Here is a 72,089-nt window from a genome sequence, read left to right on the forward strand (position 1 = left end):
TGGTGGAAATTTCCAGGGGCAGGTATAAATATGCAGGCAAGAATCAGTCTAGAGATAATGAGGTCAGTACAATTAGGGAGGATGAGGCCCTCTTCTAGCAGTTGAGGTATGAACACCAATGGAGGAGAAACTGCTTTTGTAGTTGGCTAGCCGTTCACAGTCTTTGTTTAATCCTGAGCTGATGATGTCAAATTTGCAAATAAACTCAAGTTCAGCAGTTTCTCTTTGGAGTCTGGTCCTGAAGTTTTTTTGCTGCAGGATGGCTACCTTTAAATCTGCTATTGTGTATCTAATGAGGTTGAAGTGTTCTCCTACAGGTTTTTGTATATTGCCATTCCTAATATCCAATTTGTGTCCATTTATCCTTTTACGTAGGGATTGTCCAGTTTGGCTGATGTACAAAGCAAAGGGGCATTGCTGGCACATGATGGCGTATATTACATTGGTGGATGTGCAGGTGAATGAACCGGTGATGTTGTGGCTGATCTGGTTAGGTCCTGTGATGGTGTCACTAGTGTAAATATGTAGGCAGAGTTGGCATCGAGGTTTGTTGCATGGATTGGTTCCTGAGTTAGAGTTACTATTGTGCAGTGTGCAGTTGCTGGTGAGAATATGCTTAAGGTTGGCGGGTTGTCTGTGGGCGAGGACTGGCCTGCCTCCCAAGGCCTGTGAAAGTGAGGGATCATTGTCCAGGATGGGTTGTAGATCACTGATGATGCGTTGGAGGGGTTTTAGCTGAGGACTGTAGGTGATGGCCAGTGGAGTTCTGTTGGTTTCTTTCTTGGGTTTGTCTTGCAGCAGGAGGCTTCTGTGTACACGTCTGACTCTGTTGATTTGTTTCCTTATTTCCTCATGCGGGTATCATAATTTTGAGAATGCTTGGTGAAGATCTTGTAGGTGTTGGTCTCTGTCTGAGGGGTTGGAGCAAATGTGGTTATTCCTCAGTGCTTGGCTGTAGATGATGGATTGTGTGGTGTGTCCGGGATGGAAGCTGGAGGCATGGAGGTAGGCATAGCGGTCGGTGGATTTTCGGTATAGGGTGGTGTTAACGTGACCGTCACTTATTTGTACCGTGGTGTCTAGGAAGTGGACCTCCTATGTAGATTGGTCCAGGCTGAGGTTGATAGTGAAGTGGAAGCTGTTGAAATTGTGGTGGAATTCTTCCAGAGTCTCCTTCCCATGGGTCTGGATGATGTCATCAATGTAGCACAGGACTCTTTGTTGCTTTTTACAGATCCAGGCTAACACGGCTACCCCTCTGATATATGTATCTATAGTATTATAAAACCATTACTATTCTGAATTTATTCTACATTTTATCTGAGGATTTGAAAGCACTCAAAAAGTTTAAGAATTATCCCCATTTTACAGATGGCGATACAGCCTGGGGAGATCTTAGGTGATATCAGACTTGGTGTGTCCACAGCAAAACTGAGATGTGGTATTTAATCCCATCTCTTGATTCTCAGTCTTGTGCTTGACCCATCAGAGCAATCTGGTTGCCTGTATTATAAGTAGGAGTTAGTAATGCCATCTATAGTTGGCCTAATACCTCCCACTTTAAGATCCTGGTTTCAATTGCTTGCAATTTTGCCAAAATTTCCATGTCAGGTGTCTGCCAAAGGCTGAATTTTTTGGAATCTTTCAGAAAACAAAAAAATCCACATCCCTGAGTGGCATAGTTAAGGTAACCTAAATCTCCATCTAGACAGTGTATAATCAAGGGAAGAATTCTTTCATTGATCTGGCAGATTACCTACACTGCTGGGAGACTCCCTTCTGTCAGCATAGGTAGTGCTTTAGCGGTGCAGCTGAATCACTGTAGCATTTTGGGTGTAGAGAAGTTAGTCCCCAATCTGGAAAAATGGGAAAACACCGCATTTCATGGAGGCATTATGAAAATAATTCAGGTTCGTGAAGCACTCAGATGCTAGAAGAATGAGAACCATAGGAGAGTCCAAGTCCTGGTTTACACTGGGGAAGGGGGCGGACATCGACCTAAGATATGCAACTTCAGCTACGAGAATAGCGTAGCTGAAGTAGACGTATCTTAGATCGACTTGATTGACTTACTTCGCGTCCTCAGGGCACGGGTTCGATGGCTGCCGCTCCCCTGTTGACTCCGCCTCCGCCTCTCGCCCTGGTGGAGTTCTGGAGTCAATGGGGAGTGCATTCGGGGATCAATGGATCACATCTAAACAAGATGCGATACATCGATCCGATAGATTGATCACTACCGGCCAATCCAGCAGGTAGTGTAGACATACCCTAAGGAAGAGTTTAATTCTGTATTTAGTGCAGGATTTGGATGGATGATGTGCAATAAATAAGGTGTGGGATCACAATTTGAAGGATAAGGATTAATTGAGTGCTGTCTATCTTATTCACAGATGAGGTCATGAGGCCTGTGGAAAAAGTAATGTGTGTTCATATAACCGAAGGCTGTATCGATATGCAAGAGGCTGAGTGAAGATTGTACAGCAGTGATGAGCAAACTTTTTGGCCTGAGGGCCATATCTGGATGGGAAAATTGCATGCAGGACCATGAATGTAGGGCAGGAGTGGGGGGTTGGGGTGTGGGAGGGAGTGCAGGATGTGGCTCAGGAGGGGTGCATGGTGTGGCAGGGGGCTCAGGGCAGGGGGCTGGGGTGCAGGAGGGGTGCAGCAGGGGGTTGAGGTGTGGGGTGCAGAAGAGGTTTGAGGTGTAGGCTCTGGCCTGGTGCCGCTTACCTTGAGCGGCTCTGGGGTGGCAGTGACACAGCGAGGCTAAGGCAGTCTCCCTGCTTGCCTTGGCCCCGTGCCACTCCCAGAAGCAGCTGGCACCACATCCCTGCGGCCCCTGGGGAGGGGCCAGAGGGCTCTGTGCACTGCCCTCACCTGCGGGTACCTCCCCCGAAGCTCCCATTGGCCTGGAACAGTGAGCTGCAGCCAATGGGCGCTGTGGGGGGCAGTGTTTGCAGGCAAGGGCAGCACAGAGCCCTCTGCCCTCCCCTCCCCCAGAGGCCACAGGGACATGATGCCTGTCAGCCACTTCCGGGAGCAGTGCAGGGCCTGTAGCACCCTGGGAATGGCAATCCCACAGGCTGGATCCAAAGCCTCGATGGGCTGTATCTGGCCTGAAGGCCTTAGTTTGCCCACACCTGTTGTACAGCCTACCCTAATTGGTGGTATTTCTTAATGTGTGCTTGACTTTGCAACTTCAGTATACTTTGAACAAATGTTATATATACACACACACACTGTTCAGTTAAAACTTAATATATCATGCAATTTTTATTAAAATACATAACATAATCTGGTTGTCTAATAGCACACACAGTTCAAATTTTCCTGGCTGTCCATGGAGCATTCTAAGCAGAAATATATACATGAGAATTAGTCTAAAGATGAGATAATTGATGTAGCTGTACCTCTATGCATTAAGATTCTGGGGATAAGGAAAGGCCACAAAATACTTTTCCTTAAGCATCAGTGGGTTGTGCTACAGATTTATTAAGCAGCAAAAAAAGCGTTCAAAACAAAGGATTCATTACAATGCAATTAAAATTGGCATTATACCAATTTAAGTTTTGAAAAGCAATCCCACATACAAATGAATCTTCAGCCCTCAAAGCTATGATGCATGAATAGTGTGTGTATGCTTACAGAAAAGAATGTATTTTACTGCAGTTTCTAATAGAATGTACAGGATACAAACAGTAGTAAATAGGCAACAACTTCTCTGTTGAATGTGGTTAAATTGCATAGACCCCAATGGTACTCTCTCAGTAATGTCAAAAGTGTGCAGACAATCAAATCCACATTTAGCTAATTTTTAGTTTAAAATTGCATGTGAATCAGATTTGTGAACTGGATTAACATGTCCTCACATAGCCATGAACAAAAATTATACCATTAGAGAAAAAAACCCAACAGCTTGGTCTATATAGATGAAATCCAGTGGGGAAATTTAGAGTACTGCTATTTAACAACAAACTGGAAATGTTTTCTTTCTGGATTGGATTTTCAGAAAACACTCAGCATTGGAGTACCTCTTCTCCCATTGAAATTAACGGTTGACTTCAGTGGGACCATGTGATGTTATTGATCTAAACTGGGACCATATAGAACATGGTTTGCAACCAAGGTCCTGTAGTGGCACCAAATCTTACATAAAGGGGGTCATATAAGGTGTCTAAAACCAGATTATGGGTTGCTGGTTATGATTATGCTCTCTGTATGTCTATCATTTTGTAGTTGAAGTTATGAGTATTGGATCTATACTGTCTGTATTTCAAGTTTGTGTTGTGTTTCCCAGAAACACCCCAGACAAGTTGGTGTTAGCTCTGCCTAGCCTGCTTTATGGCCCATTAAGGACCATCAGCTACACAATTGACCCATTGAGAGGAGGCAGATATGCCTTGTAACTCAGCAGGGTGTGCAGGAACTTGCCCATGTGACTGCAAACTCCATTTTGCTGTAGTTTTCCACAGTAGGAACAAAGAGGTTCTTATACCTGGAAAAGCCTATATAAGGCTAATGCCTCATCTCCATCTTATCTTCAATCCTGCTTCTTACCTCTGGAGGGACTTGGCTACAAACTGAAGCTCTACACAAAGGACTGATGACCCATCCCAGCGGGGGATGTTCTCTAGAGACTTGATTTAAACCTGCAGTTTACTCCATCACTGCTACAAGCCTGAACTAAGAACTTTGCCATTACTGTATGTAATTGATTCCATTTAACCAATTCTAGCTTTCATCTCTACCTTTTTCCCTTTATGAATAAACCTTTATATTTTAGATTCTAAAGGATTAGCAACAGCGTGATTTGTGGGTAAGATCTGATGTGTATATTGACCTAGGTCTGGGGCTTGATTCTTTGGGATTGAGAGAACCGTTTTCTTTTATTGGGGTGTTGGTTTTCATAACCATTCATCCCCAGGATGAGTGGCACTGGTGGTGATACTGGGAGACTGGAGTGTCTAAGGAAATTGCTTGTGTGACTTGTGGTTAGCCAGTGGGGTAAAACCGAAGTCCTTTTTGTCTGGCTGGTTTGGTTTGCCTTAGAGGTGGAAAAACCCCAGCCTAGGGCTGTAACTGCCCTGTTTAAGCAATTGGTCCTGAATTGGCACTCTCAGTTGGGTCCCGCCAGAACTGCATCGTCACAGACCAGAGTTAAGCCAACACTCCACTTTTTGTTTTGTTAGAGATAGGCACAAAACCCAGGATCCAAATACCCCTGAATTTCAGATCCAAACCTGGCAGGTAGATATCATCATTAATAGGCATCCTTTAGACTGAACTTCGTGTGACAAAAGACTTCAAGCCACAATGTTATTGGCATCAAAAACTGTGTCAACACAAACTCCTTTGTTTAGGACTAGATTGTGTCACACTCACAGTCCATCAGAATGGGTTGGAGCAGAGCTGTAATGCTCAAGAGGGAGCAGGGCCGGCTCTAGACCCCAGCGCGCCAAGCGCGCGCGTGGGGCAGCATTTTCCTGGCAGGGCGGCAGGCGGGTCCGGCGGACCTTCCGCAGTCATGCCTGCGGGAGGTCCACCGGAGCCGCCGGACCAGCGGACCTCCCGCAGGCATGACTGCGGAGGGTGCGCTGGTCCCGCGGCTCGGGTGGACCTCCTGCAGGCATGACTGCGCAAGCTCCACCGGAGCCATGGGACCAGTGGACCCTCCGCAGGCATGTCCCCTGGAGCCGCGGGACCGGCACCCGGCAGCGCGCCCCCTGTGGCATGCCGCCCTGCTTGGGGCAGCCGGATTACTAGAGCTGCCTCTGAGAGGGAGCACCAGGAACCATTTCTTTCCCCCGGGTTTTGGCTGCTTTCAGAGCACTCAAGGAATGTTCAGTATGTTCTCCATTATGCATCTAGCTCATTTGGTAATTTAGCAGTGTCTGTGCTTAGGAGATCAGGTTCTGCAATTGTGGCTGCCTTTGTCTGAAGGATGGGAAATGGAATGCACAAGTCTTGGTGAACCATCTTCTCTATTACATGTTTGGCCAATGCTTGGGTACAATCTGAGCCATTTGGTCTTTACATATAGTGACCATGCTGAGCCAGAACCTTGGCTGATGTTAATAATCAATATAGCTCCACTGAAATGAGTGGGAGCTAGGAAAGCTTTCACCAGCAAAAGACCTGGCTCTTTGGCTTTAGATTCATTTTACATTTAGTAGTTTGCAGTGTAGTGCCTGGATTAGAATATAAATGTTTCTGGAATAAAGAAATTTTAAGAGCGAAACAAACCCAACCATAAGCATGTAGGATTGTTACTAAAATGAATGGGAATCATGCATGTGAAGGGCTTGCAGAATCGGGCCCATTGCCTATTATATATGTACACAAGGAAAAACAGCAAGTCAAGTGGTTTTTCGATAGAACATTTGAAAACAATTACAGGGCAGCATGAATGGCACTAGAAGATAGATCTTTGAAGGGCTAGAAGGGGAAATGCCCAGTAGAAGAGGAAGTAGAAGATAGGGTTGAGGTTGACCATTTTATCTGGCTAGTGGTAATGAAGTTGCTTATCTGACTATGGTAACAGAATAAATCAATAGTGGAGTAAAGACATGCTACAGTGTAGGAATGGGGAGGTCAGGTAACAGAAGTTCATTACTTAGTTGTACTGCCTCATACTGTTGGCAGATGGATTGCGTGCCATTCCTCAGCAGAGAGTTCCTTTTCTGATGTCTCAGTGACAAAGGTCAGCAGTAGTGCCATTGGTGCTATGAATCCATCATTAACTGATTGATGTACATCTGATGAAGCACAGTGGAATCACTCTCTGCAAAATATAGACAATGTCAATGACAGGCCACTCAAAGGTCTTCTGTTAACTATTCCTTTTTGAAGATGGCAAAGTTCATGGAGGATAGGTCCATCAGGATGGTCAGGGATGCAATACCAAGCTCTGAGGGTTCCTAGCCTCTGTTTGACAGAAGCTGGGAGTGGACAACAGAGGATAGACTTAGACAGCAGGATCAACTGTCCTCAAATACTCCTTGTTTTAGGAACATATCTTGTAATAAGGCTTGTCACAGCCTTTGATCCAAACAGCTCCACAGAGCAAAGCTTTTGTTCTTCCTGTGTTCCATTTATCCCCTCTTATTGTCCTCATTTGTAATCAGGCAGGCTGAACACAGGGTGCATCACTCTGTTGCTCATCCCCACCTTATCTTCATTTTTCTCTTTCCTTTCTTGTTCCCTTTCTTTTGATTCAAAGAGAACTGCTTCTGGCTTACATTAACCCAGGAACTCTTTGCTATGAGGATAAACTTCCACATGGCAGACAGGCTATTTGCACAACAAGCTCCACCCACAAGATGATTTATGCCAAGTAGGGGGTAGAGGTGGAGGCGTGTGTGTGTGTGTGTGGAGAATGCTAGCCCTGACGGAAGTCAGTCTGAGGGTTTGTGGAAGAGAGGAGCAAGAGCTATGAATCCATCTTCATTAGGCTGCTCAAAGCCTTTTGGGGACAGTGGAATTTTACATATCTAGGTCTAATATACTGACATTTTGTCTTGTTTATTATACTGTATTTATTCACTCACTTGCATTCTACAACTATAGTAAAACTCACATGTAGTAAGAACTATATGTTGTAATCATAATCTAGATACCAGCCTATTATTTACTATCCCTCCACTCATCACATATGACATTGGGGCAGACATGAACTCCGTGAGTAACTGGATTAGTATTGCTTGTTTGATTATTCACTACTGTTTTAACACAAAAATTACTGTGGCTGCTAAACATGTTTTGCTTCAAGGACTAGGCCTGTATCTTGGGTACTATAAGCCTGTACAAAGTGAGTGGGTACAATGCTGTCATTCAGAGTTGGTGTTTTGCACTCACTTTCCACACAGGTAAATGACCACATTAACTGCAGGGGGAGTGGAGAATTAGAATGAATGATGTCCTAAGCAGCTACATTATCAGTCACCCATCAACTGTAAAATGTGAAATTTCACAAGAAAGAATGGAATAATGTGAGTGTCATTTAAAAAGTCAGCATTTAACAACCATTAGCACACTGGTAAGTGAAAGCACACATTTTCTTTTCAAAGCACAAAGGGAAACAATTTGGACATCTGTTACCATTGTTTAATAACCCTGGGGAAATCTTGATTCTTAAAAAAAGTGTACTTTGCAGTTCTCAATACCCAAATCCTTTAGACTCTCCTCACTTTAGCACGAGGAAACAAGATGACATGACTTGACCTAAATATGGCCAGCCCTTTCCCCAAAGGTGGCCAGCTCATTAGAGCTGCAATCATATGTCACAGAGGCAGTCAATCAGAGAAGCTATTCTTCTGAACTTGGGAACTGAGTGCCCTTGGGGTAAGTCAGGCCAGCTGATTAGCCAAACCTCCAATATATAAAACCAAGGGAATGGGATGACTCTTTTGCATAACTGATATTTGCATGTGATATACTTTAGACTTATACTGTATAAATATTTTAAGCAGAGAATGGTCTGAGCTGCAACATTTAGACAAGGATCCATGTTAAAATGCCTTAACCCATTGCAAAGTGTGAAGGCATTCAGACCTGATTTCTTTGATCAGCTTCATCTTTATTTCTTAATAGTCTAAAGGCTGACCTATAAACAGTTCCTGACACATATTTAGGACAGCAGTATACTATTTCTAAGACTTTCTTTTAGCTGTAGATTTACAATTGCAACGTGGCCTCATGTCTGACTAAGGGCAGTCCTTGTCGTGTTTGCACATAATACTGTAGAGCCTTAGGCTGAGCGGGATGGGAAAAGGAATTATTGTGAATGCAAAGAGCCATATTACTCCTCCTTCATATAACCTTAAGTTCTTATGACAATGCCCAAAAGTTTGAGATTACAATATATGTTGGAAAAGTTAAACATGGTAATTATAAATGTGCCAGGATCTGGACATGTGCCCAGTAAAAATAGCACACAAATATCTTGAGTCTATATGGTGCTAAAAATGCAGAGTGTGTGAAAATAATGTCCATCATCTGGAAGTGCTGGTGGGGAAGAATGCCTCTGCCATAAGCATGGTAAGGAGACAACATGAAGTCAAGTCTGAACTAATTAGAATGTCTTCTTCCCTCAGGACACAGAGAAGACTCTTGAGATCCTAATGAAAATTTAAAAAAGGCCAAATGCTTCAGCAATAAGAAAAAAACACTAACAAATTGGTTTGAACTCACGTCACATCAATGTAGGGAATTGCATCCATTCTGTTGAAGGAAATGAGGTCATGCTTTCCAGTTAAAATTCATGTATAATATGGGTAAAAGACCTTCAGCTCTAAAAACATGGATCCCTGCCACTTGAGCAAAAGGACAGTCACGATCAGCTGCCAGGATTAAGGTTATAGGCTCTTTCTGGGGCATCCACTAGCAGCTGAGATGATCACACACACTTGAGCAGGTCCGAGATTCTATCTGGCAGAAGCAATGGATGCATACAAACTACCCCGTAAGTTACTATGGTCAGAAGACTGCACAGTTTGAAAAAGGGAGGCATGGCTAAAGGTCAACATTTTACATATGCTATTTTCTAACCAGATAATGATAGTGTTCTTTATCTACTATAAATGGCAGCTCCCAGGACCCCCTCCCCTGCATCAGGAAAGGGTCCCTATTGTGCTACCACACACTTATACAAGTGACCAACATCTGAGTACTTTTGTGCACAGCTGAAGTAGATGCACTCCGTTTTGGAGAACTTACAGTTTAAATACCTGTCTGCATGGTATTAAATTCCATTATTCTGCCTCCTACTTAATCATTTTAGTTAAGTCTTTTAGTTTATCATCAGTAAAATGGGTAAACTGAGACCCTGCATTCATCTGTATAAATAACTGCAGTTTTAATACTTTTTTCCCCCCAAATCTCAGGACATTTTTTAACCTTAATTTAGGCTTTGGGCACCATGTGAGGTGGAAACAATGAACACTAGGAATTTTAAAACTAATACTAGATATGATATACAGTAGTTTTCATGTGCCTTAATATCCTCATTCACGTGTACAATGACAATTGGAAAACCCTATAGATAATCAAGATCCATTTCCTTCTACAGTGTAGAAAGAAAATAAAATAGAAACTATTAATTACTTTTAAGATACTTTGGAGCTGTTGAGACACACCAATTGATTTGAGGGAAGGGGGGAGAAGGAGGGAAGTATATAGAGTTGAGAAGGTTTTTTTTTTAAATGGATCAGAACCTCAGAGTAGAAATTTAAATATATTTTATATTTATAGCAGAATGTCATGTGTACATTCACAACCAGAAAAAAAGCTTGAATTCCAATTTGTTTGGTTAATTTTTATCTTGACATGAACAAACACTCAACTGCCTCTGAATAAGTATTTCTAGTTATGGCAATTTTGTTTTTAGAAGCAAAAATTGCAGCATAATCTGTATTTAGATAGATAAGGGAAACAAATATTATTGAACCATCAGAAGTGTATTCTTAAAAGCGTGCTTTTAATTGGTTTTAGTATTCAACTTTTTGGGGGCATTTTGAATATTACTGAAGGAAAATAATTGAAATTTCCATAAGATGTGTTTGATTTGCATGTTTTTATTCTCCCCTCCCCCTCCCCCCAAAAAGTAATTTTTAAGGCAAGTGTTCGTTGGCACCCGATAATGAATTTTCTTTATTCCTCATATCTTTCAATTTATTTTAATATATGGATGGCTCATCAGGTGGCAGAAAGATAAGGTTGATGTCAGTGATTATTCTCCTACATATTCAAAAAACTATAGAAGAGTTAACACATTTGAGATTGAAAATAAGAAAGCTGCTGGGTTTTCAATTACTAGAGTTTTTATTGAAAGATTTTCATCTATTGTATTTACTGCAAGAGCTTTCTTTCCACTTATTCTTATACCCCCAAATTGTTAATTTAGTAGGAGCTAGAGACCTCAGCTGAGACTGGCATCCTATTGCTTTATGTGCATACATTTAGTAAGAAAACAGTCTGTGCTCCAAAAAACTCAGTGTAAATAGAGGAGAATATCAAACCATTTGAGTCAAGTATTCCATATCCAGACAAAATGCACAAAAAAGAGAAGGATCTAATTCCATTATTACACTGCATTGCCTGTGACATTAAATCATGTCTAGTAACGGGGACTTCCTGTTATGCTCTCTCATAGATCATTGTTTAAACATTGACAACTAAAAATACTAATAAGTAGTACCTAAATATCTGCTGTATGGGTGAAATTTTCAACCTGCTTAATGGCCAAACTCTTTTGGGGCCAGAATTTCACCCTATATATAAGAGTATGTGATGATCTGGTAAATGTCCATATTTGCCCACACCTCACCACATTTTCTTTTAAATTAATATGGTGCATGTCCTTGCATGCATGATTGATGATTTACCTGTTACAGAGTTACCACAAAATCAAGAGAAACAAAGTAAAACAATGTCATGTAAGAAGCCTCCAAGAAACAATGAGGAAGCTGGATATTGGTGAATATCCTTAACATGGCTCCTGTCAGCTAAGCATGGCTTATTCTTCCAAAGGCTAAGCCAGGATTCAGAGAAGGATATGAAGTGGACTGTAGCCCACGAAAGCTTATGTGCTAATAAATTTGTTAGTCTCTAAGGTGCCACAAGTACTCCTGTTCTTTTTGTGAAAAAAAAAGATGAGTGACTTCAGGCCTAGAAAAGGGGAAGAGTTGAACGAATGAGCACAGGCTATCAGCAAGAGCTGACAGGATGGCAGGGAGAGGCGCAAAAACTGCACCAGTGCCAGCCTGCTTCTCCCAGCAGAGATGGGGATTAGCTGGGCTGAGGGGAATTTACACATGCTTGCAAGGAAAGCTTGAAGTATTAGGTAAAGGGAAATATGCATTTAGACCTTTATTCTTTTATCCTTTGCTCTTTGTAGTATGTACTTTTGAGTGAAGAATAAATAATGCTATGTTTTGAAGCTGTTTTTAGTTACTTTACTTTCTCATTTTCCACAGGCCCCCAGAGTGAAACTACCAAACCAATCTGAACCGGTCATTTAACTCAGTTGATGGAGAAGGGAGGGTGCGCAGGTGCCCCAGAGTTCAAGCATGTTTCCAGCCAGAGTAAACTGGAGGAAGCCACAGCTGTCTAAGGAGTGTGGCTTGAGAAGGATTGAAGAGGTCCAAAGTGCAGTTACTGTGCAAACTATTACAGCCACATTAAAATAGATGGACAGATAGTTTGTTTTATTTTACAAGCACATTTTCAATAACAGTTCAAAACATTTATATTATGGGTAGTGAACAAGTTAATAATTGTTTCTACTTTGGGTCTTCCATAATCCTTTCATCTGGACTCCTTCCAACTGCAAATTCTAACAGACCTTAAGAATGGCCATTCTGGGTCAGATCAATGGTCCACCTAGCCCAGTTCCTTGACTTCCAACAGAGGCCATTGCCAGATGCTTCAAAGAGAATAAACAGAACAAGGAAATTTATCAAGTGATCCACTCCCTGTCATCCAGTTTCAGCTTCTAGTCAGGGGTTTAAGGACATGCAGAGCATGGGGTAGTGTCCATGACCATCTTGACCAATAGCCATTGATGAACCTATCCTCCAGGAACTTTTTTAAACCCATTTATACTTTTGGCCTTCACACCATCCCTGGCAATGGGTTCCACAGGTTGAATGCATTGTGTCAAGAAGTATTTCCTTATGTTTGTTTTAAACCTGCTGCCTATTGATTTCATTAGGTGATCCCTGGTTGTGTTATGTGAAGGGTAACTAACACTTATTCATTTTCTCCACACCATTCATGATCTTAGACTTTATCATATTTCCCCTTAGCCATCTCTTGTCCAAACTGATCAGACCCTGTCTTTTTAATCTCTAGTCACATGGAAGCTCAAAGTACACTAAGGTACAATTGTGATTGACACTCCAGTCAGGAAGCTCATATGCTTCATGCAGTAGCATTAACTTGACCATGTTGTGTCATTATATTATGTAATATTAAGTTACACATGTTAATAGCAAAATAGGAACACAATACTATGCATGTGCTAGGTGGGTCAGTTAGCATTAACAGGATACAGTTCTTTTCTGTTCTGGTTATTTAGGATGTTTCACAAGCAAAGAGTGAAGGAAAAAGCATTGATAGCATATTTTGGAATTTGCTTAACAGATACCTGTCATACATAATAAATTAACTCCTCCTTAGTTATCTTCCCTCAAAGTTTAAATTTTCCTGACTCAAGCCTCACAGTCTACATGTGAATGGAACTTGCTCTTAAAGCTATGTTCAGATGCATCCCTGAGTCCACCATCTTCCACTCCCGATTCATTTGTCTCACATTCCTTTGGCCAACTGACCTAAATGCTATCTATAACTCATCCTCCCCCATATCCAGAATAGAAGAGAATTACTTTGAACTTATTTGGGGGAAATAGCCTGCAGGTTAACCTGATATCATAAAATTACTCCATTTTCACCCAACTTATGTCTAGCTCAGAACAGAATATCTAATAGGTTTTACTGCAAAACTACTAAGAGGTTAGAGGGCAAGAACATCACAGAATCTTCAATCTACTGTAGATACATGCACTCATGCCTCACTACTGCACATCTTTTGGTCCTAGTACATTTGCCCCAATGCAGACATCTACTTGCACCTGCAATGCTTTACTTCTTGATTTAAGCTCTATATCATCAGCCTGGATGAAGATCACAAGAGAGGATGGTAAGACATGGATAAAAAAAAAAGTCATGTGGGCTCATTAAGACAGATGATGTCCTTGCTCCATACTATCAAAGCTAAGGAGGTGAAGATTAATATCCATCCTGTGTATGCAGGAAAAACCCCTCCCATCAGCTTCAGTAAGTTTTAGATTAGACCATAGGAAATGCAACCTGGACTGTTTCTCTCATTCTTGAGAAGTGCTACAAGATACCATAAAACTTCAGAATGATCATGGTTTATTTTAGGCCCTAATTTGGAACCCATCCCCATATTGGTCTACATTTTTTCCTCCATTTCCTTCAATTTTTTGTTTTAGACTTCAAAAGGTTTCAGATGAGTACAATAACCTGTACTCTGACAATGTTCTCATTTTATTTATTTTTATGCTAAATGACGACAAATATTTTAGGCCAACTTGAAATTTCAACTGTTTCCCTTTGTCTTTTTCCACTCCAAAGTTGCTTGTTCGTGTTGAGTGATGTTTTGTCTATTTTGTCCAATGAGGTCTTTCTATACTTTTATAGTGACTTCTGTATTAAAAGACAAAGCCTTGTCTATCAAAAAAAACCTGCCATAGTAGCTGGATGCTGCTTTCTTGAGTAGATTAATTTTAAATTTTTCCTCCCTGAATGGAAAAATGTCTCTGCCACAGGCTGCAGAGCTGTGGAACTCCCTAACAACTGGGTTCAGGCAAATCTAAGGTTTTGCTGCACTGGAAGGCCCATCTTGTTGTGCAAGCTTCCTCCAGTAATATGAGCTAAGAATGACAGAGTGAATTCCTTCCCACGATTTAATCTGACCAGTGCCCAGCCCTAAGTCTCAGTCTGCACACTGTTGGGAGGATTTGGGCCTTATGGCCTGAACTTAAGGCCTCTGAAGTCAAGTGGAATATTTCTATTGATTTCTATGTGCTGTGGAGCAGGCCCTTGGCCTGTACTGTAACCTGATTTTTATGCCTAAGAGGTAAATTTACACTATTGGCAAAGGACACTAATCTTAAAAAAAATGCAATCCAGTTGCAAATTTGATTTTATTGGTACCTGGTAACTTTGTGGCTGTACATGAAGAATCTCTTATCTTATTTGCAGATTTTTAAAAGCAGCACAATGTTATAAATCTGACAATTTGCAAAGCTAAATAGATATGAAGCGGACCTTCTAAACCAAAGATGTGCACAACATTTTAAAACAAAAATATTGCTTTGTAAGTGTTTATGATCCTAAAGATTTCTAACGCTTTATCTTTTCCAAAATGATGGCCTGGTATAAAGTGGCATAATTCCACTGGCGTAAATGGCACTATGCCAGTTTGCATGAGCAGAGGATCCAGCCTGGTGTTACAGGTCTACTGTTAATACATATTTTTAGAGAAACTCAACTCACTTTGGCTTTTGATGCTTTATTTAAAAGCTGTAAGGTTGGAGTACCAGCCCGCAAATGTTAATATAGGTCATCTAGTTCAATTATAGCAATTTGCTTGTACATTGGGCAGCTTTTGTTTCATAAAAAGAGGAAATCAGGAATTTTATTCCTATTCCAGTGGAAGGACCTGTTGCTGGCACAGAATGCTCGAGGCAGCAAACAGTGGTTCGTTGCCCGGTGTGCTTCGCTCCAATAAAAACACCAAGGTGGAGAAGCAGACAAAGTTTATTTGAGCCCAAATAAGGTGCAAGGGAGACGTAGCAATCTCAAATCCTGCACACAGATCCAAGCCGTTTTTCCCTTCTTATATATGATTTTAGCTAAGCATTCCCATTACCCCCACACTACTCATCCTCCTTTACCCCCCCCCCATTTCCCATGTAGCAAATACATTGTAAAGTAGCAATTACACTAAACAGGTTAAATCATTTTTGGCAGCAAACAATTTCTCGTTAGTGACTTTTTCTTCAACTGTTATCTTGTTTTACTTTCTTGGATCCGTTATTCTGCTCCCCTTAGCCAGGTGCAAGCAGGCCTCATCATCATCTCCTGGCAGTACCAGGGTTGAGCTAGCTGTTGCACATTCCATTCTCGGTTACTGGCCTGCTAGGTCTATTAGAGTTTAACATGAGGGGCCCTCTAGGCAAGCATAGAATAACTTTGGTTCATTCAGGCCTAATACAGATGCCTGATGACACCAACAGACCTTTCATTTTATGATGTGGAAGATTGACCTATATGCCCTAAGCAGTTGTCAGTTCAAGATCCCAGAGATAGTATCTATTCAACTTGAGCTGTCAGCTAGAAAGGGCAAATGCACCAGCAGGTAAGTGAATTAACACTGATCCAGCAGTTAGTAATCTAATTATTTATGACATGTAGTCTATGCTAGAAGACCATTAAAACATTAAATTCAAGACATCAGAAGGAACCAGTCAAAAATAAAGTTGGGGGGGAAAAATGTTGAGTGAGTGAATTCCTTCCCATCCTTTTCAGCTAGTGATTATTATAAATTTGATTTTTCTCCTAAAATAAAAATATGAAATTGTATTTATCTCCTACTGGAATACAGCTTCCTTCTTTAAAATCTAACAGCGAAGCCCTATGCTTTATGGAAAAGCAAAATAATCCATATATTGATATATCCAGGGTTGCTTCAAGGACAGTTGTAATAGCAGCCATTACAGTACAAAGTTATTTATAATCCATGCAGCATTTTTTATCATTGCCTTATATCCTTCAGTACAACACAGAAGATACTGAAATACAGTACAGGCATTTTCATTTGTATTATCATTGTCAGCATTTTCTTCTGGCTGGGGCCTTTTAGTACTTTTTATAGCAGCAACAACTGGATCTGACCTTCCATATTTAAGATGAACATTTGATTGTGTGCTAATGCACTGGTGAAGGGGAAAAAAAAAAAAAGAGAGAAGATGGGAATCACGAAGCCCAACTCTGAAATACTCTGTTTCTCTCAAGTGTAAATTCAAAGGATTTAGAAGAGTTGGAAAGAGAATCTACAGACTGATGATTCAAAATTGGTAGTCTTAAATAGCTTGTGTGGCATCCTAAACTTCAATATGAAAAACTGGATTGAATGGAAAGATGTAAATAATTCTACCAAGGCTGACTCTGACCTGCACAGTAAAGGGAAAAAACCTCTTGATGGTGGCTGCCAGTCTCAGAATGGCTAATGCAGTGCAAAGTGACAGATGTTGCTTGGAGTCAATGCTTTTAAGTTAAAGGCAACCTTTTTAATGGCTGTCTCTTGCATTATTTTGAATACATTTCTAAATTTCTTCTTCACAAGGGAAATTTAGGTATTTCAGAACTGACATTTTCTTGTCAGGTACAATACATCCTATTGGTCTTTACCAGAGACAAAATAAATCAGGCATTTTATTCCTGGTAGCATGAGAATAGGCAGTGGGTGGACCCCCCCGATCCTTTGAGGAAGCTAGCCCTGCAGCCCCACCCATTCTGCATGAGGTCCTGAGGAAGTCCCAGGCCAGCTGCAGGGGAGGCAGGTGAACCCCCCACTTCTTTCACATGATACTCTGGCTGTGGGAGAGGCTCAGGGTTCCAGCTGTGGGGGGCAGAGAAGCCCTGGGCTGGCTGGAACCCTGAACCATCCCCCTGCTGGCCAAAGGAGGCTGGGGCCGGTCCCAGCTGCGCCAGCAGAAGCCACTGGCCTATTATTCCTGACATGCATGAGCATCATAGCCAGATCGATTCAGGCTTTAAAGTTAACTGAATCAGATGCAGCTGCTGTTGATTCAGAAGTCTGAGCTAATGGGACAGATCCTCAATTGGTATAAGTGGGTGCCAGCTCCTTTGGCTTCCATGGAGCCGCACTCATGAACACCCACTGAGGAACCACCCCAAGTTCCACACTGCTCAGATAGCTCCTCACAGGTTCTGAAGGCTGAATACTATCAACTGTCACTGAGTTGAGTGAGAGTATTATTCAGCAACTCACAGGAAGGATCTGGCTGGCATCTTGCAGGATTGAAGCCCAGAGGTGTAATTAATTTGGGGGCCTACATGCCATGTGGGATATAGCCCATGGGTTTTTTTCAGGTTAATGCTTCACCAGAATAAAATCACAACATGCAAATACTAACTCTGCTGCACATTCAAATTACACACATTTGTAGTTATTTTTTGTACTGTCCTGCACAGTAATGGAATGAGAAATTGAACTGTGTGTTAAAAACTGTACCCAAGTTTGTTGAATGTGTAATTTAAAGGTAACCCCCTCCCCACACTCCACTTTCCCAGAGAAAGAAATGGGTGCTGGATTGGGGTGAGGTCAGGCTGAAGAAATTGCAGGGAAAAATACAAGGAATATGGGAAATTGGGAATGGAATGTAGGAGTAGACCTCAAAGTTAAATTTATAAGCTCCTGTCTTTGGGAGTCTTAAATCAGAATTGCTCGTGAGCTTCACAAGTGAAGTAGTACATCAGTAGGTAGGTATGCTTTACAGTTTGTACAGCTAGAATTGGTCAGAACACTTAACTAAACTAACTTCAGTCAAAATACACTGTTATATTGGCAAACATTTTCTGGATGTATATGCACACACGGCCATATTGGGTCAGACCAAAGGTCCATCTAGCTTAGTATCCTGTCTTCTGACACTGGCCAATGCCAGGTGCCACAAAGGGAATGAAATGGTACTCAACAAGTGATCAATTCCCTGTCACTCATTCCCAGCTTCTGGCAAAGAGGCTAGGGGCACCATCCTTGCCAGTAGCCATTGATGGCCCTACCCTCAATGAATTTACCTAGCTCTTTTTTGAACCCTGTTATAGTCTTGGCCTTCACAACATCCTCTGGCAAAGAGTTCCACATTGTGTGAAGAAACACTTTTTGTTTTAAACCTGCCTATTAATTTCATTTGGTGACCCCTAGTTCTTGTGTTATGAGAAAGAGTAAATAACGCTTCCTTATTCACTTTTTCCACCCCAGTCATGATTTTATAGACCTCAATCATATGTCCCCTTAGTCACCTCTTTTCCAAGCTAAATAGTCCCAGTCTTATTAATATCTCCTCATACAGAAACCATTCCAGACCCCTAATCATTTTTTTCCTTTTCTGAACCTTTTCCAGTGTCTCTTTTTTGAGCTGGGGCAACCACATCTGCACACAGTATTCAAGATGTAGGCATTCCATGGATTTATAGAGGCAATATGATCTTTTCTGCTTTATCTATCCCTTTAATGATTCCCAACATTGTTAGCTTTTTTGTATCTTTTATATTTGTTTCACTGTAGGTTTCATGAGGGAGGATTTTTGATCCAGGGCTCTCTGGTCACAGGGAGACCCAAAAAGAAAACCTGCACTTTACCAGTGGGGAAAGAGGGGGAGAAAAAAAAAGCATATTCCACAAGTCATTGGTATTTAATACTAAACAACGCTTGCTTTCACTTTTCCCTAGTAATGCAGAAAAATACAGGGACCAACTGATCCCTCATAGCATAAGACTTTTAGTTTTAAAGCTGTCCAGTATTTCACAGGGACATCTATATCATAAAGATGACCATCACCTATTTACTTATTGTAACTTTTCTGAATGGTATAATGTAACCAAACCTGCTTTTATTTGCTAGACAATCTGTGTCCAGGTATAAGTGGTTCTAGTTATTAATCCTTTGTAGAGAGAAAAATTACTTTTCAGTAGGATAAGCAAACATTTAGATATACAGTATAGTCATACTTTAATCTCACCCACCCTAATAGGTATCAATAGGAATTACATGTGCAGATTGAGGAGGATATTATGCTTCAGTCTCAGCATTCCATTATTCTACAGCTCTGTTATTCACAAATAAGGATGTGTACAGTACAAGTTAAGGATGTGGTTTAAGTATGCAGAGACAGACTGGTGCCAGCTGAGTTAGCACACTAAGAGTAGCAGCATAGCAGTAGCAACACAGGCTAGCTACCCTACATATGAACCAGCCTGAAGCCCACGGCTATATACTTGAGGCAGCTAGACTATGCTACCACAGCTACATTACTATTTTTAGTGTGCTAGCTAATACATGACAGCATTATTTAAAGCAGCATTCATTTGGAATAAAATGAGCATTATTTGGCTAATTCTTGTAGGCTCCTTTGGAAAATTTCACCCTAAGTATGAGAAGCCTGAACCTGAGGCTATACTAGTAGTGCTAACTAGATAATAATTACAAACCTTAGTTCAGTATGGGGAAGGGAGTGTGCTCTAGAGTAGAGAATCAGTACTCCTGGGTTCTAGTCCCAACTGTTAGATTTTCTTATTCATTTTATTCAGTGATTTATCCTGATGTCAAAATTTTCTAAAAAGATAGTTGTATGTATTAGATAAGGTGAAATAGAGAGTGGGTGTTATTAATTTTCTCCTTCCACCCATCCTTCCTTGTCAGAAGGATCCAACCTTTTCACATAGCCTTGAATAATTACCCCCAAATTTTTTTGTTAAGCTTCTTTGTTACAATAGGAGGGGGGTGGGGGGAAAGAGAGATAGCTCAGTGGTTTGCACATTGGCCTGCTAAACCCAGGGTTGTGAGTTCAATTCTTAAGGGGCCCATTTAGGGATCTAGGGCAAAAATCAGTCTGGGTGTTAGTCCTGCTTTGAGCAGGAGGTTGGAATAGATGACCTTCTGAGGTCCCTTTCAACCTTGATATTCTATGATTAGCTTTTAAATGACCAAGGACCCAAAAGTCTAGGACCTTTTCCATTACTCATGAAGTTTACCCTAAACATTCAAAAAACATCCCTTACTCCTGTTTGTGGGATTAACAGAAAATTCATTCCAACTGCTGGTCTCAGTATAGGGGTCCAAAAGCTTCAGTCATCCTATAGAGATCTGTCACATTAGGACAGATACCAATGTCTCAGAAAGACTGGTTGTATGAATTCAAGAACTGGAGGAGAGGGGAAAAAAAAAAAGACACTGCATTCAGAGGATAGAAGAGCCAGTTGGAACAGCATTCAGGATTGGCCAGATCCCAATAGAGGAAATGCTTAAGAAAAAGCCAAGATTTACACTGCAGGTGAGTTTCTAACTTTTAGTGGACAGGCTCATTATACATTAATTAGCACAGTTCAGAGAAGAAAGATGGAGAAGGGGGAAAATACAGAAGTACCACCACCTGATAATTGCTAGATTTACAGCTATGGACTGTTGGAGTGTGACTAGTTGGGCTGTGCATGGGGGTGTTCCAAGAGGAACGGAATCCTGCCCAAGGCTGCTCTCTGGCCCTGCTTCAATCTGAGCAATGCACTAGCCCCTGTACAGTTGTTCCCCACCCTATTTCCATTGAGATGTTTTCCCAGAAGATCTATGTAGCTGTAGATACACAGTCCCACATCCAACCCCAATCCTGCCCTCTTTTGTGCTACAGCCAGAATCCCATGGTGCACAGCTCCCTGGTATGAGAGAAGTGTAGCCTCCTTATGCAGTCTCCCTGCATCCTTGCCTCTCCCAAACAATAATTATGCAGACTTTTGAATTTTAATCTGATCATCAGATGTCTTGAAGCTTAAAATACAGAACCATAACCCAATAGCTTCTTGATAGTTTGGTTCTGTATCAAGTAGACAGCATATAAATTATGAATTATAATCCACTATACACAAGTGAAACGAGTTAAGCAAATCATGTGTACAGTTATAACTTCAACATGGGAAAGAATCTTGGGATGCATTGTCTTTTTGTATTGTTTCTTTAATCCTTTTGTAACAGCTTCTGAGGCACTTGCCCACCTTCTGTTTATAAACTACTAATTAATTCTTTATCAAGTTTGAAACCAACTTAAACACTACCCCATCCTCAACCACAATATCTGGAAATAAGGTCCCAAATATGGGATTATTTCCCCTCTACTCCAGTTAGATGCTCTCCTTCCCTGGGACTTTCATCCATCCTCAACATGGATGAAAAGTTTCCTTGCTTTAGCTCTTAGCAGGATCAGTGTAGGCACTTGATCTCTGCATGTACAGCAGTATTTGCTTTTGCTCTGCTTAACAATTCAATAGTTCTATGAATATAGAGTAGGTCTTTAACACACACACTTACCAGGTTGCAAGTGTATAAACATTGTTTGCTTTTCAAATTTCACTCACAAGAGCATCTCTGCCAATGCTGTAATGAAAATGCCTTTATCTAGCGTTATAATATATTTCTGTTCCATAATAGTATAATTCAGTTTGGTTGTACATGATTCAGTGAAATCCTGACTTGAAAAAGTTGCTAATGTGCCTCAAACTCCTTCTTGGAGATTCTATACAAGATTTGCCGGCTGATTATTATGGTCAACATGTTAGATAATGCAGTCCCACTCAAAGAACAGTCTTGCCATCCTGCTGTGGGAAGCTGGAGCTCACCATTTACATTAATAGGAAATCCATGGGACAGCTGCAGGACTATTCCATGAATAGTGCTGTTGATGGCAGAACAAGAGCTTGATGTTATGTTTTAAATGACGTAACATTTAAGAACATTGAAAGTTTGCTGTAAATCTGCTGGCAGGCCAGCATCTTGAAGTCAATGCATTTGCACTACTATGTGAGTTTGTGAATTATTGTTTATAACTTATGAAAAGCCTCCGAAGAAGTGGGTATACACCCACGAAAGCTCATGCTGCAAAACATCTGTTAGTCTATAAGGTGCCACAGGATTCTTTGCTGCTTCCATTTGTGCAGAACCTTGTACTAAGGCTCTTCGAGTACCTTACAAAGATTTAATTAACACTCCTATGAGATAGGTGAAGGCTATCATTTCACCAGTCACTGAAACAAAATGCCTCTAAGGCAGAGTACAGCAGGTTAACTGTTTAGGACAGGAAGTAAACAATGCCATATAATAGAAACTATTCTGCTGCAACTCATTGTCTGGCAGACTTTCTACTATTGGGCTCCAGCACAGACCTGGGGCCTTGACTACACTTACAAATTTGCAGTGCTGCAGCAGGGTGTGAAAACACACCCTCTGCAGCGCTGCAAATTGCGGCGCTACAAAGCGCCAGTGTAGTCAAAGCCCCAGCGCTGGGAGCCGCGCTCCCAGCGCTGTCCGTTATTCCCCACAGGGAGGTGGAGTACGGACAGCGCTGGGAGAGCTTTCTCCCAGCGCTGGCGCTTTGACTACACTTAGCGCTTCAAAGCTCTGCCGCGGCAGCGCTACCGCGGCAGCGCTTTGAAGTGTAAGTGTAGCCAAGCCCTGGGTCAAATTCTTTCCCTCATGTAGTTTTTTGTATCATGGCATTAGAGAAGAATTCAATTTTTCCCAGGCAACCTCAGTTTTCCTATTATTTCCATACTGAACAGCTCATTTTACCAGTCAGAGAAAGTGGAGCTTCTTACAGATGATCTATTTGCCACTAGTATATCTGCCAGAACTATTTTATCTCATTATTCATTCAACTGGCCACTACACAGACAGGAAAGGTTCTATATTGGCTTCAAAGAAGTGGAGACTTGTATCTATTATTCACTGCAGGGATATTTAGCTTAGGTAAAAGTAGTGTTGCTGCAGAATAAATGGGAAGCTAAAAAACACAAAGGAGTAAACTTCAGAGCAAGAGCAAGAGAAGCTACCAGCTTAACCATAAAAGTTATGTATTGAATAATAGTGATAACTACACAAGGAGAGCCTAAGCCAGCATAAGAGTTACATTGGGACCAGAAAAGCAGGGAAGCACTGCATCATGAGGGATCACTGCTCAGAGTTCAGTGTGGTTCTTTCCTTGGAATCTCTGTTCTCCATTCTGTATGCTAATGGAGATGCCTCCCTGTCCCATCTCTGATGCAGATGAGGCTAGGGGAGTTGTCTTAATCTTGTCACCCTTGTCAGGAGGAATCTAGGTGTGTCTCCCCCTGCTCTTCACTGCTCTCTGCAAGTCTTTTCTCTGATCAGTTTGGTTCAAACAGAGGCTGGAGGAGGGGTGTCTTTCATGAGTCAGACAGGCTGGATTCTGCCCCCTGGTTCCCCAAGAACACACAGCTGACAGGTATCAATGTGGATGTACCATGGATTTATAGAGGCAACATGAAATTCTGTCCTATTATTTATCCCTTAATTATTCCTAGCATTCTGTTTGCGTTTTTGACCACTGCACATTGAGCGGATGTTTTCAGAGAGCTATCTACAATGACTCCAAGATCTCTTTCTTGAATGGTAACAGCTAATTTAGACCCCATCATTTTATATGTATAGACTGGATTAGGCTTTCCAACGTGCATTACTTTGCATTTATCAACATGACATTTCATCTGACATTTTGTTGCCCAGTCACCCAGTTTGAGATCCTTTTGTAATTCTTTGCAGTCTGCCTGGCTATTAACTATCTTCAGTAAATTTGTACCTGCAAACTTTGCCACATCACTGTTTACCCCCTTTTCCAGATCATTTATGAATATGTTGAATAGGACTGGTCTGAGAACAGACCCCTGGGGGACACCACTATTTACTTCTCTCCATTCTGAGAATGGGCCATTTATACCTACCCTATGTTTCCTATCTTTTAACCAGTTACCTAATCCATGGGAACACCTTCCCTCTTATCCTGCGGCAACTTATTGTGCTAAAGGGCTTGGCTACACTTACAAGTTGCAGCGCTGGGAGTTACAGCGCTGGTCATGCAGCTGTGTAGGGCCAGCGCTGGAGTGTGGCCACACTTGCAGCACTTTTCAGCGCTGTATTGAGAGGTGCATTGTGGACAGCTATCCCACAGAGCACCTCGTCCTGTTTTGGCGCCGTTTTGGCGCTAAGTATTGTGGGAAGGGGAAGGAAGTGTGTGGGTCATTCCGCTTCCTGTTCCAACGCCCCGTGGTGCATCGCTTCACATCCCAGCATTCTGTCTTTCTGGCAACGTTTGGCGCCATTGTGAGTCTCTTTCTGCTCTGTGTGTGAATCGCGATTTCTGTGGGAAATGGAGCCCGAGCTGCTGAGGACTGTGCTGATGAGTGTTGCCAGTACAACACGTTTGGCAGTCGAGCTATTCCTTCAGCTCCAAAGTGACAGTGAGGAGTCTGACGATGATATCGATATGGATTTGCCTGCCGCGTGTGACACTACAGTGCTTGTGGCATTCACGGAAATGCTCAGCACCATTGAACGCCGCTTTTGGGCTCGGGAAACAAGCACTGACTGGTGGGATCACATCGTCATGGAAGTCTGGGATGATGAGCAGTGGCTGCAGAACTTTCGTATGAGAAAAGCCACTTTCATGGGACTGTGTGCTGAGCTCGCCCCCACCCTGCGGTGCAAGGACACAAGATTGAGAGCTGCCCTGACAGTGGAAAAGCGGGTGGCTATTGCAATCTGGAAGCTGGCAACTCCAGACAGCTACCGGTCGGTCGGGAACCAGTTTGGAGTGGGAAAGTCGACCGTTGGAATCGTTTTGATGCAAGTTTGCAAGGCAATTAATCGCATCCTGCTAAGAAAGACCGTGACTCTGAGGAGCGTGCAGGACATTGTGGATGGCTTTGCACAAATGGGTTTCCCTAACTGTGGAGGGGCGATAGATGGGACGCATATTCCTATTCTGCCCCCCCCCCACCTGGCATCAGAGTACGTTAATCGTAAGGGGTATTTCTCTATGGTTCTCCAGGCGCTTGTGGATCACCGTGGGCGTTTCATTGACATTTACACAGGCTGGCCTGGAAAGGTGCATGATGCACGCATCTTTCGGAACAGTGGCCTGTTCAGGAAGATGCAGGCAGGGACTTTTTTCCCCAGACAGGAAGATCACAGTAGGGGATGTCGAAATGCCCATTGTGATACTTGGAGACCCTGCTTACCCGTTACTGCCTTGGCTCATGAAACCCTATACAGGGAAGCTTGACAGGAGCAAGGACCGGTTCAACTACAGGCTGAGCCGGTGCCGAATGACTGTGGAATGTGCTTTTGGGTGTTTAAAAGCCTGCTGGCGTTCCTTGTATGGGAAGCTAGACTTGGGGGAAAGCAGCATCCCCGCGGTTATATCCGCTTGCTGTACCCTCCATAATATTTGTGAAGGGAAGGGTGAAACATTCAGTCAGGCATGGACCACTGAGGTTCAAGTCCTGGAGGCTGAATATGCACAGCTAGAGAGCAGGGCTAATAGAGAGGCCCAGCACAGGGCTACAAGGATTAGGGATGCCTTGAGGGAAGAATTTGAGGCTGAAAGCCAACAGTAATGTTTGCTGCCTTGCATGGGAGTGAATTGCACTGTTTACACTTGTCATGAATAGTTAGTAAAGGGTTAAAGCATAGTACTGGTGGGCACCTGACCGGAGGACCAATCAGGGAAGAGATTTTGAAACTCCTAGGAGGGAACTTTTTCTCTCTGTTTGGGGGGGTCTTTGTCTTTGGCCGTTTGGAGTTCAAGAGACCAGACGAGTTAATCAAGTCCCTACAAGTTCCACCTTTCTGAACTAATTTCTTCTAGTCAAGATAGTGAGTATTAGAAAGATACTTTGTGTCCTTATCTAATAATCCTATGTTTGCAATTCTGTGTGTTTGTTATTGATTATTCTTAATTCTGCTTGTACTGGTTGTACTGAGAAAGAGAGAGGATTCTCTCCAGAACTTAGCAAGGGTATACCCTATGAGTGCCCAGCTTGGATTCATAGAGATTCTGTATTTTCTTTTGTTCTCTTAATAAATTCTTTTCTTTTCTTTGGACTTGGTTAATTCCTTCCCTTGGGGAAATTCAGGGGAAGGGGAGGGGGAAGTGGGCTGCTTCCCTGTGTGTAGAGATTCAAGGCGTTTGAATCCAGGCATCTCTGTCTCCGGAGCAGGCTGGAGAGAGGGAAGAGGGGGGAGGTTCCTCCTCTGTGAATTGATCTGTGTTCCCAAGGGGGGAAACAGGGGTGTCCCGGCCCACGGAATTGACCGGGTGGTGGCAGCCGAAGGGGAGACCTACCCTAGGATTTTGGGGTGGGGGGAAGACATGCGGGTCCTCACTTTGAAACCGCCCAGTTTCAAGTGAGGGTAGACTCTGACATGGTGGCAGTGGTGTTTCGGACCCAGAGAGAGAGGCAAGGCTTTTCTACCAGAGGCACTCTGAGGCAGTTTCAGGGTTAGAAGTATTTTCAGTTTTTTGCAGGGCTTTCTGTTACAAAGCCCTCCTGTGGAGCGGTACTTGCGTCCATTGTGATACGAGGTACCACTCAGGATTCCTGAGGTGGGGGGAAGGGCTCGCCAAAGTTCATTCCCATCCAACAGGAAAAACAGGTTTGGGGGGGGGAGAGAGAAACCCTCCAGCCAGGTTTTTTTTTCTCCCTGTGTCTTTTGAAAGGATCAGGAGACAGGAGAACACAGATCCCTGAGGAAATAGATCAGATTTTTCTCAGGGGTATTGTTAGCAGCAGCCTTTCAGCTGGGCTGCTGAGTACAGCAACTCAGAGCAGAGGGAGACAGGAATTTTTTTTTACTCTTTCCCTCTTTCTCAGTACAAAGCAGTAACATTACACAAACCACAGTTTGCTATACAGAGGATTGCTTTATCTTTCTGTACTCAAGTTATCATAGCCAGGGTTAGGGACTGTCAAACACCACAAACAGTTCACGGACTGCAGAGGGGTGTGGCCAGCGCCAGGACACAGACACAATGAGTGCCAAGGCCGCATCTAAACTGGAAACAAGACACAAAGAACTGCAATTACAAGACATGGAATTACAATTAAAACTCAAGGAGATTGAAATGAAAGAAAAAGCCAAAGAGGCTGATCACAAGAGAGAAATGGAGATAATACAAGCCAAAGAGGCTGAGCACAAAAGACAACTGGAGTTGAAAGACAAAGAACTGGAATTAGAAAGGCTTAAGCAGAATCACCCAACCAATCCACTCCCTCTTCAACCTACTGATCAACCTTCTCGGAGAAAATTTCCCGCCTACAGGGCAGGTGAAGATGTTGAGGCCTTCTTAGAAAACTTTGAAAGGGTCTGCCTTGGGTACAAGATCCCTGAAGACCAATACATGGTAGAGCTGAGGTCACAGCTCTGCGGAGACTTGTTACAGGTGGCAACTGAAATGCCTAGGGACAACATGAACGACTATAAACTGTTTTTAACCAAAGCCAAATACAGGATGGGCATAACCCCTGATCACGCCCGTCAGCGTTTCAGAGACCAGAAATGGACACCAGAGGAGTCATTTCCAAAACACGCCTCCTACATTGACAAGCATTATTCTTCCTGGTTATCAGGAGCCAATGTTACAACCATGGACGAGCTAAGCCTCCTGATAATGATGGAGCAGTTCTTGGATGGTGTTCCTGAGGACATTACACGCTACATACGAGATGGAAAACCAAAAAATATCACTGAGGCAGGGGAGATTGGAGCCCAATGGATGGCAGTTACACTGAACAAGAAAACTGCTGCCAAGGGGAGCGAATCCCACAAGGTACACACCGACACTAAACCTTACCGTTGAGGACCAATCAAACCCACACCTACAACCCAAGGACAGTCACACTCTACCTCACCAGTCTCCAGTAGACCAACACAAACCGGTGACCCATCAAGTGGGCGATGTTTTCAATGCAATGAATTGGGGCATATCAGAGCCAAATGCCCAAAGAACCTGAACCGGGTCCAACTCCTTGCACCTGCACACCAAGGAAACCCGGAAGTAGATATCTCTCAAATACCTGTATGCTTTAGGGAAACTTTGAGAGTGGACGGAAAGGAAGTTATCGCATGGAGAGACACTGCAGCACATGTGTCAGCTATCCACCGAACCTTTGTGGACCCCAAATTCATCAACCCGAAAACCAAAGTGACAGTTCGCCCCTTCATGTCAAAACCTGTAACATTACCTACAGTGCGTTTACCTGTCCAGTACAAGGGCTGGTCAGGGACGTGGACTTTTGCTGTCTATGACAATTATTCTGTCCCCATGATTCTGGGCAACCACTTGGCCCATCACGTTGAGCCGCCAGAAACAGAGGGAGTGGTTACACGAAGCCAAGCCAGACGAGCTGCTGCACCCATCCCTGTTCCTGAGCCATCCACCAAGACCCCGTCTGTGTTACCAGAGACCCAGACAGAGGTGGTGGAACCGGATCCCAGGCCAACACCGACAGCAGCCATAGTTCATCCAGTCCCAGAACCGGAACTGGAAGGGCACCCAGCGCCAGCACCGGCGCCAGCTATTACAACTCCACCGCCAGAGGGCGACAACGGGCCTGAACTGGAAAAACCAGCAGACAACCCTACCCAAGAGGCTCAGCCGGAGCCTGAAATGACGCCTTGTGTACCAGCGGAGAGCGGTTCACAGTCAACGGAAACAACCACATCGCTCCCAGAGGAACTGGTGTCTCCCGCCTCAAGGGAACAGTTCCAAGCAGAGCAGGAAGCCGATGACAGCCTCAAGAAAGCATGGGCGGCGGCACGCAGCAACCCACCGCCTCTCAGCTCTACTACCCGATCCCGGTTCGTTGTGGAGAAAGGACTTTTATACAAGGAATGTCTTTCTGGTGGACACCAGGAGGGCTGGCATCCTCAAAAACGGTTGCTAGTTCCGACGAAGTACCGGGAAAAGCTCTTAAGCTTAGCCCATGATCATCCCAGTGGCCATGCTGGGGTGAACCGAAGCAAAGACAGGTTGGGAAGGTCCTTCGAGTGGGAGGGGATGGGCAAGGACGTTGCCAAGTATGTGCGGTCTTGTGAGGTATGCCAAAAGGTAGGAAAACCTCAAGACCAGGTCAAGGCCCCTCTCCAGCCACTTCCCATAATTGAGGTCCCATTTCAGCGAGTAGCTGTGGATATTATGGGTCCTTTCCCAAAAAAGACCCCCAGAGGAAAACAGTACATACTGACTTTTGTGGACTTTGCTACCAGATGGCCGGAAGCAGTAGCTCTAGGCAACACCAGGGCTAACACTGTGTGCCAGGCCTTAACTGACATTTTTACCAGGGTGGGTTGGCCCTCTGAAATTCTTACAGATTCGGGAACAAATTTCCTATCAGGGACCATGAAAGACCTGTGGGAAACTCATGGGGTGCATCACTTGGTTGCCACCCCATACCATCACCAAACTAATGGCCTAGTGGAAAGGTTCAATGGAACTTTGGGGGCCATGATCCGCAAATTCGTCAATGAACACTCCAATAATTGGGATCTAGTGTTACAGCAGTTGCTGTTTGCCTACAGGGCTGTTCCACATCCCAGTTTAGGATTCTCACCATTCGAGCTGGTGTATGGCCATGAGGTTAAGGGGCCATTACAGCTGGTAAAGCAGCAATGGGAGGGGTTTACACCTCCTCCAGGGACTAACATTCTGGACTTTGTAAGCAACCTTCAAAACACCCTCCGAGACTCTTGGGCCCTTGCTCGAGAGAACTTAAGAGATGCTCAAGCGGAGCAAAAGGTCTGGTATGATTGACATGCCAAGGAGCGGTCCTTCAAGGTAGGAGACCAGGTCATGGTCTTGAAGGCGCAACAGGCCCATAAGATGGAAGCGTCCTGGGAAGGACCATACATGGTCCAGGAGCGCCTGGGAGCTGTTAACTACCTCATAACATTCCCTGATTCCTCTTTAAAGCCTAAAGTGTTTCATGTTAACTCTCTAAAGCCCTTTTATCCCAGAGAATTACAGGTCTGTCACTTTACAGTTCAGGAAGGAGATGACACCGAGTGGCCTGAAGGTGTCTACTACGAAGGTAAAAGAAATGGTGGTGTGGAAGAGGTGACCCTCTCCACAACCCTGCAACGTCTGCAGCGGCAACAGCTCAAGGAGCTGTGCACTCACTTCACGCCCTTGTTCTCAGCCATCCCAGGACGGACTGAGCAAACCTACCACTCCATTGACACAGGTAATGCTCACCCGATTAGAACACCACCCTACCGGGTGTCACCTCATGCCAAAGTTGCTATTAAACAGGAGATTGACAACATGTTGGAGATGGGTATCATCCGCCCTTCTACCAGTGCATGGGCATCTCCAGTGGTTCTGGTTCCCAAACCAGATGGGAAAATACGATTTTGTGTGGACTACCGTAAGCTAAATGCTGTAACTCGTCCAGACAACTATCCAATGCCACGCACTGATGAGCTATTGGAAAAGTTGGGACGTGCCCAGTTCATCTCTACCATTGATTTAACCAAGGGATACTGGCAGGTACCACTAGATGAACCCACCAGGGAAAAATCTGCCTTCATCACCCATGCAGGGGTGTATGAGTTTACTGTGCTTCCGTTCGGACTGCGGAATGCACCTGCCACCTTCCAAAGGCTGGTGGATGGTCTACTAGCAGGATTGGAAGACTGTGCAGTTGCATACCTCGATGATGTGGCCATTTTTTCTGATTCATGGCCCGAACACCTAGAACATTTGAAAATGGTTTTGGAGCGCATCAGGCAGGCAGGACTAACTGTTAAGGCCAAAAAGTGTCAAATAGGCCAAAACAGAGTGACTTACCTAGGACACCAGGTGGGTCAAGGAACCATCAACCCCCTACAGGCCAAGGTGGAGGCTATCCAACAGTGGCCTGTCCCAAGGTCAAAGAAACAGGTCCAATCCTTCTTAGGTTTGGCCGGATATTACAGGCGATTTGTACCACACTACAGCCAAATCGCTGCCCCACTAACTGATCTGACCAGGAAAACCCAGCCAAATGCAGTTAAGTGGACTGATGAGTGTCAGAAAGCCTTTACCCAGCTTAAGGCGATGCTCATGTCGGACCCTGTATTAAGGGCCCCAGACTTTGACAAACCCTTCCTAGTTACCACCGAGGCATCTGAACGTGGGGTAGGAGCGGTACTAATGCAGGAAGGACCGGATCACAACTTCCATCCTGTCGTGTTTCTCAGCAAGAAACTGTCTGAGAGGGAAAGCCACTGGTCCATCAGTGAAAAAGAATGTTACGCCATTGTGTATGCCTTGGAAAAGCTACGCCCATACGTTTGGGGCCGGCAGTTCCAGCTACAAACTGACCATGCTGCGCTAAAGTGGCTTCACACCAACAAGGGAAACAACAAGAAACTTCTCCGCTGGAGCTTAGCTCTCCAAGACTTTGACTTTGACATTCAACACATTTCAGGAGCTTCCAACAAAGTTGCTGATGCACTCTCTCGTGAAAGTTTCCCAGAATCAAGTGGCTAAAAACTGTTCTTAATATGTTTTCATGCTTAGTAGTCGATGTAATAGTGCATGTGTTTTATTACTCTGGTTGTTTTACAGTTCTAGGAGGAAATCGCCGCCAGTGGATCCCACTGTGATGATTTGGGGGGCGTGTCATGAATAGTTAGTAAAGGGTTAAAGCATAGTACTGGTGGGCACCTGACCGGAGGACCAATCAGGGAAGAGATTTTGAAACTCCTAGGAGGGAACTTTTTCTCTCTGTTTGGGGGGGTCTTTGTCTTTGGCCGTTTGGAGTTCAAGAGACCAGACGAGTTAATCAAGTCCCTACAAGTTCCACCTTTCTGAACTAATTTCTTCTAGTCAAGATAGTATTAGAAAGATACTTTGTGTCCTTATCTAATAATCCTATGTTTGCAATTCTGTGTGTTTGTTATTGATTATTCTTAATTCTGCTTGTACTGGTTGTACTGAGAAAGAGGATTCTCTCCAGAACTTAGCAAGGGTATACCCTATGAGTGCCCAGCTTGGATTCATAGAGATTCTGTATTTTCTTTTGTTCTCTTAATAAATTCTTTTCTTTTCTTTGGACTTGGTTAATTCCTTCCCTTGGGGAAATTCAGGGGAAGGGGAGGGGGAAGTGGGCTGCTTCCCTGTGTGTAGAGATTCAAGGCGTTTGAATCCAGGCATCTCTGTCTCCGGAGCAGGCTGGAGAGAGGGAAGAGGGGGGAGGTTCCTCCTCTGTGAATTGATCTGTGTTCCCAAGGGGGGAAACAGGGGTGTCCCGGCCCACGGAATTGACCGGGTGGTGGCAGCCGAAGGGGAGACCTACCCTAGGATTTTGGGGTGGGGGGAAGACATGCGGGTCCTCACTTTGAAACCGCCCAGTTTCAAGTGAGGATAGACTCTGACAACACTGTTATTCTATTATCCCTAAAATGATTTGCAGTGCCTCTTTCTTTACTGGGCTAAGGTATCTTTCACTATCTGCTATAATAAAGACTGTTTTCAAAGCCAAGAATTGTTTTATTGAAAAGAAAAAATCTTCCTTGACAGACAGAAACACAACATTTCATGAACACAAGAGGGCAGGGGTGTGGGTTGGTGAACTGCACAGTCACAAGTTTGCATACGTCCTGTCTGGAGTGCTGTGCAATGAATCCTGCACTTCAGGGTGCATAAACTGCATGGTGATGGGGGTTGAAACTTTTGCTGAGATAACTACAGACGATTACCGCGACGTGATAGACCACATCAATGGGCTATTCCACATCTAGGCTGGCATGCATACAGCCCGAACCCCCCTTCCTCTCCAGAAACATTTCCACCCAGAAAATAAAAGCCGCTTACCGGTAACCCGCTGCTCTGCTTGTCCTTCTGCAACTGCTGGCTGCTGCGATTGGGTACTTTCCTCCTGGCTTGAGAAGAGCTCCTGGCTGCATGCCTCAAGGGACTCTGGGGTGTCACTCGCGTATTCCTCCCCCCCCCGCCTCCTGTCCCCCACCCAGCTCAGAAGTGTCCATCGTGGTCCTGGGATTGGCAGTGGGGTCACCCCCAAGTATCGCGTCCATCTCCCTGTAAAAACGGCAGGTCGTGGGGGCAGCTCCGGATCGGCGATTACCCTCACGGGCTTTGTAATAGGCACTCCGCAGCTCTTTAACTTTCACCCTGCATTGTAGTGCATCCCGATCATGGCCCCTATCCAGCATGGACCTTGATACCTGCTCAAAGATATCGTAATTCCTACAGCTGGAGCGCAGCTGGGACTGCACAGCTTCCTCCCCCCAAACACTAATGAGGTCCTGCAATTCGCCAGTGCTCCATGCTGGGGCTCGTTTGCCGTGTGGAGGCATGGTCACCTGTAAAGATTAACTGATTGCACTCCACACACACCTGGCTGCAGCAAACAGGAAGGAGATTTTTAAAATTTCTGGGGCATTTAAAGGGTGGGTCACCTGAGGCAAGAGCAGTAGAGTGCAAACTGATGAGCAGAGTGGCTGAACAGGAATTCTGGGATAACTCCTTATTCCCTGGAGGACAATTAAAGCGCTGGTGAGTGTCCACACCTGCTGAGCAGCGCTGGATCACCAGCGCTGCACTCCTTATACCCCAACCCTGACGGGTTTTCAGCCAGCGCTGCAACCAGGGAGTTGCAGCGCTGGTTGTGCCCTGCAAGTGTGGACGGGGTGTAATTGCAGCGCTGGAAAGCCTCCACCAGCGCTGCAACTTGTAAGTGTAGCCAAGCCCTAAGAGCCTTTGGTGAGGGACCTCGTCAAAGGCTTTCTGAAAATCTAAATACACTATATCCACTGGATCCCCTTGGTCCACATGCTTGTTGACCCCCTTAAAGAATTCTAGTAGGTTGGTGAGAATGATTTCCCTTTACCAAAACCCTGTTGACTCTTCCTCAACAAATTATTTTCATCTGTGTCTAATATTGTTCATTGTTATAGTTTCAACCAGTTTTCCAGGTACTGAAGTCAGGCTTACAGGCCTGTAATTGTTGGGATCACCTCTGGAGCCCTTTTTAAAAATTGGAGTCACCTTAGCTATCCTCCATGCACCTGTGCCTCCATCTGGTACAGAAGCTGATTTAAATGATAGGTTACAGACTACAGTTAGTAGTCCTGCAATTTCACATTTGAGTTCCTTCAGGACTCTTGGGTGAATCACCAGGAACAGATGGTACTTATTGCTGTTTAATTTATCAGTTTGTTTCTAATGACACCTCAATCTGGGACAGTTCCTCAGATCCGTCACCTAAAAAGAATGGCCCAGGTTTGGGAATCTCCCTCACTCACATCCTCAGCTGTGAAGACCAATGCAAATAATTCATTTAGTTTCTCCTCAATGGCCTTATCTTCCTTGAGTGCTCCTTTAGCACCTCATGGTCCAGTGGCCCCACTGGTTGTTTAGCAGACTTCCTGCTTCTGATGTAGTTAAAAAAGTTATTACTTTGAGTGTTTGGCTAACTGTTCTTCAGATTCTTTTTTGGCCTTCCTAATTGTATTTTTTACACTTCATTTGCCAGTGTTTATGCACCTTTCTATTTTCCTCACTAGGATTTAACTTCCATTTTTTAAAGGATGCCTTTTTGCCTCTCACTGCTTTTTACTTTGTTGTTTAGCCATTATGTTTTTTAATTTGGGGTATACATTTAAGTTGAGCTTCTATTATGGGGTCTTTAAAAAGTTTCCATGCAGCTTGTAGAGATTTCACATTTGGCACTGTACTCTTTAATTTGTTTAAACTAACTTCATGTTTGTGAAGTTCCCCTTTCTGAAATTAAATGCTATAGTGTTGGGCCCCTGTGGTGTTTTTCCCTGCTACAGGGTTATTAAATTTAATTATATTATTGTCACTATTACCAAGCAGTCCAGCTATATTCACCTCTTGGACTAGATCTTGTGCTCCATTTAGGACTAAATCAAGAATTACCTCTCCTCTGGTGGGTTCCAGGACCAGCTGCTCCAAGCAGCAGTCATTTAAGGTGCCAAGAAACTTTCTTTGCATCCCATCCTGAGGTGACGTACCCAGTCAATGCGGATAATTGAAATCCCCTATTATTGAATTTATTTGAATAGCCTCTAATCTCCCTGAGCATTTCACATTCTGATAAGGTGGTTAGTAATATATCCCTACTGCTACATTAGAGCATAGAATTTCTATCCATAGAGATTCTATGGTACAGTTTGATTCATTTATGATTTTTACTTCATTTGATTCTATGCTTTTCACATGCCACTCCCCTACCAGCATGACCTGTTCTGTACCCATCGATTAGCCTCATTCCACCAAATTTCTGTTATCAATATCCTCATTTAATACAAGGCACTGTAGTTCATCCATTTTATTATTTAGACTTCTAGGATTGGTATTTAAGCACTTTAAAAACTTGTCTCCTTTTAGCTGTCTGCCATTACATGATGTAATTGAATGGAACTCTTATTTGACTGTTTCCGATCAGGTCCTGCCAGTATTATCATTTTCCATCCTCACTAGGACAGAGATGCTCTATTCATAGATCCTCCCCAAGGGATGTCTGAACCATGTGCTCCTCCACACCTGTCGGCTTCCCTGCAGCCTTTAGTTTAAAGCTGTTCTACAACCTTTTTAATGTTAAGTGGCAATCTGGTTCCATTTTGGTTTAGGTGGAGCCCATCCTTCCTGTATAGGTTCCCCCTTTCCCAAAAAAGTGTCCCCAGTTCCTAATAAATCTAAACGCCTCCTCCCTACACCATTGTCTCATCCATTAATTGAGACTCTACAGTTCTGCTCATCTAACTGGCCCTGCGCATGGAACTGGGAGCATCTCAGAGAATGCTACCATGGAGGTCCTGGACTTCCATCTCTTACCTAGCAGCCTGGATTTGGCCTCCAGGACCTCTCTCCTATCTTTCCCTATATCATTGGTACCTACATGTACCATAACCACCAGCTACTCCCCAGCACTACACAAATCTAGATGTCTCAAGAGACCTGTAACCTTTACACCAGGCAGGCAAGTCACCCCCCGGTTCTCCCGGTCATCGCAAACCCAGTTATGTTTCATAATGATTGAATCTCCCATTATTAATACCTGTCTAATAGCTAGAGTTCCCTCCCCTGGAGAAGTATCCTTAGGGGGAGAGGGTACCACAATATCTGGAAATAAGGTCCCAAATATGGGATTGTTTCCCCTCTACTCCAGTTACATGCTCTCCTTCCCTGGGACTTTCATCCTCCTCAACAGCACAGAGGCTATCAGACCAGAGGCAGGACTGTTCTACTGTGTCCCAGAAAGTCTCATCTACGTACCCCTGTCTCCCTCAACTCCCAGTTCAGCCACTATGGTCTTCAAAGCCCACACATGGTCCGAGGGCCGGAAGCTCCTTGCATCAAATGCACACATACACCACCTGCCTGTAGGGCAAGTAATCATACATGTTGCCTTGGGTGCAATAAACTGGGTAGTCCCCACTTTGTTGCTGGAGTTCTGCCTGCATTCTCTTTTTACTCCTGCAACTGGTTCCTTTGTTTATATTAAGGGGGTGTTTTGGGTTTAAGTTTAAAGAATGTTGAGTTCTAGCCCCTGCTCACCCCCCCCACCCCATAAACTCCCTCTCAAAACTCCCCTGTTTGCTAGCTTCTCTGGTTGCTTAGGAGTGGGCTTTTTAAAGCCATCTCTCTGAGAAGCCCCACCCCCTAGTTAAGGGTTGATGGGTGCTAAAAGACTTAGGGATCACAGCCTCATTAAGAAGCTGTCGTGCTTAGGAGGCTGCTAGGCTCAGCACACACAGGGTCCCCCAAACAGATTGAAAGATAGTGTGCTGTCAAGCAGCAAGTATACCACAAACAGATATACACTTAACCACTCCTGTTTGCTAGACCCACGTCAGTGGCCTCAGTTTTCAGGTACCCAAGTTTGGAGGCTTATTTTCAGAGGTAGCTTTGATGACCAGGTCACTTATTGATGTGCCTGACTGCAGGAAACCACATTTGCAGATTTTAGCATAAGTAAATGCTGTGTTTAGATACTCAAGTCTTTTTGAAAGCACAGACCTGAAGATGGGAGCTCAACATTACTGGGCAGATTCTGCCATCTTTAACTCACTTTAAGTGGCATAAATGGTCTGTATGAAGTCCCATTGATTTCAAGTGATATATTTGTATAGTAATATGCTATTAAGATGACTGAATGTAGAAGATTGAGTTCTATAGTCTAGTAAGATAAATACCAGACAGAAAAAAGTTTACAATAAGTTTGTTCTATTATAAAACCTCATCTGTATAATATTGTACTACAGTAACATTAAGTTAATTTGTCAGGCAACTGTTACTCCTACAAAGCAGTTAAATATTTTCAACAAAAATTCACATTTAATTCCTTCAACTTGTGGTGCTTAGAAAGATGATTCATGTCAAAAGGGCACCCACTGCAACATCTGAAGTTAAAAAACAGAAGTCAGATGCAAAGGCAGATGTGACCTTAAGAACCATAAATGTGTCTGCTTTCTTTGATCTTCTGGTGAAGCTATAAGCCAAATCTCAGTAAAAGAAAATTTTCATTTGGTCCTTCCCTTCTAGCTGGTGACAGTTTTAATCCTGTCTAATTATGGGATACTTCCTTAACTTCAATGAATGGTATTAAATTGAATTAAAATAGAATCATAAGTATGCCAGGGGAATAGAAGTCTTCCCTACCAATATATACCCATTTAAATTAAAAGATTGTATAAATGAAATTAGGATGCAAAATGTATTTTACTTGTAATCAAAATATGCTTTTCCCCTACACCAGGGAAATAATTAAAGTCCAACAATACTAAAATGGCAAAGAGTGCCTTTATATAAAGCCCAGTTAAGCCCAGCATGGGAGATCTTTTGTGATGCTTGGGCTCAATGATACAACATTATTGCAAGGTATCATTTTACGATCCATCAGATTTTAGAACTACAGTGGGATTAATGCTACTAAAAGACAAGAGTAGCAGCATAGGAAGCCAAATGTTAGCATGGCAGCTCTGCCACAGACTCATGGTGACATGTTTTGTCCAGAAGTTACTGAACCTTCAGTGTTTTATTTTGTCCACACAGAGCATTTCACAAAGATCATTTTAGGAGAACCCCAGATGAAAGGTGTTCTACAGATGTCAGATATTTTTCTAAGGCCAAGTTAACATAAGAGCATCCATATTGGGCCAGACCAAAGGTCCATCCAGCCAAGTGTCCCAGAGGGAATAACTAAAATAGGCAATCAAGTGATCCATTCCATCACCCATTTCCATCTTCTGGCAAACAGAGGCTAAGGACACCATCTCTGCTCCTCCTGGCTAATCATTGAGGGACCTATCCTCCATGAATTTATCTAGTTCTTTTTTGAACGCTGTTATAGTCTTGGCCTTCACAACATCCTTTGGCAAAGAGTTCCACAGTTTGGCTGTGTGGAGAAATACTTGTTTACACTTGACTTCATGTGGATGGGCAAAAAAATTAAACATCTCCTCTCCCCACTTCCTTCCCCAGACCTGTTGGTAGCATAGGAGGGGCAGAGTTTGCCTCCTCATGAATAAGTTGACATCTGTACTGCCACATTGTGTTCTGGACCCTAATAGGCTTTTCAGGCACCATGCTGCAGCTGCTCAGGTATCCTGGGGGAGGGAGAGGATTGGAGAAAGAGTAGCGCAGCCTGGTGCTCATCCAATAGGAATGGATTCATAGTTTGCCAAGAGATGCACCATTCTTCTTAACTATGAAGATGCTGCACTCACCCTTCAGCACCCTACCAGAGAGACAGTACCTGCTTATCCTAGACCATAATGTACAATGGAAGGTACAAGACAGGATACTCATGGCACAGGACTACTTACAAATACAATGCTCTGGGCTGGTCTCTGGAACAGGAATAGCCTGTTGAAATAGGTATTAACAGGCTATAGTTGACTTGGAAGAACACAGGAGGGTTCCCCCCCAGCTTCAAATAAAGACCCTCACACTTCAGTGGATGGATTCCAGATCTACACAGGCCTAGTGAACGGAGTGTAGAACACATTTGCTATTTTTAGGAATGCTGGGCCAAACTCATGTGGTGGAGCTCTGCTAAAAACCAATGAGTTGCACCAGAAATAAACTGAAAGCAGGCTTTTACCAAGTTACAATGGCATAAATCCAGAATTACTATCAGAGCCTTGTACTTAATATCCTGGTACCAATGTACTCTGAGCAATTAGTACTATAGAAATGTCTCAAGACTAAGTGTTCCTCCCTCCCCCCACACACATTCCCTCAATGTTTTTTTGTTACGCACAACTGGCATCAAAACGTTCCTGTACACCTCAGCATAAAATCACATTGCAGACATACAGCTTTTTGCTTTCTTACTTTAACATTACACAGTACTGCAAGCAGTTTCATGCTGCTGTACCATGAGCATTAAATATACAAGATCTAAGATGCTTAAAATTTTAGTCTTTTAGTAAAATAAATTGAAAGTAATTCCAAAGATTTTTTGTAGTACCATTTTCTTTTTGAACCCAAGAACTTCTTAGCATTTTCATTGTGCTTCCTAACTATAAACACACACACACACGAGTTCTCTGAATGATGTCTTCAAAGACATGAAAAGTCATTCCATTTTTAAACAGAACAGTCTTCATTAGCTCTGAACAATTGGAAATATCTTGCTTGTATGATTCAGTGGTTCATACAAAAAGAGGGTGTATGGACTATACACAGCATAACATTTCTCAAGGATAGTGTTTTAGGCAGAAACACTACCATGAACAGAAGAGAGTCATGTGTTTTCTTTTTTAACTATAGCACATAATAGAAAATATAGGCTTTTATCTGTAAAAAATATCTATAGGATAGGGGGCCTACTTTTAATATTTTACATTATAATGTGGATTAAATAGAATTTATTGTATGAAATTGGAATATGACTTTTGAATGACAATTTCAAAAGCTTCTTCCCCATTTTACTGTTAACAGTTAGCATGTTTTCTGAAGACAACTATGCCTATTAAAGACTATTCAGCTCAATTATTCCTTATCGATTCCTACTTAATATATTTTCACTTATGGATTAATAAAATCAGGCTCAAGTTTCAGAGGGTGACAAAGCACAAATCAGTTAGGATGATTTATATATTTCAGTGAAGAACCCTACATGCCATTAGATAAATAAGCCAACCAAATGTGAAGTTGGCTCCTAACAATGAAAGGGAATACAGGTGACAACAACTTTTCAAGCCAGAGCTGCTGACACTTAAGAGTTAAAAATAACAGCAAGACATGAATAAGAGGACAAATAGAGAGGGTTTATAGTCTATTGAATGCAAATTAGACTAAACAGAGAAAGGAAAACAAGGAATGTGTTTTGAGCCTGCATTCTCAAGTTTATGGGACCATCCATCAGGATTAATGCTTTTAATATTTATACTCTGAGAGCATAGAAGTCATTTATAAATGAACAAACACTTGTTTCTCTGAATGGTCTTAGACTGAAATAGGTCCTATAAAACGTTAATGCCTTCAGACAATTTTCCTCTGAAAATAAACTTGCAGTCAATATCTAAGATTCTGAGCAAAATGACTGTCAACTTCACAGTCTCAAGGTAACTGAACCTGTAATCCCCCATCTGTGGTCCACCCAGGGCTCCAACTTTAGGAGTGACTCCCAGCTGGCACATCTCTTGGGCAGAGACCTACATCTCACTTCCTCCTGACTAAGGATTTTAAAGCTGCACCGCTCTGTGCCTTATACCATAGTATCCCCAGCAAATGAGATTGTCTAAAAGGCCAGCACCTGTGCTTTGCTAGCTCTCCAAGGTCTGTGACCAATGTATTGCCCACAGTTAGAAGTTACAACACAACTCCTTCAAAGGATGTACATCTATTCTAAAAGGTAAAAAAGCATTACGTGGGGGGAAGAGGAGAGAAGAGAAGGAAAAGGAAAAACAAAAAATAATAAGAACCTACATGCATGCTTAAAAGCTTACCAGACATCAACCCCCAACTCCAACCTAGGGCTCTGGTAGGTTTTAGTCCTTCAAAAGCCACAACTGGGTTTCCCCCATGGTCACAAGTTCATCAGTCTTAGATCCAGAGCCACAAATGCTGGGCAGGTCAGACATTTCTTTACATAGCTCAGATTTTTTACCTTCACCTTCTCTAACAGATAGTAAACAAACAATGACCCTCTCTCCTCTGGGGATCTTGTCACAAGGGTTTTTTGGGGGGGGGCCCTAAATGGAGCTGGAGAGTTTGCATTAACCTCCTACTCTAGGGGTTCCACAGAGATAGTAAACTGCATACAGGCAACTGTCTTTTTGCAAAAACCTCAGGTAAGACATCATTGCCCTTTGCCAATAAACAGCTTCCTTGTGCCTCTGTCTTTCTAGGATCTCTCACCAATTTACAGCTCTTAGCAGTCCTCTCCCTGTCCCAGTGCCTGAGGTTTACACCTGGGAAGGTCCTCTCACTCACAGCATCTCCTCTGGAACCACACAGTCTTCCAAAGCAAGCCTGATCAGCAGCCCTCCGAGTATAACTGCTTTTCTATACAAAGGAACCTCAGGGCACCAGAGAAAGTGTTTTCTTAATGACAATCTGGAAAAAAGTTACATCAGACCCCTAGTTGACAAGCAATTAACACCTTGCACCATAAGGTTATAAAGAGCTTCACAATGTTTCAGCAGCTCTAACTCACATGAACAGTAAGGGGATATTTTTGGATATTACACTGGTGGAGGTTAAATACATAGGACATCACTGAACAACACTGACGTAAGCAGTTCCACTTACTATGGTAGTACCCCCAACATACAAGCATGGCATCACAGGAAGCTTCATCCAGGACACCCTCTGTTGAGCTCTTCTGAGCCCAAGACAGTCTGCCTCTAGCTATGCCTTCCACAGCCCAGCCTTCTGGCCAAGTCACATCTCCCCATTCCTGAGAAAACAAAAATTCATGTAAGGAATCCATACCAACTGCCAAACAAAAAAGATTTATACCCATGTCAAGCAAATGAGACATTATCTGCTCCAACCCCACTCTCAGAGTCCTTTACTTGCTCTTTTGACTAAGCACTGCCTTTCCAGTTTTGTTTCTGGAGAAGCTTCTTTATAACAAGTTTCTCCACTACTTCACCTCACTATGAACTTTAACAGCTTCTCCTAGAGAAGCACCTTACTTATTACAGGCCATATTCCAGGGCCTGCTACAGAAAACTGACCTGCTCCCTATGACTCTTTCCTACCCACCTTCACCAGACTTTTCCCACATAAACAGAATACCTCTTATTCTTCTCTTCTGAGTCTCTCCCCTAATTGAGGTCTCCTCTCCCATTTATGTAACCCACTCTGACCCTTTCACAGCTGGCATCGCTAACTGTAATTGAGACACCAGATCTTGATCAGCTAGGAGATAATTACTAACTCATAGGCAAGGCTGAGGCCAGTTCTCCTTAAATGGTCAGCTGGCCTGTGACAATATAGTGCCCTGAAATGTACACAAATTGAATTAAATCCATAATACTAATTTAATGTTCTGAGACATTAAACAATGTATATGAACAACCCATGTAGTTTCATGCTTTATTTTGATGTCACTAGGAAATGTTAGTGGAATTGCAACTTTATTACATACAGCTGGCCTTGGCTCCTTACTTTACCAGAGTTTTTTATTTTCATCCCTCAAATACATATGACTATTGAAGCAGTTTCTGCCCATGGAAAGAAAAAGGTATTTTTAAGAAAGGTGATTTACATGTAGCTTCTCCTATTACTACACTGTGAAGTGGGATGCAAGATTGGTTCTGATATTTGAAAATTAGATTTAGCTTGATTTATATTTTTCTCCAAAGATCCTATTGTTGGGTGGTCATATAAGGATTTACTAAATTAGGAGCCTAATCCAAAGACCATTGAAATCAATGGCAAGACTCCATTTGAGTTCAGCAGGCTTTGGTTTACACCCTGGGGGCAAATGTTCCTAATACTGTAGTTTGAGAAAAGAGCGTCAGTTTGAATAATAAGTCAGAATAACCATGTTCGCATAGACAAAAGAGTTTGTGCCTAAGCTTTTACTCAACAGGGAGGAAATAACTTTTATAACATCCCTTTGCAGCACGCCATTAAAAACACACTCTCAAGACTCCTTGTGAACCAGTGGAGAAAAAAATATGCACTGCACAATGTCAAGAATCGTAGTAATAATGTTGAAAAATGATTTGCAAATGCTGGTAGCGTGGGTGCCTAATTTGGTGGATTGATGGGTCTAAGTTTGTAGACAATTTTTCAGAGTATTCAAAGGAACCTACTTACAGAAGCTACTTTGTGGGTCCTAATTTATTTCACCATATGCTTTGTGTTCTGAAATGTGTTCCCATGCTTCATTTTTTTTTTGAGAATATAGATTGTTTTTTATGCAAATGTATATGGATTCAAAGGTATTCAAATGAGTGTTTTAGCAATTATTGCACCAGATTCAAGCTAACAGATATTATTCACTTTGTAAGCAATTGTAGAGTTTTTGGTTTGCCTTGCCTTGAAGCTTAGCTGCGTACTGGATTAAGAAATAATTCTGGAAGGATTTGAGAGCAGTTTTTCTGCCTATGTTATGAATGCTGCACTTTCAAGTTTAATTTTAAAGAACCCCCTCATTTTATACAATAAACTTGAAAGATTCATCTTCATGGGCTGTCTTCAACCTGCTAAGCTGGCAACATAGTGGTCAGGACACCATTAGAACACTTGTCCTTAATGATAATTTAAGTACATTTTGAAAATAAATAAAAGTCTATACATCAAAGTTCATATCTATACTGATTACTGTAATTTGGGAATAGGTGAACAACAGAAAAACTGAGGCCTACATTTACAAAATAATGAATGATTTTGGGAGCCCAACATTAGACATCTTAAAGGGCCTGATAATCACAAAGTGTTCAGCATCCGCTCTCTGAAAGTCAGGGCCCTCTAAGGAGTACGGTGTTCAGCATCCCAAAAGTGAGCCACTTTTGAAAATCTAGACCTCATATTTGTGAGCCTGTAAACTACTTCCCAAAAGTTGTGGAAGTTTGGCAAAGCAAGCTTGCTTTGCAGTATTGCCAACTCTGTCTTCTCTGGCTTGTGATTATGTGAAAATTTTAGTTTTAATTAAAAAATAGTAGGTTTGTATTTCTCATGGTAGCAGAGGAAAGCTTGAAAACGCAATTAGAGTGTACCCTAAAGGTTCAAACCACAGAAAATATGAAAGAAGAAACCCAAATTTGTTGTACATAAAAATGAATAAATGAAAACTAATAACAAACAAAAAACCCTCATGATTTTTGGGAGGTCCCAACTCATGATTTTTAAATGCTGGTGGCTGGCCAGAAGAAGGGAGGGCTGCTGCTAAATGTAGGTGCTGTCACACCAACCTCTCAAAACAAAACAATCAGCCTAGAATGGGTATTTCTTTTTTCAGCCCTAAACCAGAGTTAGACAGTTCACAACATTTTGGCAAATTGGTATTTTTCTGGAGACTGCTCTCTTTCACTTTTTAAAAGTGAAGTGTCTAGCACCTGAGATTAAAAGGTAACTTTAAAAATGGGACCTAAGGCCTAGATCCACAAAGGTACTTAAGCCCCTAAGTCCTGTTTTTAGGCACTACTGTGATCATGAAACTCATGGAACTAAACAGGTGCTGCCTAACCCTGTAAGATCCTAAACTCATTTGGCACCTATGTTTTTGCAAGAGTTCCTCAGCCACCTATGTTTCTGCATCTGGGCATGCGTACCACTGCCTCACTATAAGCATTCAGAAGCCTATTTCCCACCTAAGCCCCAAAGTGATCTACAAATGAAGAAGCCTAATGCACAGGGAGGGCCCAATCCAGTAGTCATACTTAGAGGATGCATAACTCCACACAAAAAAGCCTGGGAAGGCACTCCTTTATAAGCTTTAGTCCACTGTTTAGAGCAGTGCTTCTCAAAGCTGGTCTGCCGCTTGTTCAGGGAAAGCCCCTGGTGGGCCAGGCCAGTTTGTTTACCGGCCGCATCCACAGGTTCGGCTGATCGCAGCTTCCACTGGCTGCAGTTCATCGCTCCAGGCCAATGGGGGCTGCAGGAAGGGTGGCCAGCACATCCCTCGGCCCACGCCACTTCCTGCAGCCCCCATTGGCCTGGAACAGCGAACCGCGGCCAGTGGGAGCCACGATCGGACGAACCTGCGGACGCAACAGGTAAACGAACTGGCCCAGACCACCAGGGGCTTTCCCTGAACAAGTGGCGGCCCAACTTTAAGAAGCACTGGTTTAGAGCACTTGGCCAGCATACAGGAGGTAACCACTTCAAGTTCCCACTCTGTCTCAGGAGAAGGGATTTGAAGAGGAGTCTCCTGGGCTATAAATTTATTTTCAGGCTTTCTGGCCTACTTAATAGTTAATTAAAGTAGAATAACTTCAATAGGATAGAGAGAGCCCCACATCAGACTTTTCCATAGTCTACTGGTTAGGGTACTCATCTGAGTCATAGCATATCCCTCCTCAAATCTATTCTCATCAGGATCAGGGGGACTTGAACGGGGTATCTCCCATATCCTAGGTAAGTACTCTAACCAATGGGCTAAAGGTTATAAGGGGTGTCACCATCCACCTCCCCACCAGTGTTTTGTGTGGAGTTAGACAGCCTCTGAGCACATGTACCAGATCGATCCCTGCATGCGTGTTAGATGGAGATGCATCTACCCTCCCTTGGTTTGTGGATCACCAGCAGAGGTAAGCACCTCCCTCCAGCCCAGACTTAGGTGCCTAGCTCAGTGAGACAAGCAGGGTTTAGCACACACCCCTCTTATCAGCATAGCCCACTGGCTAGCTTAGGCAGCCCCTTGTGGACTGTATTCTAAGGCATTTGTTTCTCCCTATCCATTGTACAGGAAGCTTTGGCACCAAATTTGGACTGTGTGAATTGCAGCCGTGGTCCTGTGATTTTCTAGGCACCTAAAAGTTTAGCACTGTGACCTGAGCTTCACACTGCCTAAGTCCCTCTTGTGGATGCAGGCCTAAAGTGTTGTCTGCCTGACACTTCAGAGATTGTGGAGTGCACCTAGTCATTTCAAGGGGCTGCTAACTCTCAAGGCTAATGATGATATTTTAATGGTAACCTTAACTATTTCACTGCTGATCGAGACAGAGAAAGGAAGTTGATCTGAAGATCTATAGGGTGTGGAATCTTATCTTGACATCTTAATTTGGCTTGTGCAGTGGATGAAGGTGGGTTTGTGGGTAGAGTTTGAGAGATTATTACTATTGATTTTAATTCAGTTTACCCCCTGCCATAAATAGACCACAACACTCACAATGTTTGAGTCCAGTCCTCATTTCAAGCCCCTAAATTCAAGTGTGTGCATAATTATATTACTTATTTGCCCAACCCTACTATCTATACTTCATGTTCTTTAATAGCAACATTTGCCTTAATTACATTTCATGTCTGTTATTGTCATAAAACCACTTACTCTAATCCCCAAGTCATTTAATGAGTTCTCAGCAATTTATGTTCTTATATTTTCTTTCTAATTGTACACTGTGCTTTTCATAAAGGTCTGTTTAATTATAGGGGGTATGGCAGCAGTCATGTTAGTTTACGTTTTCCTTGTTCATTTTTTTTTTCATCAGTGTTGAGGTTTGAATCAGGATGAAATGTCCCATGGTTAGTTTCTGCCCACAGATGATTTTTAATAGTTTGACCAAAACATAAACTTAAATCAACTGACAACAGTGTGTGTGTGGCAGGGGAGGGAATACACATTTCCCATTATAAAATTCCACTTGTGATTTTTCTTGAACAGCCCGATAGCTGAAAAAAGCAACTAATTGAAAGTTGAACTTTGTTATGGCAATAACCTGCACTGAGGAGCAGTGCCTTTCATTTTTCTAAAGGAAATTGGTTTTGATTTGACTTAGTTACAGGTATAAGCCTTTGAAAAATAAGTAGAATCATAGAATATTAGGGTTGGAAGAGACCTCACGAGGTCATCTAGTCCAATCCACTGCTCAAAGCAGGACCAATCCCCAACTAAACCATCTCAGCCAAGGCTTTGTCAAGCCAGGCCTTGAAAACCTCTAAGGATGGAGATTCCACCACCTCCCTAGGTAACCCATTCCAGTGTTTCACCATCCTCCTAGTGAAATAGTGTTTCCTAATATCCAACCTAGACCTCCGCACCTGCAACTTGAGACCATAGCTTCTTGTTCTGTCATCTGCCACTACTAAGAACAGCCTAGCTCCATTGTCTTTTGAATTCCCCTTCAAGTGGTTGAAAGCTGCTATCAAATCTTCCCTCACTCTTCTCTTCTCCAGACTAAATAACCCCAGTTCCCTCAGCCTCTCCTCATAAGTCATGTGCCCCAGCCCCCTAATAATTTCCATTGCTCTCCGCTGGACTTTCTCCAATTTGTCCACATCCCTTCTGTAATGGGGGGACCAAAACTGGACACAATACTCCAGGTGTGGCTTCATCGGTGCCGAATAGTGGGGAGCAATCACTTCCCTCGATCTCCTGGCAATGCTCCTACTAATACAGCCCAATATGCCGTTGGCCTTCTTGGCAATGAGGGCACACTGCTGACTCATATCCAGCTTCTCATCCACTGTAATCCCCAGATCCTTTTCTGCAGAACTGCTGCTTGGCCAGTCGGTCCCCAGCTTGTAGCGGGGACCGGGGCTTTTCCTGTCTACCTGGCCAGTGCATCCAAATTCAGATTGCTAGCCAGGGTGGTCACAATGGTGCACTGTGGGATAGCTCCCCGAGGCCAATACCGTCGAATTGCATCCACACTAATCCTAATTCGAACGGGCAATGTCGATTTCAGTGCTACTCCCCTCGTCGGGGAGGAGTACAGAAATCGATTTTAAGAGCCCTTTATGTCGAAGTAAATGGCTTTGTTGTGTGGGCGGGTGCAGGGTTAATTCAATTTAGCGCTGCTAAATTCGACCTAAACTCGTAGTGTAGACCAGGCCTTAGAGTACAGGAATAGCCACCAGCACAAACCAATAGTTGTTATAGGCCAACCTTTTATCTCCAGTGACCCTTCAATGGAAAATACAAGAAATCCTTTGTGGGCAATTATGAAATAGCTTCTTATTAGGGACGTTACTTCCTACCTGTACCAGTTAGTAGATCTGACTGGATTTGTAGATGACCTCATTATCCATAAATGTCTAACTGGGGTGTGTTTTTTTTAATTCTGCTAAGCTCTGGGCCTCAATGATATCTCATAATAATGAGTTTCTAAGGTTAATTATGCATAATTTTAAAATGTTTCCAAAATTCTTTTGTTCTCCTATTAAGAGTAAGAATAAATAGGAAAACTCAATTTACGATCTCTACATCATTATTTTTATGCCCTTATCATATCTTTTCTTGTTTGTCTCCTCACAGAAGTAAGGCATCCCAGTCTTTTCAATCTCTCTTCATATGGAAACCTTTCTATGCTTCTAACCATTTTCATTATCTGTCTCTATCCTATTCTGCTTGGGAATGGTTCCGGATTTTCCCATAAATCTTTGGTCTCTAATGCGACACACTTTTTCTGCCCTGCCAACGGTCCATAAATCCATGTCCCTGAAGACAGCATGGAAAAGGAATTCTGTAAGGTAGAAAGTCATAGCGCTTCCTAACTGAATTTCCTAACATTCCTCTTCTCAGTGTTTTATCTATGGGAGAGAAGTAGTTAGGAAAACACTATTTCCTATTTCCCTGAGACAGAGCAACAAGTCAACGAAAAGTCAAATAGATCAAGCCTTACATGTTTGTTTGTTTGTTTTTAAACCAAATGATTTCTTAATGGTCTGTGCTGTGTACATGAAATATGCATAATCCAAAGGAAAACCATTAAAAAAAAATTAAAACAACTTTGAAAAAGGAAAAAAGCTGCTTGGATGGATTAGTGAAATATGGCTATTTTTTAATCAGGCCACAAGTATTTTAACAAATGACCATAATAAAAGCTCTTCACAATGAGAAACATAGTTGAACTGGGAGCCAAAGCTTATAGTGAATAAAGCAGGCTTTATGGAGTACAAGCTACAGCATTTTGTTCCTTCTGTTAGCTACACCATCTGGCCAATGGCTAGAGTTCATGCACATTTCAGGCAACTACATTTCATGACTACTCTGGGGTCAGAAAGGCAAGTGCTGCTACTTACCCTGCCACACGTTAGCACAGCAGCTTGCAAGACTGAAGATTAGTGCGCTTGTTCTTCCTTGATTTATTTTACATAACAAATCCCTCCCAGCAACATAAAATAAATTACTACCACCAATTTGTTGACAGGTAAGGATCCTTTCCGCATTGTAATAATAGATTCAAAGAAGTAGTCCTTGTTTGCCTTCTGAGACATTCTATCTTTTCCTCTTTGTAACTGGAAGATTTTTGTTTCATTATCATTCCAGTTCATGATAGATTTACTATTTACTAAATTCTAGCATGCCTGATTGTACTAATCTTTCAAATTCCAACACAACGCTGTAATCAACTGATTGACAATAAACCCTTAGAAGCAAATGTATTGGTACACTAGGCTAGAAAATTACTGTCAACTTTCTGTATCCACAGTGTCTGTTTCTGTAGATTTTAAACCCAGCTGCCAGTTGAGTTTGAAAATTAATTTCACACATTTGAATCACTACATCATGAGTAAGGTGATCAGAATTCTTTTGTAATAAAATCTCAGAAGCAGGAAAGGTCTATGTAGCGGGGTGGTCACTCGTTCCCTGGTCTGGAAAGGGTTACAGCCAGCCCTGGGAGAGGGCTGGGGCTGCCAGCTAAAAGCTAGGCTGACTGGGGAAGCAGCCACAGCGGGGCCACGCCCCAATCAGATCTCAGCTGGCCCTGATAAAAGGGCTATGATTCAGGAGCTAGATACATTCTCCCTCCAGCTTCAGAGGGAGAAGGACCTAGCTGCCTGGGAGCTGTGGGTGTAGGCAACAGAGCAGGGCTGGGGAAAGAAGAGGACCTGGGGAGCTCCTGCCTAGCAACTCCTCAGGTTGCAGGCCCTGTGCAAGGCCAAACCAAGTACTGGGGTTGCAGAGGCTGTAGCCCAGGGGTTAGGCAAAGGCAGTAGGTCCAAACCCTACTTTGCCAGTGATTAATGGCTTATACACTGCAGTCCGCCCCAGTGAATGGGGCCTAGATGGTGACTGGCAGTAGCCATAGAGTGAGGTGAGGTGGGGATAGAGGGTTTGGGGTTTCCCAGGGAGGGGAGACCCATATCTGTGGGAGTACTGTCAGGGGGCAGCACCCAAGGTATAGGGGCACTGAGGTCTGGGAGGGACATGGGGCCAGTGGTAGGTGAGACATCTCCTGACAGAGGGTGTCTCTGAGGCTGAAGAGCTAATTCCCTGGACAACCAGCAGGAAGTGCCTCACTGGATGAGTCCTTGCTTCTCTACAGTCTAGTTTTACAAACCTGAGATATAAGACAACAGGAAATCGTTTTATTATGAGTCCTTTGTACTTGTGCAGTGCCTTTTGTAGATGGATCACTAAGCACTATATAAATAATGAATCTTTCTAACTCCTCTATAAAAGTACCAAGTGTTATGTGTAGTCAATTTACAGACAGTGAAATGGCAGTACAGAGGGGATGACCATAACATTTCAAACCTGGGTGTCCAATGTGAAATCCATGGAACTGAAGTCCATTTTTCAGCAGAGATAGGGGGCGGGGGGGAGAGAATCAGGATCCTTATTTTGGTGTCTGAATATAGATTTAGAGGTCTAAATGTAAGTCCTCAAGATAGAAAATTTCCCAGTATCACTCAGTGAATTAGTTCCAGAAAAAGAAACAGGATCTACAACTCTGGTCCATACTCCAAATCACACATAGCAGAGAGCTCTACCTTACATGAAATATTAAGTGGTGTGGCAAGGCACCTTCTTCACCTCACCACACTTGGTGTTTACCCTTCTGGTGGTGGGGACCTGGAGTAAATCAGTCCCACTCTGGAGAGTTTTTATTCCTCACTTGAGTTTTTAATTCTTTGGTATTTACAAGATGGGCATTGGGGTAGACTCCAGGAGTAATTTTCATCCAGACAGAAAGAAACAAGTTTGTAAAACACAAAAGGAATACCTCTCCCGTCCCTCTCTGGGATGTTGCCTCATTATGCTGGCCTCTGGGTGCCAGTCCTTCCCCAAACAGTCTGTTAGTCTGCTTGCTTCCCCTATCAGGAGGAAAGCAGCCTTTCACCTAAGAGAAGCCTTCCCCCAGCTGTCATTAATGGTATATCAGAATGTAGAACATACTTATCTTAGGCCCAGTTTCTGTAAGCTGATCTGCACAGGAGACCCCTACACATGCATGGCTCAAATGGCAGGATTGAGGCCTCAGTTCCATATAGCCATGTTTGTTTCAGCACTGTTTGCTAACCCCATGTTCCATCCATGATATGAATGTAAGTAATGGGAGTATTGATCACAGTAATGGTAGATTCCAGTTTAGAGTTAGTTTTACCTCTTGTATGAAAAGTTAATGTACACCCTCACTACTATGTCCTTCCATTGGTTTGTACATATAACTCCCATAGATATAAATGGATTGTCAGGACGTACTGTGCAAATCAGTGGTAGGAATTGGCCATTGGGGCATGTTACTCCGAATGCTGATTGGTCTTTTATTAAATATTTGCTACAATATTGAAATACAATGGCAAAATTTAATGGAGAGAGATTTTTTGCTTTTAACAGCTTGTACAGTAAACACAGGGTAGATATTACCCTTACCTCATTGAGGTTGTACAGGATGTAAGCCAGTGCAGAATCTGGCTGTTTGATATTAACATTATTTCAAATAATTCTTTACACACTACTGAGATCTTATTGAATGCACAGAGCTATGTTAGTTCCATGGCAAAGGTCAGCTTTAGACAGAACAAAAGTAAGCTCTTGTTTCTACAGCCATTGATATGTGCAAAAAAGCTAAATTACAATGCAATAATACAAAATAATATGTTAATTCAGGATGCTGCAGAAAAGAGACTCAAGTCTTCTAAAATGGCATCTAAAACTGCAAAGGGTAATTTTGCTCGGGCATGTTTTCATGCCCACATTTTTGTGAAATCTCAAATTTGCACCCACAGGTTGAGTACAACCTGCCTTACCACCTAATTGACTCAAACTATCATACTTAAGGAAGAATCATAGAAGATTAGGGTTGGAAGAGACCTCAGGAGGTCATCTAGTCCAATCCACTGCTCAAAGCAGGACCAATCCCAACTAAATTATCCCAGCCAGGACTTTGTCAAGCTGGGCCTTAAAAACCTCTAAGAATGGAGATTCCACCACCTCCCTCGGTAACCCATTCCAGTGCTTCACCACCCTCCTAGTGAAATAGTGTTTCCTAATATCCAACCTAGACCTTCCCCACTGCAGCTTGAGACCATTGCTGCTTGTTCTGTCACCTGCCACCACTGAGAACAGCCTAGCTCCATCCTTCAGGTAGTTGAAGGCTGCTATTAAATCCACCCTCACTCTACTCTTCTGCAGACTAAAAAAGTCTAGTTCCCTCAACTTCTCATTGTAAGTCATGTGTCTCAGCCCCCTAATAATTTTTGTTGCCCTCTGCTGGACTCTCTCCAATTTGTCCACATCCTTTCTGTAGTGGTCAGGCCCCAAACTGGATGCAGTACTGCAGATGTGCCTCACCAGTGCTGAATAGAGGGTAATAATCACTTCCCTCAATCTGCTGGCAACACTTCTATTAATGCAGCCCAATATTCTGTTAGCCTTCTTGGCAACAAAGGCACACTGCTGACTCACATCCAGCTTCTCATCCACTGTCACCCCTAGATCCTTTTCTGCAGAACTGCTGCTTACTCAGTCAATCCTCAGCCTGTAGCAGTGCATGGGATTCTTCTGTCCTAAGTGCAGGACTCTGCACTTGTCTTTGTTGAACCTCATAAGATTTATTTTGGCTCAATCCTCCTATTTATCTAGGTGACTCTGGACTCCATCCATACACTCCAGCATATCTACCTCTCCCCCCAGCATAGCGTTATCTGTGAACTTGCTGAGGGTGCAATCCATCCCATCATCCAGATCATTAATGAAGATGTTGAACAAAACTGGACCGCAGAATCGATGCTTGGGGTACTCTGCTTGATACCGGCTGCCAGCTAGACATTGAGCCATTGATAACTACCCATTGAGCCCGACGATCTAGCCAGCATTCTATCCACCTTATAGTCCATTCATCCCATCCATACTTTTTTTAACTTGCTAGCAAGAATACTATGGGAGACCGTATAAAAAGCTTTGCTAAAATCAAGATATCACATCCACTGCTTTCCCCATATCCACAGAGCCAGTTATCTCATCATAAAAGGCAATCAGGTTGGTCAGGCATGATTTTCCCCTGGTGAATACATGTTGACTGTTCCTGATCACCTTCCTCTCCTCCAAATGCTTCAAAATGGATTCCTTGAGGACTTGCTCCATGATTTTTTCTGGGGACTGACATTAGGCTGACCTGTCTGTTGTTCCCCAGATTCTCCTCCTGGCATGATATTTGCCTTTTTCTAATCATCCAAGAATTCCCCCGATCACCATGAGTTTTCAAAGATAATGGCCAATGGCTCTGCAATCCCATCAGCCAACTCCCTCAGCCCTGTTGGATGCAGTGCATCCGGCCCCACGGATTTGTGCATGTCCAGATTTTTCTAAATAGTCCTTAACCTGTTCTTTCACCACTGAGGGCTGCTCACCTCTCCCACACTCCCCCCCCCACATACTCTCTGCCCAGTTCACAAGCTGTAAGTGCAAACATTTTAACATGTAAAATTGTGCCTCCTGTTTTTGAGGTGTTAAGACCTCCTGGTGGGGTGGGGAAATGCCTATCAAGTTTGTCTCTGAAGATAAAGTAAAACAGCATTAGCCCTAGTCCTGTAGTCAGACGAGATTTTGCTTGAGTATGGACACCAGAATCAAGTCAAATATTTGGAAATGTTTTTGCAACTAATATGCTGCTTTTGCTTATTTGATCTATTTGGCAACTGTGATTGTTGTCTAAAAGCTCAGCTTAATTTCATCTAAACAAAACAAAGATCAAATCTAGCTTTGACGTTAGTCAAATTATTACATATTATTACATATGTGGCCAGTACTATTAGTGCATCCTTGCAGCTAGGCATTTATTATAAGCTTACATGCTTGAAATGGAATTTTAGTCCATCCTTAATTATAGATCATAATTTTAGTGACTGGGTTATTGGAGCAGATAGTTTTTAATGCATTAAATTAAACACTATTATAGTCCTGCATCATAAAGGATTAATAATTGCATTGTTATTAAAATATGCCTTCCATTCTGATAGTGCTTAATTCATTTTCTGTAATCAGTGTAATGGAATAACATTGACAGTAAAGCTAAAGATTATATGGACAGCAAAATGTCATGCATTAGTATTATACAACGCAGAAAAGGTTTCCATTTACAGATTTTATTATCAACTGGATTTATGTTCAAAATATCTAATCTGTCCTTTTTATGTGGGAATCCTGTGTTGACCTTCATTATCTCTAGGCAGGTTTAAACTGTGTACAATGTTGCTGTTTAATCAGCTTTATTTTAGCTTTCCTAAAAACAGTCCAGAGAATTATTGAGCTCCATTCCAACCAAATTCAAAACTATATTTTTTTCCCCTTTCCTTTCCAGGAAGGCTTTTCATAGATTTAGCAGCTGGCTAACAATATATCCAATTCTTAGGCTGCCTTTGAACATAGACAAAACTGTCAAACTGTGATCATCTAAAAAGCAGAGACTTAAAGTGTGCTTCCACATGTTTCAAACACATTCATCAGAAATCTCCTACTGTACTTCTAGCAGTGAAGCAGTACAAAAGTGTGATCAAAGTGATTGATTTTCCTACCAAAATGAGAGCCAAATAAAAAGGCATTTTATGGAGGTCACTTTTTCAATGTAGTCACAGCATATTATTACAAATAGCAATATACTAAAGAGAGGGTTCTCTACAAGTAGATGTCTGCAGGAGTTCCTATATACCTCATTACCTGGCGAGAACTCCAAAACAAAGCAATTCACCAAGATTTTTATTTATTTCATTCCCTAAAATATTGCTTCTGGATGACAGTTCGCCAGGGATTGGAACTAAATAATAACTTGAATTGACAGTGCTGTAAAGAGAGAAAATAAACAGACTATTTGAAGCAGAAGGTTTTCTTAAAAGAATTATATGATACATACAGATCAGACACATACATATGTGAGGGACAACAGGATAAGGGCAAGGAGAATCGGAAAAAGGTAATCGAGTAACTTGCTCCAAATCCTCAGCCAGTGTAAACTAGTGTAGCACCAATGGCTTCCACGGAGCTATGCTGATTTACTCCAGGTGAAAAACCTAGCCCATTATGTTTATTTTAATTATTTTATAATAACTATAACACATAAAACTGCAGAGTTGCTAGGTAACATGCATTCTTAAGATATAGGCAGACAATCCTATGATCAGATCCAAAAATATTTTCAGGAGTGTGTCAGTTAATTAGGAGCCCATGTCCATTGACTTTCACTGAGGTTAAAGTCAATTTTTTAAAATGGGGCTTAAGCACTTTTGAAAATTCTCTGTGTGTCTATAGAAGAGAAGGGGAGATACCAAGATGCAGAGTTTGAAGTTGATAGAATTAACCATATGCACCAGCTGAGAATCTGACCCACTGTTCAGCACTTCTACACAGCAGAAAAGAGCACATACATTTTTCTAACCAGTGACAAACACCTGCCACGAAGGTCCTTTTAATCAAAATATAACAGAATATTTTTTACAATGCTGCATCTTCCTATCAGAAAACTATCCCTTTACGCTGATAGTATTTTTATTATTTTCAGAATGATCGATGCTATGTAACCATGCTCTCAGAATAGCTTTTGATTAGCTCCTTAACCAATAGCATCCCTTTGTATATTGAAAGGAGAAAATCATGCTTTGAGAACTTTTTTTCCTAGATGAAAGAACAGGTGAAAGTGCTTACATTGTTTCTCTCGTTTTCAGCTAGATGTATTTACTGAATACCCATCAGTAGGACAGCTTTTCTGTTTCTTCATAGCGAGCACTGTTCGAGCACCACTTACAATATCAGGTTGAGGAAAGCAGGGAGGTAAAGTGAGGGCCAAGGCTAAATCTTGCTCCATGTGTGCTGGGCTTCAGTTCCCCTGGGGCTGTGTGCACTGGCTACTTTGGAAAGGGAATTACACTGAGTGAGTAGGGGCTGGAGTCCCTCTCTCTATGGCTGCAGGGCTAGAGTATCTGACCCCTGAGCTGGCTGGCAACATTGCTCAGGATAACAAGAAAACCAGGATCATCCCCCATCACCTGTTGCTCACCATCCATAATGACAAGGAGATTGACAAGCTACTGGGAAAAGTTACAATTGCTCAAGGGGTGCCCAACATCCAGGCCATGCTGCTGCCCAGGAAAACGGAGAGTCACAACACCAAGAGCAAAAAAAATTGGGAATCTTTACTCCAAAAAAACTAGGACAGCTTGAGCATTCTGTCTACCTTTGTGTTGACTAAACAGGTTTTGTAGAAGTTCAGAGTAGCTGGTCTAATTTTTAAGGTATCTGTTTCATAAAACTTATCTCAGTTCTTGGGCCCAGTGGTTAGATAACTGTTCTTTGCTCATGAAACAGAGAGACAAGTTAAAATACAAAGTTACCGCTGGCATTGTCTCATTTACTGTATCAGAGGTTCTAAATTACACGTTCATTTTTATGGTTGCTGAAGAGCAAAAACCCTAGAGGACTCACAACTAGTGAAACAATATCACTGCAATTAGTGGAACCTTTGTGCCTTAAAGTCACATCTTTGAATCCACTCAAGTTCTGTGGGGGGACAAAATTAATTAGCATCTTATTGATGATCAATGTCCTACATGAAATCTATTAGCAGTCTCAGTACAATGCCCCGTGGACAGATACTGCAACTCCATCCTTGCTATTCTTTCCAGAAGGGAATGGGCATGGGGACTAAACTCAAACCTAAGATTGCTCCCCTCCAGATCATGGTTGAGGCATATAACCAAGGAGGTACATGAAATATCCGCATCCTGTACCTGTTCTGAGGTTATGTAGAGGACTTTAGACTGCAGAGCTATCAAGGTGGTACCTTCCACAAGCACTGCATTTCCTGCTAAAAATAAGATTAACATGAGCAGGTGACCTCTATGAGGTTTTGGTGTCAAATACCCTAGCTAAAACTTCTATAGAAGTCAAGCTGATCATGTATATGAGAGTCATGTAGCTGGAATACTTTATTTATGTTCTTTTAGGACCTGATCCAACTTTGTTAAAATAAATTGAAACTTACTTTAATCAGACACTAACCGAGTCCTCACTGAAGCCTTTGATCGCATATTTTCTTCTCAGGGAGACAGAGTGGTCTCATTCTTGTTGTAAGGGAATGGGAGTCAGGCAACCCAGGTTGCTCTGTGAGTTACCTTGAGAAAGTCACTTAAATGCATTCTGCCTCAGTTGGCTACTCTGAAAATATGCCTATTTTCAGCACTCCTCTTTTAAGGCACTTGAGATGCTCATATGAAAGACGCTACGTAAGTACAAAGAATTACATGCTGTTATAGCAGCTGAGTGGCTAACAAACAATATAGAAAAAGTTCTAGGCAAAAAATACAAATAATGGGTTTAGTTGATTCTATATATTGTTGCAAACTCTTAGGTTTGCAATGAGGCTGATAGCTATATTAAATACCCACTATAATGCCAGCGGCTTTCTCTTCTTTTCTTCTGCCAACCTCTGACATCACAAGAATTTCTCTTGTGGCACTATATGATATTGCTGATCTTGCAGCTTACTCCTTTTACTCACTAGAGGTCAGGGTCATGCTGGCAGATACACAGCTAATGCACAATACATTTAAATTAATCCATCACCTTGTGACACAAGGGAGACGAGGTTGATATTAATTTTACAAAGGATCAGGAAACTGATACAGCAGTTTCTAGGACAATTAGTAAACACATCTGAAAAAACTCATATCAAAAAGCTTTTCAAGCAAGTCATTTCATCACAGAAGTAACATGCTATATCTCCACTTGAGAAGAACATGGATGGAGGAAAAAGGTATGAGTTGTGGGATAGCCAGAGTGGTATGAAAGTTGAGCAGTCATAGACTTCAATAAGAAAATATTTTTATCAACCAATCCAATCAAAGGGAAGGAATTGCATTAGGAAGACCTTACCCATCACTTTATTTCTGGATTGTACCACATTTTGGGACACATGTTTCTGACAGCTCTTTCTCAGGAATACTTTTGGCTCTCTCACTTTCTTATCACTATTGTTTATTGACTTTAAAAATTATATGTAAGTAATGGAAAACATTGACTTGCAGAAGGAAAGACTAGTGCTATTTCTGTTATATCCCTAATTACAGGCTAAATCCTGGCCTTCAGTAAGCTGAAAACCCCATTGAAATCAGTTGCATTAAACTAGGTCTGAATTTGACTGTAGGATTTTTTTCCCCACACCTTTTTGTTTTAACACTTGCCTCAGAGCAAACAGGGGATCTGACACAAACATATTAACTAATGTACTTGATTGTTTTGAAATACATTTTGCTCAGCTTTGTATCTGATCAGTGGTGCAGACAAGCTTGTTTTGTATTTTGCAATGAACCTGAATGAATCTCTGTATTTTTACAGCAATAAAAATAACACATATGAATAGAGGTTTGGTAGAAAGTCCCTTCCCTTAGTCAAATGTCATCTAGGTTCAATGAAGTGAACCAATCACATCCTCCTCTTTTACCTCCCATTGAACTTAATAGGATGGCAACCATCACTTTGATAATGCTCCCTTTCACGTCACTGGTAATCTTTAAGAAGTTGGCATTGTTGCCTGCAGAAAAAAAAATTAGGGCTTTGGCTCATTCAGATAATCTGTCATACATTTAGCTCAACAAGAAGCAGATTTAGAACTGATACCAAAATGAACTCAGTCAGGCTTATAAGGTCTATGTGTGTATGAAAATACATTAGTAGAATGTGAAAGGTATAAATTCCATAATAAATCATACCTAATGCTTTCTGAGACAGGCTGAAATAGCCAAGAGGAAACTTATCTGATAGGTGTAGATAGTAAACTTTAAAGAAGTTGGAAAGGACAATTATTTTACACAATTCTGACCATCAAAAATCACCCTGAGTTGGGATCCTCTGACCTGGAGGGGAAAACATTATGCACCATGTTGTTGTTTTTTTCCCCCCCTAAAATACATGACCCCCCCAGATCTAGGTAGCTAGACTTTTACGTGATGGGGAGATGTAATTTGATGGAAATTCTGTAGGGTGTAGCACCTAAATTTTAATGAGAGAGCTTGAAGTCCCCAGGAGCTAGAAGATTTTTGATGATTTAAAAATGTAATAGGGGATATTTCTTTGCTTTAAACCAATCTCATGCTGCTTCTCAAAACTTCTTAGAGCTCAAGAACATTTGAAAGTCCTGAGCCATCTTAACCACACCAGGTCTGGCTGTTGTTATTTCCATAGACATCGCTGCTATTTAAAAGTTTGCTTTATGGATATAATTCAGAAATTCCAGTACAATGTGACATCCTGATACTGTTCCCTGCTTATTCCTCTTGCCTGTTCCAGTTGGCATATTGATTTCTATGTAGTACCTAACCCTATTCCTATAATATCCGAGGATATGTGGGCAGCTGACTTGGCTATTAACCTGTACATAAACATTGCTCATGTGTACTAGTGTTTCACACATCAGTTCTATTGTACTACATGTCATTGTGGAATGGTGGTTTCATTGATTTGCATACAGCAAAGCTGAAAATGCAGTGGATGGTTATATGTAACCAACAGCATCAATAATCTGGTAGGTGAAACCCACCTGGAAAAGGTGGACATGGGAATTGGCAGATTGGTCACATCAGTGGTTGTGTTAGTCTGATATCATGTCTGCAAGTGGCCAGGAGAAGATGCAAGAAAAACATGTTGAGCATGTTATTATATATTTTTTTAAAATTCCCTAGGTTACATTCTGGAGTAAAATTATACCAATAACTGGCAGCTAGTGCCCTGAGAAGTATAAATTACTACACTTTTCGTCATAGGCTAGCACATACTTTTCTCTCTACCACACAATAAAAACAATTATGTACATCTATGAAATTTATATAAACTTACCTACATCATTCAAATAATTCTCCCCTCACAGTCAATGAAAGTATTTACATATTCATTTAAAGAACAGGAGTACTTGAGGCACCTTAGAGACTAACATGTATTTGAGCATAAGCTTTTGTGAGCTACAGCCCACTTCTTCGGATGCACAGAATGGAACACATAGTGAGGAGATATATATATATATATATATATATATATATATATATATATATACATACATACATACATACATACAGAGAGCATGAAAAGGTGGGAGTTGTCTTACCAACTCTAAGAGGCCAATTAAGTAAGAGAAAAAACTTTTGAAGTGATAATCAAGATAGCCCAGTACAGACAATTTGATAAGAAGTGTGAGAATACTTACATGGGGAGATAGATTCAATGTTGTAATGGCTCAGCCATTCCCAGTCTCTATTCAAGCCTAAGTTGATTGTATCTAATTTGCATATCAATTCGAGTTCAGCAGTTTCTCGTTGGAGTCTGTTTTTGAAGCTTTTCTGTTGCAAAATTGCCATATTCATTTAGAACATTATAACAGAGTCATGTCATATAAAAGGTGGTGCATTACTTTACACATTTCCACAGAAACTGCTGAGCTTCTGAACACTGTAAATAACTTATGAAAAAAATTAGGGCTGTCAATTAATCTCAGTTAATTCACGTGATTAACTCAAAAAAATTGTGATAAAAAATTAATTGCAATTAATCACAGTTTTAATCACACTGATAAACAATAATAGAATACCAATTAAAATGTATTAAATATTTTGGATGTTTTCGTACATTTTCATATATATTGTATTCTGTGTTGTAATTGAAATTAGTCTTATTTTTATTACAAATATTTGCACTGTAAAAATATAAACAAAAGAAATAGTATTTTACAATTCACCACATACAAGTACTGTAGTGAAATCTTTGTCATGAAAGTGCAACTTACAAATGTAGATTTTCTTGTTTGTTCCATAACTGCACTCAAAAACAAAACAATGTAAAACTTCAGAGCCAACAAGTCCATGGAGTCCTACTTCTTGTTTAGCCAATTGCTAAGACAAACAAGTTTGGAGATAATGCTGCCCTCTTCTTACTTAGTGTCACCAGAAAGTGAGAATAGGTATTTGTATGGCATTTTTGTAGCTGGCTTTGCAAGATGTTTGTGCCAGATATGCTAAACATTAGTATGCCCCTTCATGCTTTGGACACCATTCCAGAGGACATATTTCATGCTGATGATGCTCATTAAAAAAAAAGTGTTAATTAAATTTGTGACTGAACTCCTTGAGGGAGAATTGTATGTATCCTGCTCTGTTTTACTCACATTCTACCATATATTACATGTTATATCAGTATCAGATGATGACCGTGCACATGTTCATTTTAAGAACACTTTCACTGCAGATTTCATAAAACACAGTGTGAGATTTCTAAAGATAGCTACGGTACTCTGTAGGTTTAAGAATCTGAGTGCTTTACAAAATCTGAGAGGGATGAGGTGTGAAGCATACTTTCAGAAGTCTTAAAAGAGCCAGGTATCAGAGGGGTAGCCGTGTAAGTCTGGATCTCTAAAAGCAGCAAAGAGTCCTGTGGCACTTTATAAACTAACAGACGTATTGGAACATGAGCTTTCATGGGTGAATACCCACTTCGTCGGATGCGGTGGAAACTACAGAACCTGAACCACCAAAAAAGAAAATTAACCTTTTGCTGGTAGCATCTAATTTAGATAATGAAAATGAACATGCATCAGTCCACACTGCTTTGGATCATTATCGAGCAAAACCCGTCATCAACATGGATGCATGTCCCCTGGAATGGTGGTGGAAGCATGAAGGGACATATGGCTCTTTAGTGCATCTGGCACTTAAATATCTTGTGACACCATGTGAATGGCCATGCAAATGGCCTGTTCTCACTTTCAAGTGACATTATGAACAAGAAGCAGGCAGCATTATCTCCTGCAAATGTAAACAAATTTGTTTGACTGAGCGTTTGGCTGAACAAGAAATAGGACTGAGTGGACTTGCAGGCTCTAAAATTGTACATTTCTTTTATTTTTTAATATAATTCTACATTTGTAAGTTCAACTTTCACGATAAAGAAATTGCACTACAGTACTTGTATGAGGTGAATAGTATTTTTCAATTTCTTTTGTTTTTTTACAGTGCAAATATTTGTAATAAAAAATATAAAGTGAGCACTGTACACTTTATATCCTATGTTGTAATTTAAATCAATATATTTGAAAATGTAGAAAACATAAAAATATTTAAATAAATGGTATTCTATTGTTTAATGGTGCGATTAATCACAATTAATTTTTTTAGTTGCTTGACAGCCCTAAAAATATATATATTCGTATGCTTCATTAATTCAGATTCCAGTCACAATTTTTGAAAACAACATTAGTCAACAGATGTGTTTGTGTGGGTCTACAGGGCTATGTAACAAACTTGTTTTGCTTAGACACCACTTCATCTGTTGCTGAATTAAGGGATAGAAATTATGTCCAGATGAGGGTACAAAAAAAGAAGAGTATGCACTCTGGGAAGATCTTAGAATACATATATAAAAAAAATGGCAAAACAAGTTAAAATATTTTCCTGAAAACTTTCTCTGAGGGGGAAAAAAAAGATGAATAATAAATAATATGACAACAGCGTTAGGCAAGGCACTTTTTTGATGGTTTTGGGGGGATCTAGGACTATGAGTCACCTTGCTACCCAGTGTCTTCAGGCTGAAGGAGTCTTGCCCATGGTAGCTGGATGTTAGCTTCCTAACACCATCAGCCTTTCAGCCGCTCACACTCTCCCCTCTGGGCTATGCCAGCCTTCTCTTCACCTTCAAGGTTAACAAGAATACATGCCAGTCCCACAGCCCCTTTGAAGCATTCACCTTTGATCTCTACTCCCGGGCACGGCTTCTCTCAGAAATCCTAGATCTTAAAGGGCAGTGTATTCCAGTGTAGTAGTTTTACCAAAAGTCACTCCTACTGCAAAACAGCACTTGTGAGTACTACAATACATCAAAAGTAGGTTTACTTAAGAAAGAAGAGAAATTCCACACACACAAAAAAAGAGTTTTATAAACAAATGGTTACAGTTCAACACAAAGTCATGAAATGTAAACCTGGGTCTAGAGGACTTATTAATACGTACCTTTCATATCTAATAACAGATTCTGCCTAAAGTTCAATCTGTTGCAGAGCTGGCTTGACAGGAACCAGTATCCAAACTTTCATGAAAAAGAACCCCATTCCACAAGATGTTTTCTCAGTGAATGGATACAGAGTGTTCCCATCCCTCCCCACTCCTTCCCAGTTATACTGAAACTCTATTCATAGGCAGGGTGATTTTCTGTCTGTTGTAATGTTCCTTTCTTTTCCTGAAAGTCGTTTAGATTGTTTGTTTGCAATTCTTTCTGATGGTTTCCCATTCTTTGTCTTGGGATAGAGCAAGGCTAGACAGTTGAGCCGAACATTACTTCACCAGCTAACCAGAGAAAAGGAACAACTTTCTCCTGCTTAAATGGACCATCCAGGATATATTAACCCCTTCTGACTAACTTTTACATCCAAGACCATAAAGGTGTACTGTCAATAGTTAAATTATTCCTTATATATTACCCATTACACACACATCACAATGGTGTGAATTTTGATATGATAGGAGCTTTCTATAGATACCAAACATATCAGCTTTTATGGATAAATATCTTGCAAAACACGTGTTTGGATAAGTGAGTTTGTCAGGCCTAAGATGAGAGTTGTTTGCTAGGGACAAGGGACTCTTTGCCCCTACGCGTCACAGCCTTCACTAACTCGAATTTCAATTTCAATTTTAAAATGCCACAGATCACTAGAACAGCAGCAATTTAAGCCAAGACAGTATATAGAGAAAGCCCATAAAGATCATATTCAGCCACTCTTCAAGTCAACCAAAAACAGCTTATGACAGTGTGGTGGTTACCCCAATGCATGCTCATTTGGTCAGGCATAATGCTACAGGTGAGTCCTGCCTCACTTATCTCCATCCGAATGATAAACAAGCTTTTTTAATCTAAGAACACTCCCCCCTTCCAAGGGTCTCATTTTGTTAAAAACAACTGAAAGCATAAGTAGGAGCTCACTCAGATACATGTGGGGACATTCAGAGGCTCAGGCTTATTCCAAGCAGCAGCCTCTGGCTTTCTCCCTCAGGAGACTTTTCTTTCCTGAAACTGTAAACAGTCTCCGTTTCTGGAATCCTTTCCAGTTCCTGCTCTGGTTTACTCCGTTTCAGTCCTTTCTTAGGCAGGAGACCTCAGCGCTCCTCTTTAGAATTGAGCTGTATCAGTTAGTCCCTCACTCCCTCTTTAAACAGGAATCTCTCTAGCTCTCCTCTCTAGAACTGATTGTCTGGCCCTTCTTAAACAGAATCCCTCATCTGTCCCCTCTGGAGCTGAGTCCTGGATTAACCAAGTGTCAGGCCTTTACCAGCTTCTCCCTCAGCTTGCCTTTTTTTCTCAATTGGCTTTCAGGGTGCTCAGCACACCAGCTTTTCCTTGTTGATGTCTCCCCTGCTACAAGAGAGGAGGTGGTCTTTATGTTGGTCCCCATCTTCCAGCTTATTTCTAATTGGTTAGAAGCCTTGGTCCTCTCTTTCTTCAAAGCTCCTTGTCCTGGGCCCTTAAAGAAAAAGTAATGGTATTTCCTATTGAACATTTCTTACTCCCAGGACTGTTTCCTCTCTCCCAGGTCCTTGTATATATAACGACACATTTCAAACTCTTAAAAGACCATGCCACGTGGTAGGATGAGTTACCCACTAAGCACTATTGCCCTTAGGTGATAAACTGTCATGTCACAGACCTCAAGATTAATCTTGGCTAGCAGCTGTCTCAAAAAATGAGCATTCCAAACAATAATAATTTTGTTCTCATGTGGTACAGTATTTGTAGCTTATCTGGACATAATATCTATGTCTGGGCTGTGAGTTCTGCAATCTTCCTCTGCTTAGTGTGTGGACTGCAGGAAGCAAAAATCAGTCATCTTCATCCCTCTTTGAATAGGAATCCAAACAATGCCTTACTGCTTATCCCTGCAATAGCAGAGATGGCTCCTTATACAAAGGCCCCGAATGAATTCCTCAGAAAGAGGTACCATGAGCTAGTCGTAGGTGGACTCTGAGGAGGTAGGCAATAGTTAGCTTAAAAAAAAAATCAATAACTCCCAACCAGGCAAATGTCAGAGGTGCTACATTAAAATGTATGTTGAGTCTAAAGGGACATTTTAAATTTCCAGTTAATTCAAAGGAAAGACTACCACTGATTTCATTGGAACTTGGATATGGCTTACAATCTCTGAGGCCAAGCAGCAGAGAAGCAGGAGTTTGATGCATCCTAATTAGTCAACACTCAATGCTGAAGAAAATGATGATCCTAGAAATTAGTGTGCCATCGAGAGAATATAACGACAATGCAAATTATAAGGGCGCAGACACAGAATTCCCAATCTTTGTGTCCAGTCAAGTGTTGTATTCAAAGCAAGACTCGTGGAAATAAAGAGGACTGTACACTACTTTCCCGATCCTGCTAGGTTGGCCTGTTGACCTGGGACGCCGTCTTAATTTTGAGTTGATATGTTATATAGGGTATTAAACTGTGACAATTTAGATTACAGTACTGCTCAGGGGTACATTTCTGTCTGATTTATGGTGTTTATTAAAATGATACAGGCTGAGGGCAAGTAGAAGAACATAAATAATAGGGGTGTTAGGCAACATTTATTTCATTTCTTGAATGTGAGGCCTACTATTGATGGCTTTATGTTTAGTTAGCTAAAAAAGGCCCAAGTATTTTAACCCCAGGTCATAAATTATACACTATTATGCTGAGAAACAAACAAGTGACTGCTTAAGAACAGATACACTAAAGAACTGCAGACAAATTCTTGAAATACGGAGACTTTTGGACGGCTTTTGCAATATAGAAACTATAGAGAAAATGCATTGGCACATATGATTTATTAAGAAATTAATTGATATACAAATGGCTTGTATCAGTGGTCAAAAACATAAGTATGGTCACCCTAAATACCACACATGGATAAAGGCAGGCTTAAATTTATATGGCCAGGGTTCCATGTTGGTGGTTATGTACTTTAAGGGTACTAAAGATTTGCCTTAGAATTCAGGTGCATCAGTTTCTCCAAATGGTTTCAACTGAATCAGAACTTGCTCTTTCATACACTCTACTGCAGATGTGGGCATACTACGGCCCCTGGGCCACATCTGGCCCGCGGGACCCTCCTGCCCAGCCCCTGAGCTCCTGGCCCGGGAAGCTATCCCCCGGCTTCTCCCCTGCTGTCCTCCCTCCCCCGCAGCCTCAGCTCACTGTGCTGCCGGAGCAATGCTCTGGGCAGCAGGGCTGCAAGCTCTTGTTGGGCCGAGCTGCGCAGCTGCAGAGCCGCGAGCAGATCCGGTGATCTGTGTTGCATGATGGCACGGCTGCCTGTCCTGGTGCTCTGGGTGGCATAGCTGTAGTGCTGCCAGCCACCAGTGCTCCAGGCAGTGTAGTAAGGAGGCATGGAGAAGCGGGGGGTTGGGATGGTGGTTGGGGCTGGGGTGTGGATAGAGGTTGGGCAGTCAGAGGGTGAATGGGGGGGGGGCCTGAATGGGGGCAGGGGTCCAGGGGGAGTCAGGAATGGGGGGCATTGGATGGGGCAGCAGGGGGGCAGTCGGGGGCAGTCAGGAGCAGGGGTTCTGGGGGCGTTCAGGGAGGGGTGGTTGGATGGGGCAGGGGTCGTGTGGGGGCAGTCAGGAATGAGAGGAGAGGTTGGATGGGGTGGCAGGGGGAAGTCAGGGGTGGGGGATCTGGGGGTGATCAGGGGACAGGGAGGGATGGATGGGGCAGGGGTCCCAGGAGGGCTGTCAGGGGGTGAGAAGCAGTGTGGGTTGGATGGCGGGTGGATGAGGGGTGGGGGCCGGGCTACGCCTGGCTGTTTGGGGAGGCACAGCCTCCCTTAACTGGATCTCCATACAACTTCGGAAACCCGATGTGGCCCTCAGGCCAAAATGTTTGCCTGCCCCGCTCTACTGACTGATTTCTTCTATCTTGGTTTTCCATAATTCTTAGGGTTTTAGAACTGTTAGCATACACACATATCCTTCTCTCTGTGTATATCTCTTTATGAAGTTTGGTTATATTAATGAATGAACTTATTTGGATATGAAGTAAAGCATTTATCTTTATTTGTTGGGTGACCAATCAATCCTATAAGCAACACAAATCATGTGTGTAGCTACCTGAAGGAAAGCTTTGTGGTAATAATAAGGCCTGTCTTGACAAAACTCCGTCTTGGGATTTGTCCTGCTTTGAACAGGGGGTTGGACTAGATGACCTCCTGAGGTCTCTTTCAATCCTAATCTTCTCTGATTCTATGTATAAATAAATATGACTAGTGTGAAACTGATCAGGCTACAGCACTGTGGAGTAAGTTAGAGCACTGTCAGGGACAGCAAGGCTCTTCTTCTTTTTGATCCTACTTTTAGTAGGTAAAGGTGAGAGGCATGGGACTTGGCTTACAAGGCTTTTGGCAAGGCCTAATTTTCATGAAATGGGAGGTGGGAAGTTAAAGGATGGGTAGGAGGAAAGATTGGGCTCAGCTTTAAATCAAAGTGTTAGTTTTCTTCTTATTCTATCAACAAAAGATGCAATTATGACCCAAAGGTTTGAAAATGTCTATATGTGTAGAGGTCTATGGGGTAAAGAGAAACAATCCTGAGAGAAGATGTTTTCTGGATTATAGTAAAGCAACCTGCTTCACTATGTGTGCAGAACAGGTACCTAACTGATTCTGCTGTTGCTGAAAATAAAAACCAGATTTACACCATCTTATTGCTAAGAATGCTAAAGCCTGCACCAGGCATACTTCAGCTTTGCCCCGAAGAATAGAGTTAAGTTCATACTGTACTTAACAGCTATAAATTGGCACCAACTGTGAAGCTGACTGTTCCCAGGGGGAAAGAACTGGAAAGAATTAATGCTCTTCTTTTTCTTCTGACTCAACCACTGTCACATTATTTTCATCTTTCTGCTGGTAGTTTAAGAAACGATACTTCATAAGGAATCTTACATTAGAGGCTTAGCAATTTCCCATTTCTTTCCTATTAGTCCTTAAAGAAAAAAAGCTAGTATGAGATATATCTTCAGCTGTAGGAGCTGGATTAGACTGAATTAAAGAAATCAGGGTAATGAGATAATTTTTCACTCAAAGAAATTGAGGAAAAATGCAGACAAGTGAATAATTTAAGAGTATAGCACTCTTCAATAGAATTCCAGAAACCAAATAGCAAATGGGGGGCGGAGGAAGAGTAATCTCTGATAGTGTAATTACCAGGGGTGGCTCCAGGCACCAGCACGCCAAGCGCGTGCCTGGGGCGGCAAGCCGCAGGGGGTGCTCTGCCGGTCCCGCAAGGACGGCAAGCAGGTTGCCTTTGGCGGCAGCCTGCGGAGGGTCCGCTGGTCCTGTGGCTTCGGCGGATCTCCCGCAGGCTGCCGCCGAATCCGTGGGACCGGGGACCTCCCTCAAGCAAGCCACCGAAGGCAGCCTGTCTGCCGTGCTTGGGGCGGCAAAATACCTAAAGCCGCCTCTGGTAATTACAAAGGCTTCATGGAGAGACTTTATTAAGCCCTAGAGGATTCAGGCCATGCCCAACCTACAAAGTTCATTTGATGCAAGTTACATCAGCAAATTGCCCAAAACTGTTGTATGTTACTTGTGCACATGCGTGCTTGGGTGCTTGCATCATCACTGTGGGTCCTCACCACAAGTGGTTGTGTTGATGTAAAATATTGTGCACCATCATTAGGTATGCCAGTGTGCCACACCACAGGTGTCAAAGCTTTATGGGACATTTTTGCAGTGCATTGTGGGATGCGATTGGTTCACCCTGGGATTCTGGGAGTTAGGGGACAAGATACCACCATACCACTTTATCCATCCCCTAATGCCTATTAAATCCCTTAAATTTTTAAAACAACCTCCCCTAGTCCTGAGTGCTGCATTTTGGTCTCTTCTATCTCTGACAGAAAATTCTCATTAGTTTTGCTAATCCTCTATCTGCAGAACTTGAATGAGTACCACTACAACTGGATGTGCAAACAAGAAGTTGCAAAGATGTACAAGCATAGTAATTGCATGCTGATGGATACAGCAACAAATTGCCAGATTGCTGCTGGAATTCACTGAGCAGCCCCCTAGGGTACCTTGTCTCTTCAGGGCCCAAGAAATGAGAACTGATTATTGGGCAGCAGGTTTTGGATGATAAGCAGTGACTATAGTACATTCAGACTCAAAAGGCCACATTCCTGCATCTGTGTGCCAAATTCGTCCCAGCCCTCTCTGGCGCAGGGACGCCAAACAGCAACTTCCAGCACTGGATTGCTACTGCTCAATGACCAATCAATTTGGACTTGGAAAATCCACAATGGGGGCCATTGCCATCCCAGTATGTAAGGCCATTAATTGTCTCCTGATACACAGGCTTGTGACTCTGCAGGAAATACATAGATTAATGGCAGCAGTGCATTGCCGGAATTGCACTGGGGTGACTGATGCCAGAATGGGGAAGATATGTACCACAAATCCACCATTCATCAATGAATAGGGATAATTTTCTATGTTTTTGCAAGCAGTGGTGGGTTACCAGGGACCCTTAACTGATATCAATGTGTACTGGTTAGGGAAGATCTATGACTCTTGCATGTTAAAGAACACAGAACTTTTTGAAAAGCTGCAAGCAGGAACATATTTCCTCAACCAGTCCATTAACATTAGTAATGCTGAAATTCCAATAGTGATGCTGGGAGACCCAGACTACCCCTTGATCATGAAGCTGTATACTGACCACCTTGATATCTACAAGGAGAGATTCAACGACCAGCTTTGTAGGTGGGGAAAAAAAAGACTGTTGAACGTGCTTTTGATAAATTGAAGAGTCACTGGCAATGTTGTCTCACTGGATTGGAGTTCAGTGAGGCAAACATCCCCATGGATATTGTGTGTGTAGTGTACTACACAATAACTGTGAGGTAAAGGGGAATGTCCTGGGGGGGTGGAAGAATGAAGTGGACTGGTTAGCTGCTGAATTTGAACAGCCAGAGAAGGGTTACGAGAAGAGCCCATCATGGAACTGTACGGCTGAGGGAGGCATTAAAAGATCATTTTAACCTTTGTGTTTGTTGTCTGAGCAGACCCATGATGTTCTGGTGCTTTTTCTGATGTAACTCTCACTCCTTTTCCTGCTCCTGCAGGAGCCAATGCCTCCATTCTCAGTCCTTTCCCATGGTCTCGGTCATATGTCCCCTCCACGCTCTGTGTTCACAATCTGAAGCCATAGAGGATCTCGCTGAACATATCCTCCCATGGCCTCATCTTTTCACTGAGGTCAGGAAGGATGGAGAATGAGAGTCAGATGAGAGATCACCACTTAACTCCCAAGAGGTGGCAGGGTCTGCCTCGTGCTGGCTTGTAGAGCAATGGGTGCTGTGCAATTTTACAATTTACTGAAAACCATTTTGTTCAGTCATTTTTTTGTTCTGAGTTTGAGAAAAGGAAGGAATCAGAAAGTGTCATTAAGTCACAGCATCAGATGTGTTTATGCTTCAAATTCTTAGGGTTTCAGTTGTATCCATGCCAATTCCAGAACAAAGAACAGGAATTGCATCCACAGAGTCCATAAAGTCTACGATTATTGTCATGATTTGTATTATTCATTGTGCACCATCTGTGTGCTCAGCCCTGTTCAGAATATGTCACACAATATAGTCCCTGAGAGCCAATGTGTGTAAAATGTGTATCCCTGGATAAGATGGCTCAGATATTTAAGTATGAAGTGTATAGTTATTAAGCACAGGTTAATATCGATGAGTGGAGGCTCTGGTGGCAACAGAAGTTTTACTGGATTAAGGACTAGAAGATTTGACTCTCCAACTTGCTTTTTAGAGAAAGAGCTGCCCGGAGCTCCTGTACCTGTTTATTTTCCTTTCCTGCCTGCAGTGGCCCTGATATACCTCAGAAGTCTCAGTTTTTTTCTCATGTTTAAAATATAGAATTTTCTTGGTGTTTGGTTTTAGATATTCTCCTGTGAGAACTGTAACTGACTCAGTGTAATGTTGAATTTAAGAGCCTTCTGGAAAGTAACTAACCTTTAAGTAGAAGTAAAAGCAGTGTTGCAAACACTAATGATTTTGTCATGAGTCTCATGATAATAGTTTTCCTTAAAGCCCCAGCTCCTGGAGTCATGTGAATGTGTGATGATTTCAGCTTTCATTCTTAAAGAAAAATGAAGTTTCTAGCCCTCGTGGCTGTTGAGAAAGCTTCAAAATGTGACTCACAGTGCATCCTAAAGGCGCAAAAAGCAGAAGGCAAATAAAAACACCACCAAATCTATTATTTTTACATAATCTTATGATTTTGAAGTCAATTTCATGATTTTTTATGAGCCTGATTCATGATTTTTGAACATTTGGGATTGGCAATACTGTGAAAGTGACTTGAAAGTGTCAGTTTCACTCCTGGTTAAGGTTAGTTTCTAGTCTATTATTTGTAGTGAGATAACACCCCCTAGAGCCTCAGGAAGGTGCAGTATAAACTCGGGGGAGGTGGGGGGGGGAGGGAGGTTGCCCTAGTAGGATGTTTCCAAAGTTAAATGATCTAGTCCAAGCTTGAT

The 72,089-nt window shown here is 42.3% G+C and overlaps 1 long non-coding RNA gene and 1 pseudogene across 1 annotated transcript; one reads left to right on the forward strand and one right to left on the reverse strand.

Moving 5' to 3' along the window:
* Positions 1–5,933: 5,933 nt before the first annotated feature.
* On the reverse strand, positions 5,934–42,476 carry LOC123376637. The gene is made up of 3 exons (XR_006581863.1): positions 42,456–42,476; positions 41,964–42,111; positions 5,934–6,781 (listed from the first exon to the last, which is right to left on the reverse strand). It is a non-coding gene; the product is annotated as an uncharacterized LOC123376637 (long non-coding RNA).
* Positions 42,477–54,034: 11,558 nt separating this feature from the next.
* Positions 54,035–56,702, forward strand: LOC123375829 (annotated as a pseudogene).
* Positions 56,703–72,089: the final 15,387 nt, after the last annotated feature.

The sequence above is a fragment of the Mauremys mutica genome, chromosome 8 (assembly GCF_020497125.1).
Source record: "Mauremys mutica isolate MM-2020 ecotype Southern chromosome 8, ASM2049712v1, whole genome shotgun sequence".
NCBI classification, from domain to species: domain Eukaryota; kingdom Metazoa; phylum Chordata; order Testudines; family Geoemydidae; genus Mauremys; species Mauremys mutica.